Genomic DNA, 67,058 nt, shown 5'->3' with positions numbered 1-67,058 from the left:
GAGAGCTCCGAGTGGGCTTCACACAGACCCTACCACATTCTGCATTAAGAGAATCCATGGGGACTAGCAGCCTAGGGTGCTGCAGAGTTCAAACTCTGCCACAAACTAAGCTGGTCCTGGCTAAGAAATAGAGGGGTAGGTCAGATTAGAAGCAAATGCCCCATGTCATCTAGTGTTTGCTAAACCAAAGATCCAGGCTACTGGGGCAAGAACTCATTATTCGACAAAAACTGTGGGGAAACTAGAAAACTAGGCATAGACCAACACCAAGATAAACTCAAAATGGGTACCTGATTTAGACATAAAGGGTGATGTCATTAACAAATGAGGGGAATCTGGAAGAAATTACCTGTCACGTCTACAGCTGAAGTGAGAGTTTACAACCAAAGAAGCAAACGAGAAGATCCATCACAGGAGGCAAAGTGGATAATTTTGTTCATGTTAAATTAAAAGTTTTGCACAGACAAAACCAATGCAGCCAAAATGAGAAAGAATACAAGAAATGGGAGAGGAAAGGGGTCATTTGTAGCAAGTTTCTCTGCTAGAGGTCTCATTTCTCAAATATTTAGGGAACTGAGTCAAATTTATAAAAACAAAAGCTATTCCTCAAATAAATGGCCAAAGGATATAAACAGGCAGTTTTCAGAAGAAATCAAAGCTATCGTATGAAAAATGCTCCAAATCACTAATTATTAGAAAAATTGAAATGAAAACAACTCCCATCACTTCACACCTATCATATTGGCTAAGACGACAGAAAAGAAAAATGAGAAATGTTGGACAGGATGTGGGAGAATAGATACACTAATGCACTGTTGCTGGAGCCATGAACTAGTTCAACCATTCTGGAGAACCATTTAGAACTAGACTCCAAGGGATATAAAACTGGGCATACCCTTTGACCCAGCAATACCACTACTAGATCAGATGAAAAGGCAAAGGATCCATGTGTTCCAAGATATTCATAGCAGTTCTTTTTGTGATGACAAGGAACTGGAAACTGAGGGAATGCCCATCAACTGGGGAATGGCTAAATAAGGTATAGTATATATTATATGTAATATATATATATACACACACACGGGGAGAGAGAGAGAGAGAGAGAGAGAGAGAGAGAGAGAGAGAGAGAGAGAGAGAGAGAGAGAGAGAGAGAGAGAGAGAGAGAGGGACCGAGACAGAGACAGAAAGAGTATTGTGATGGAACACTATTGTGCTCTAAGAAATGATGAAGGGATTGGTTTCAGAAAAACCTGGGAAGACTCCTGGGCTGCTACAAAGTGAAGTGAGCAGAATTAGAACACTGTACACAGTAACGACACTATTGTAAAAGTAGTCAACTGTCAAAGACAGTCACTGGTCAAGCCAATGATCCATGACAATTCCAAAAGACCCATGATGAAAAATGCCCTCTGCCCCTGAGAGAGAACCAATGGATTCTGAGTGCAGATTGTAGCATATGTTTGTACATTTTATTCTCCTTGTTTATTCCCCTCTGCAATAGAGCTAATGTAGAAATGTTTTCCATTACTTCATATGCATGATGGCTATCTTGTTTCTTATCTTCTCAATGGATGGGAGAAGTAGAAGGAGGGTGAGAATTTAGAACTAAAACCAAATTGAAAAAGAGAAAGCAGCTCCCTACAGGTCCTGAGGGATGAGAATTCTGTTCCAGTGGCTCAGGCCATGTGTTGTAGTGGTAAAAGCTCTGGATTTAAAGCCAGAGGAACTGGATTGACAGCCTAGCTCTACCACGATGACTCATTGTGTGACTTTGGCCAAGTCCCTTCCCTTCCCTGGGCCTTGGGGTTCCTCTCTGGAAAAGAGTTGGGGGAAGTTGGATTAGATGGTTCCAAAGGTCCCTTCCAGCTCCAACATCGTACGAGACGGATTGCTGTTAAACTCCAATCTCAATAACACTGGCCTTCTGCCTGTAGTTCTTGGAGCTACTCTATGTCTTCATACCCTGCCCTAAGGGAACATAAACCTTGAAGTACTATATAAATAAATTCAAGTTACTAATGTCTCTGGTGGAGGTAGTGACGTAGAAGTAGAGTGGGCATCAGAAGACCCAGGTATGAATCCTAGTTCTCTTTACTTCCTGTGTGGCTTTGGGCAATTCCTTTCCATTGTCTGCTCTCTAGGAATTGGACTAGGCGATCTCCAAGGGTCCCATCTGCTCTAGGTCCTACACTTGCTGTTATTTTCATTCCAAGATCCCCTCAGGACAGAAGGGACTTTTAGACACTTACCACAGTTCTAAGTGACCCAAAAAAGAGAGATTGTTCAAGCTCTCTAGAACGTTAAGGCAACAATCCAAAGCGGTCATTATTGAGCCGGTGAATTTAGGCAGATGGCCTGGGCCCTATGGAGAAGGGGAACCACATTTTGCCACACTCAATTATTCCATGACGACTATTCATCTTCTCTTTCTCTTCAGCCTAACCCTTAAGGCTAGAGAAGGACCACAAAGAGAAAAAGGTTGCTGCCATCCCATCCCCACATATACACATACAGCCCGCCCCTTGATCACAGACCATGAACCTAGCCTTGGAAGTGCTGGCTCTAATGGTTCTTAGCTATGTGATGTTGGCCAACTGTCAGGAGGCCCAAGCCCTTTCCTAGAGTGAGCTGCAGGAAATGTGGTTGGCTTAATAGCTATGGAAACATGGTGGAGAGGACACAGGGTGGAATCTTGGCTCTCACCTCCCTGGGCCTCCGTGTCCTCCTCCTCCTCATGAGAAGGTTGGACTGGATGATGTCGAAGGGACCTTCCAACACTAACAATCTGTGATCCTCTGGGACTAAGAAAATTCTGGAGTCAGGAAATTCAGAATAAGATTTCCCAGCTGGGAGGAGATGGAGACCTCACAATAGGGCTTCTTTACCGGGTCACACAACAGTGGGCAATGGTAACTGCTATTCAGACCACAACACAATCAAATGGGAAGGAACTGTCACCCCCCCCCATCCATACCAAGCTTAAGTCTCCTCCTCCAGGAAAGTCAGAAGCATGTTCCACCTTTTCCTATAACAGTAACGGTCTCATTACCAATATAGTATTGGTGGCCCAGGGGAGCTATTGATGGGGCACACCAGATGGGGCATAGCATCAGAAGGACCCCAAGGCAATGGACCCACACAAAGGAGCCCACCAGCCTTCTGTGGGAACCTGACAGCCAACTTCCTGATTTCTGTATGTGCAAAGTCCCACCCATCACTGCAGCCCTAATGCAGGGGAGTTGGAAAGGATTTTAAGTAGTGATCTAATCAAGTCAAGAGAATTTAAGCTGGAAGGAACTCTAGACATCCAACTCATTTTTAAGAGAAGGAAAACTAGATTCAGAGAAGTTCCAGTCTCAGCTGGACTTAATACCTATAAGAACCCTCAATAAGTCCTTTCCTCTCTTTGGGCCTCTGCTCCCTGAGGATCCCTCTCAGGCGTGATTTTGTTGGATCTCCTCACACTAAGGTAGATTGGCTATTAGTGACTTTGTTGCAAAAAACAACAGTCCAGCTAATATTATGCCTGTATTTGATTAAGCAGAACCTACCCATGCACACTTACTCACTCTGGCTCTCGCTCTCTCTTTCTCTCCATGATTTTCCATAGAGCCCCTCCCATTATCACTGAAGTCGAGATACATTCAAAAGCGGCACACACCTCTTGAAACTGGAGCTGGCCTCTTCTCATAAGCTCTAAGCTCCCATGGGGAGGTCGAGGTGGGAAGGGAAGGGTGAATAATCATTAGCATCATTCCTATATGCCCACACTATGCTAAGAACTTTTCAAAATCTTATTGGATCCTTTTCTCCTGGGAGGTATTATTGCCACCATTGATTAGATGAGGAAACTGAGGCAAATAGACCTTCCCAATTCCAGGTCCAGTGCACTATCTCCCGCACCCCCAGCTGAGTTTCCCTCAGCTCAGACACTGAATTCCCAGCTCATGGCAGGCCTTAATTCAAGTCAGCTTTCCAAATGATGTACAAAGGCAGGCCAGCCTGGGTCTAGAATGTTCTACTTCACCAGTGACATCCAGAGTGGAAAAGATAAATTGCCTTCTTCAAAGAATACAAGGGCCCCCGTTTCCCCTTCTGCAAAATGAAGGCCTTGCCCTGGTGTCCTCATGGAGTGGAGGTGATCCCTGGGCTCTTGAAGGCTTTACCAGCCAGGCAATAAACCAACCTAGCTAAATATGGAGAGGCTGCTCCACATGAAGTTGGTTGGAAGAACTCTTAAAGACTTTCTATGGAGCTACAGGAGGGGCTGAGATGTGTGTCAGTGAAGGAAGCACACATGTGGTGTAGGACTTGGCCAGGGTCACACAGGATAGGCATCTGAACCCAAGTCCTCCTGGGTTCTTCCTTCCATACTGGCTTGGGCATCCCAATAAGTGGGGAAAGATGGGCCTGGGGAAAACTCTCACCATTTGGGACCCAACTCACTTTGCTTCTCATGAGAGGGTTGGGCTGGATGATATTGAAGGAAGGGTCCTTTCACTTCTAACAGTCTGTGATGCTTTGGAAATAAGAATTTCCTGAGTCAGGGAATTTAAAATTCGGTTTCCTAGCTGGGGTAGATGGGAAAAGGAAGGGTCCAAGAGTGCTAGAAAGAGCATTGAATTGGAAAGAAGAGGACCCAGGTTTGAATCCTGCCTCTGCCGATGAGCACCTGGGGTTTTGGACAAGTTCCTTCTCTCTTGGACCCTCAGTTTTCCCTTCTTTAAAATGAGTCCCATCCGTCCCAACGAGAAGGTCCCTGGGGGCAGAGGGGAGCTCTGAAGAGAAAAAAGGTACTGACTCTTCCAAACTAATTTCTGCACTGGGGAAACAAAGGGCTCCTGGTTTTCCCAGTGACATCCACCATTCTCCCCACTGCTCATTTCAGAGTCCCAAAATCTGAGCTTCAAGCATAGCCTACAGATTATCGGAGTCCTTCCCCTTCCTACTCAGGCAGGGAATACCCCAACACGGCCCAGCTTCAAAGGGCTCTTCCTATGTTAGAGCTTATCCAAATGTGTATACTTGATTTTTGAGTTCAAATCCCAGTTCCGTCACTTGCTGTGAGTCTGGGGACATCACTATCTCACTGAGCCTCAACTTTCTTCCCATGTAAAGTGGAGATAATACGGCCTAGCCTGCCCCTTTGACAGAGTCAGGAGGACCCTGTGTCAGCCCTCTGTACGGGGAAGCAACATGTCAATGTAGGATATCATGACTCGGGTTTTGGGAGGCATCATCCCGACATGATTTCTCTTAATCTACCCAAAATTCTAACTAGAGCAAACTGACTCATAAAGGTGGAAGGCCTGGAAAAGTGGGAGAGTTGCTAGATTAGCACTCTTGTCAATGCAAGAGGACACAAAGGGTAATCAATCCCCCAAAAGGAAGGGGGCCATGGCCAACATTGGGGCAGAGGGCCACCCGAACCACACACACACACACACTGTGAATCTCTCAAACCTATTCAAGGCTCATTAATTGGCTTCCAAAAAAACAAAGAGAGATTGCTTCACAAAGAAATACCCAAAGGTAGAACAGAAATCAATACACACATCTGAATTCAGCCCCACAGAGCACAAGACCTATTAAATGAGAAGATTCGCTTCAAAGAAAGAGGCCTTTTTATTTACTTAGCAACAAGTAGAAATTTGGTCAGGACCAGGAGGCATGGAATTCAGCCAAGACACGGCCCCTCCCATGAGGGGAGGTGGGGGCCCAGAGAACAAAAGGAGAAGTGGCGATTCCAATCAGAATCAAGGATCCCAAGGCCACATGGGCATGAAGGGAATAGTCAAGAATAGCCACAGCTCTCCATACTGTGGGATTTCAGGACTGTTGCCAACCAGTCTGGGGAAGTGGGACACTTGGGAGTTGCCTTGCAGGGGGTGGGGGGGAAGGGGGAAGGAAGAGTGTGTAGAAGGGAACTGGAGAGAGGGCTGAGCCATTGAAAAGACAAAACAATTCTAGGCCTATTCCCGTGGGAAAAATCAATCTTCCAATCTCCCCTGAGATCAGAATGGAGTTTCAGGTCTGTCCCAACCAGGGGGCAGGGTGAATGGGCTCGCTCTCCTGGTTAGTCTCAGAACCGGACGAAAGAGTGGTCATGAAGGGAGAAAAAGGGTAATGGGTAGGCTGGAGGTCCGGGGCTGGCAACAGCTCAATATGGAATAAGAGAAACCAAATAGGGGAAGAGGTTCTTTCTTTCCCACCAGGCCAAGGAACTTCCCACTCTTCCTCTTCCTGGCAGAAAGAGAAACCCAGCCTAGCATTGAGGTTTGTCAAATGACCAAACCACCTTCTCATAGGAGGACAATGGGAATGGGATGCGGTAGGCTGAGCCTAGACCTGGGAATAGCCGGTAGGGCTGGGCGTCTGAGAACCTGGAGTTGAGCTCCAGGGAAGACACTTTTGAGCTCTGTGACCCTAGGCAAGTCATTTCGCTTCCCCGGCTGCAGATGAGAGGGAGAAGATTCCAAAGTCTCAATTATAGACTCTTTTTAAGGAAATTCAGGCACCTACTTCTGGAGATCTGCTAACAGTTTCCAAAGGGAAGCCCTGACAGGCCTATTTCAGCAAAGGGATGAGCACTTGCAAACAGGGAAAGCCCCTGATATAACATGATGGAGATGCGCCTACAGGACACCTTAAGCTGGAAGGGACCGTGGAGGTGTTCCCATCCAACCCAGTCCATTTTCCGGAGTCTCACAGAAACCCAGTGATTTATACTCCAAGGTAGATTAAACTGTCTCCCAAACCTCTTCTTCCTGGGCCAGGGTCAAGGCAAACATGCTCACAACTGGAAAAGCAGTGTCGATTATCTAAAGCTTCGTTGTCTCCTCCCTTTCGATGGCCCTGGGAGGGCCGCTGCGGGGATGGATGGGAGCGTTCCCCCAAACAGCTCCTGGCCCCCACCCAAACACACATGCACGCCACACAGAAGCCCACAGGAGTTTTAAAATGGAAGCAAGCAGACAGTTTGCATCAACACAGTTTAATCACCTTCAAACAGATAAAAAGCCCTGGTTAACCCTCTCCCCACTAAAGTCATCTCCACAGGACCCCAATTTATAAAGGGAGGGAGAACATACTCTCTCAGAAACACAGCTGCATTTGATAAACAAATCCTTATCCCTGAAGCGCAGCTGAGGGCTGGAGAAAACCGGTCCCCCAAATGCTGGACGGGGGACCCAGCCCACCACTGGGGGGTGGGGGGTAGGGGTGGGGATCATCCTAGGTCTCTGCATTTACAGAGACCAGCAGAAGTGCTATGAGAGTTAGCCCCAAGGGGAGAGGGAGAAGGAAACACTGGCTAAGGCCCGTGAGTCAACTGGCAGGGGGATTCTCCCCTTCCTCACTCGGCTCTGAAGCCATTCCTTTGTGCCTCAATTTATTTATTTGTGCACTCGAGACCACCTCGGGCCTCATGGACTGAACTTGAAGTAGGGGGCGGGAGCAAAAGGGGTGGCATTTAGGGCACTTGCAAACCCCTTGCAGAAAAGGAGGCACCAAAGTGCAGACTTTTAACTGTCATTACTGCTCCCAAATGGAGCAGGAGTCTGAAAAGGGTATTAGAAAAGAGGGGAGAAAGAGACAGAGAGACAGAGAGAACAGCGGGGCTGAGCTATTGGCATCACACAATTTCTTACTGAGGGTGGCACAGACATTACCAAGTTTTGGGTTTGGGCTATGAAAACTGCAAATTGTTAACTCACTAACTATTCCTACTAACTTCTATCTAATTGAAAAAGAAGGACGTTAGAGAGGTAGAGATCAGGGAGGGGGACTTAAGAAGGAAACTACATTAATAAATACAAGTGTCCAGATAGAAGGATCCCACCCCACAGGCATGAACTGGCACGGCACCATGGCACGAAAAGTTTTGCCAGTCACGGCTCTGCCCCCACCCCAATTCCTCTCTCCCATCTTGGAGCAGAAATAGGGCTCAAATTGCCCCTACTTTGGGCCCTTTGGGGTTCTATGGACAGGAGCCCGTGAGGCTATGTCTGGTTCAGGGACACGCAATGGGATTTCAACAACTTTTCCCTGCTTCCCTTACTATGGAACCAGAGGAGGGATCCAAAGGGAATTCTGAGGCCACCGAGGCCCTTGAAACCCAGGTTTCAAGCTACTATAGGTAATGGACAGCACTCTGTTACTGCCTGGAGTCCAGGAAAAATAGCTCACATAGAGAATATTCCAATCCAGAATTGGGTGAACAGAGACCAAAGAAAAATGGCAAAAGGGATGGCTCACTTGCCCTCTGTCTCAAGGTTGTCTTCTCCCCCTCACTCACTCTCCGCTTGCATTAAAGAAAAAACACAGGTCTCTCTCTCTCTCTGCTGTGCAGAGAAGCTACTTCTCATCTCCAGAGGCCTCCTGGGGAGTCTCTGGGGATTCTGGACCCTGCTGGGCCAGAACACTGGAATGCATCTCCTCGGGAACACTGGCTTTCAGGGGCAGCTCATTCGAGCTCAATGGCTCTGTGGGGGCCACCTGAGGGAGAAAAGATAACAAACACTCTGAAAGAAAAGTTTCCCCCAAATTTAGAACCCAGATCAATTATCTACACCACACTTGAGTGCCACATCTGGTCGTGGGACCTTAGAGACCATCCGAGTCCAGTGTCTACGTGTTCTTTAATTGTAGCCTTTATGACAAAAAAAAAACACAAAGAAAATGACACTCAAACCAAACACAGAGGAGGAAACTGAGACCCAGAACAGCCCTTGGGCGACTCCAAAGTTTCAAATCTAGGTGCCTGCCCTCAACAGAGGAAACTTTGGGAGGGTTTGGGGGGGAAAGATAACCAGTTCTGGTTTTGGACATGTTGAGTTTGAGATGGTCAAAATGTCTAACAAGCAATGAGTAAATGGGACAAGAACTCAGGAGACCACCCACCGATGCACTTCAGGGTCTCCCCTGCCAAGTCAGACACTCTTCCCACTAGACATGACTGCTACAAAAGGAGATCACCTACTACCAGAGCTGCTGCCATACAGAAGCAGCAAGTACCACAGGAGTGAGTAAAAAAAGGATGGTGCGGGAGGGCAGGTTGGGAGTCAGACAACCCAGTTCAATTTCCAGCCCTGATGCTAGTCATGTGACCTGGGGTGTCCTTTCCCCTTTCTGGACCTCAGTTTCCTCATTTGTATAATGAAAATAGTACTTGTGCTTTCAGGCGTTTATGCAACTATAAACACTGGTGGATACGGCTATAAAGGAGAAAGACCATCCAAAAGAAATATTCACCTCTGATATTCTTTCTTCCTTCTCACTGGCATAATGGGCCATCTTTTCTGAAGAAAAACCCACAGTCTCATACTAGCCACCTCACTGGGTCACTGTATCACATTCTAAGCCTTCAACATGCTCAAGAGATGGGAGCTGCTATTTTATCTGATGGGGAAGACATAGGAAGACCTACCGGACTCTGTGGAAATGGGCTGCTACTGGGGTCTTGAGTGCTTGAGGGTCGAGTTCCACTCTCTTCCAGTGGCAATATGCCCCGTCGATCCAGCACACTGCAGAGGACAGAAGATGGGAATGGTGAGGATGGATTTGTCTCCTCCCCCTTCCGAACCCTAGCCTTAAAACAAGTTCCCATCTCCCTCTCTCCTTCTTGGTTTCGGCCTTTATCTTTTCAGACTATCTATACTCCAGGGTCTAGTCCATGCCAATCTGATCTGAAATCGACATTGACTGCGATGACCAGGCCCCTTGGCAACCAGACTTTAAAGAAAGAGACCATACATAACCCAAAAAAAATCTACTTGGTTAACTATTTCAATAGAACTCATTTCCTGTCAGACTCTGAATCTTAGTTTATACATTTACGTACAGGATTCTGAGAGAACTCCTCCCTGACAGGCTTCATGAGACTGCAAAGGGTTCTGGGATAGCAGCAAGGCTGGGGCAGCCCAGATCTAAAATTCTAGCAATTAATAATCGTGTGGTCTGGAACAAGTCATTTCTGAATTTTCCCCTCTCTAGCTATACATTGGGGGATAATATTGACACGCCCTTTCTCCTAGCCTCACTTCAAGAAAGGGGTTTTGTAAAAGCTCCAAGTGCTAGAAAAATGGCAGCTAATCTAGGGTCCACATAGGATGGCACCCCCCGCAGAGAGCACCAAGGTTTGGCCAAAAGAGGCCAGCCCTGAAAGAAGTCAGCAGAGGGAGTAGGAGAAAATGGGGTCTGTTCCCTCCCACCCCCTCTTACCTGGGAGGCAAAGGGCCACACAGCACCTCACAGCAATTCTTTAGTATGTTGCCATGACTGTATGGGTTCTGTACTCGGTTCTTCCCTGTCCAGGAACCTTTAATCTGCAAGACAAGGACAAAGGCTCCTTCTGCCAAATCTAGCCTCTGAGGGCCCTCCTGTCCAGCTGAGCTCCTCCCCCAGTCCCATCCCTCTAGCTTCATCCATCTTCATTCCCCCGGACCCTTTGTCCTAACAATAAAAACCCACTTCCTTTCCATGTTCAAACCACACTCACCCTGATGTGCCTTGGCACACACACATACCCTTCAACAAATGTACTAAGCACCTACTTCTTGTACTGTTTTTTGCTCAACACTGAGCAGTATTCAGCACACAGTAGGACCTTAAGTGTTCACTGAACTGGATGATCAAACATTTTCCATCCCCTGGCACCTAGCAAATTTTAGATAATTCTACAAAACATTTCTCAAGCACCTACTGTGTGCAGCGATGCACTTGGTGCATATATGTGTGAATGTGTGTGTGCTGATGATTATATAACAAAAGATGTCTGCCTTTATGGAGCTCACTGTTTTGGAGGGGGACGACTATAATATTATGCTGTACAATATTGCACACGACATCCCTGCCAGCTGGAACACCCTCCTCCACCCTGGCCGCCAATTCACACCCATCCCCCTTCTTCCGAATTGAGCCTTCTCTGTTTAGCCACAGCCTTCGCTTTGCCCTTCCGGGAATTCCCTCCAGTTGTGTGGCTTCATGTTTCTCTGTATACAGACATGTCATTTCCCATGGGGGTGCCCTCTTCAAACCTGGATTATCAGCTCCTTGAAGGAAAGACCCTTCCCTCCCTCGTGTTTCCTTTGGATCTGTGCTCCCCACTGCTTGGGGCTGCTGACAGACCGAAGGACTTATTGCCCCGCACACACAAGAGGCTTGAGCCAATGTTTGCTGGATTGAATAAGATCATGAGCACTGCAGCCCCATCCATGTTCTCTCCAGCCCAACTCATCTCTAACAGGGACCGACTTCTCTGTCTTCTCTGCCCTCCCTGACGCCAACTTGGCAGGTTAAAAATAGATTCCAAACACTGGAGTTTCCCTATTGTTCCTCATTACAGCTTGACACCCTATTTGAACCTGCTTAGACTTTCAAATATATTCAACAACTCCAGGTTTGCACATCTCGTCCTCCAAGACAAGGATCCTCCACAGCCCACCTATGGACGCAGAGAGCCTTAAAGTCCCAATCTCCCATTGGGTTGAGAGGACAGAGGCCCTCCCTGAGACACAGGGGGGAACACGACATGAAGTGGGGAAGCCTTGACTCACATCTTCATTTGTTGTCTGGTTGAGGGCCACCAGGAAAGTATGGAATCCTGTCAGCCCTACAACAGACCAGAGGGTGAAGAAGCAGATAAGCACTTCCAGCACGGTGAGCCCACGTTAAGGAACACAGAAGATGACTGAATCCAGCTAGGAGACCTGTGAGGTCATCTAGTGCCAAGACCACAGAGCTGAAAAGGCTCTCAGAGTCTTAGTCCAACTGCCCCATTTTACGAATGCAGAAAAATAAGGCACAGATAGAGGAGAGTGACTTGTCAAAGGTGACAAAGTAAGTAACAGAGTCGGGATCTGAAACCCAAGGCCTTGGACTTCATGCCAGGAGACAGACTAGATTCTGAGAGGATGTCAAAGGCAGCTACAAAAACAGCAAACGTGCTCCCAAAACTTTTCACTTTCCTTAAGAACTCCTAAATAAAAGAAGCCAAGGACCACGCCCAAGTTTCTCACTGCAAGTCCAGGGCTCTTTCCACTATATCTTATTATCTTTCATCTCTCTCTCTCTCTCTCTCTTTGGAAAAATGAATTCAGAAAGGAAAAAAAGCCAAGAAAGATAAAGTCAAGTGGCTCCCAAATGCGCCAAAGACAAACACCTCTCCCTACAGCTTCCTGTTCCTTTCCTGTGGTTGGGATCATGTGCAATTGTTACAGATTTGGACTATCATCACCACTGGTCCCATCCGAAATCCAATTTTCGGCAGAGGTAGTGGTGCAGTGAAAAAGAACACGAAATCTGGGGTGAGGAAGCATGAGGTCCAGTCTCAGCTCGGCTATTTAGTAGCTAGGTCTTGTTTCGCCCATCTGGAAGATGCCAAGGTTTCTCCCAGTTCCGTCTGTCTCTGCTTTGGTCAGCACTACACCTGTCACATTATTTGGGCTTGGAACCCCCCGCCAGACTAAGGAATAGATGATAAGGCACTACAGGGAAGCAAGTGGGAAAGGCCCCAAAGAGAACGTCTTCCCAAAGCAAGGATATGTTCCAGGAGTTTCTTTCAGCGTCTCTAGGAAGCCAATCTTCAAGGACTCTGTGGGAAGAGAGGTAGAGAGCAAAGTTAATGATCCTGTTAAGGAGAGCAGGCTGCCACAAGGGAGCCAAGGGCACCCAGCCCTGCCATCTCCTTTTATTCCTGTGCAAAGGGAAGCCAACAGTGCCCAAGGTCACTTCCAGCAACCTGGGACTTGAAACCAGACATTATATCTCCTAAGTCAGTTGGGCCACCCCATAGCTGGCTTCAACAAAGCCTTGAAGTGAAAAAAGCTGAGAAGGCTCCTCCCATTGCCAGTAATTCCCACCTCCACCAAATTCAGAGGCAGCTCCACAGATCTCCCAGGAAAGCAATCAGACTTCCAAGGCAGACTTCAGCGCCACCCCGACGCTCTCCCTAACCCATGCCCATCTCATCGTTTACTCACTGAGGGCCACATAGACGATGTTGAAGGTGAAGACATAGATGGTGAGAAGGGACAGAGAGAGGATGAAGAGGTAGAAGTAGCGGTAGTTCCTCTTGCCGACACAATTCCCAACCCAGGGACAATGATGGTCGAAGCGCTCTGGGAGGGGCAGGAAAAGAGAGCGTGCACTCATTCAACAACAGATTGGGCTATGCAATCTAGTAAGCCCATGGGTACCATGTGATGATTTTCCTTTTTGTAAAAGCTGCCATCAATGTCAACTGAGCCTCACGACAACTCTAGGAGATAAGAGGGGTGACGAATCATCCCTCCTTACAAAGAGGCAACCCAAACAGCACCCCAAGTCATAGGTGATTGTCACTGACCCAGTGGCTACAAGACAGCAATCTGTTAGCACAGCACCAGGATGCTGGTGGTAACAGGGATGTCATCTTTAGAAGCAACCCCATTCCTAGAGAGCTTGAAAGCAGACACAAGACTCAAGGGAAAGAAGAATTAGAATGATCATATCTATTTTGGAGAGGAGCAAACTAAGGACAAAAGAAGTAAAGCAATAACTTGTCCAGGGCCTGTTGCTGGAAGTGCCTCATTCCAATACCAATGCAACTGTGCATGCGCGTGTGCATGTACGCATGTGTGTGTATGTATGTGTGTGTGTGTGAGTGTACACTTACATACACAGACTGCTTTAAGGCCCAAGGAACTGATAAAGAGTTGGAAAGGGCCTTAAAGATCACCTAATCCAATACTCCCATTTGACTGAAAAAGAAACTGAGACTTGCCCAAATTTAAACTGCTGTTGGGAGCCCAGAATAAATCCCATTAAGCACTGTGGAAAGCATTTTGTTACAAGGGAAGGAACATAGCACTTAAGAGGCAGAAAACCCAAATTTTCAGCCAGCCTCTGCTATTTAAGAGCTCTACGAACACAAGCAAATCATTTCCTTGGTCTGCGTCTTAGTTTCCTCCTCTGGGAAATGGGGCCAGTACTTGTACTCTCCATCTCATAAGGCTGTTGTGTCAGAGCAAAGGAGGGTGTGTATCACCATTACAGGGAATGGGATTTACCTAGCAATATGATCAAAGTTGATATTTCTAGCACCTTGTGTCCATTATCTTGTTTGACCCTTCCAACACCCTCAGCCCAAGGAAGACTGCGCCAATGTTATAATCTCCATTTTATCGATAACAAAACTAAGGCCCAGAGAACAGAGGGGACTTGAGTAAGCAAGGGTATAGGGCCAAATAAGGCATCAAGTCCTCGGTGGCTAAAATCAATGCTCTCTGCACTGTGCCATGCCGCCCACAGACCACAGCTTTGGACTCTTAAGTGTCCTCTGTTTTTAAGTAAAGCCACTGTATGAAAACAGCAAACCTGAGGTATTAAAATTGGGGTTTATACAAAAATAAAGCAGAGAAAGGAAGGAGGGAAGGGAGACTATTTTATCAAAAAGGATTTGCCCTGGGCCTCCATTAAATGATGTCACTCCTGCAACACTGCAGGAGGATTTGGCACGTTTAAGTTTTCCCATACACTAAGGGCCCCCTGGTGCATCCCACTTTGGTGCAGACACCTTACTAGCAAGTACGCAGACAGCAATGTGCCTAGCAATGCCAAGTGGGCTCATAGCAATAAAAGGAATGTAACAAATGCGCCTCTAGACAGTGACCCAACTGGTAGAACTGGAAATGCCGAGTTAACCATGGCACAGTGGGCATGCAGGACTTCTCAAGTGCAGACACACAGGGCCTGGTTAAGCCTGGCATTACTGCCCTCCAGTGGACAAAGGCTCTCATACCCTTTTGCTTCCTTAAGCAAATTCAGTTCAAGGTAAATACGGATTGACATAACTGGTGAACCAGAGAAAGATTCTTCCCTATACAGGAGAATTCACATGCCCGGATACCTTTTCCCAGACACGGCTAGGGAAGCCAGAAATCTCACCGAAGTGTCATTCATTAGGGCATCTGGAGGGAGCCCTGACTCTGGAATCCAGACATCTGGGTTGGACTCCTGGCTCTTCCGTGTACTAACTATGGGATCTTGGGCAAGACCCCAGCCCAACTAGCTGTTCTCAGTTTTTTTGCATAATGAAAAGTTTAGATTAGAGTAAGGATTATTAACTTGAGACCCATCAATGCCCAAGGACTCTTCAAACTTGGATGAGGAAGATTTTACTTCCTTATTTTTACTATTCTCTAACTGAAACTGAGCATTTCCTTCAATTGTGAATTTTGAAAATTGTATTCTGAGGAGTTCATGGGCTTCACCAGCATGCCAAATCCAAAAAGCACAGACTTATGAACTGCATGGTCTCTAAAATCACATCTAGCTCAGAAATCGTCATCCTATTACATAAAGTGAGGCTGACGGTTCCTCTGAAGAAGAGTTCTCTCTTAGCACCCAAACACTCACACCCACACCTAGGATCAAACTGGCCAGGGTAACCCCTCAAAACGTTCTACTTACCCACACAATTGTCGCAGATGCTGCAGTGGGAGGCCCGAGGAGGCCTGAAGATCTTACATGTGTAACAATACTTCAATTTCACGATCTGGTTGTTGATCTGGAAGTTCTTGATTCGAGGGGGTGGACGCTGACCCTGTGGCACCGTGCCATTGGTTGCCTCTGAAAAATAAGATTCAATCTAGATTGTGGGTGGCTCACATAAGCCCAGGGGTCCTTGAGATGTTTCCAATAGTAATCAGCAAGGTCAATCAAGAGAGATGAGCTATCTTGGCACATTCTGCTAACCCCCAAATAGGCATTTTTCAATTTGTGTTTTCCACACCTCAGGTTGTGCCAAGTGATCCCAGGGAATTTCATCAAATAATGTCAAAGAGAACTCATTCTAATCCACTATGATTGAAAAATAATTGCCACCCTTCCCAGTGATACTAGGCCATCCCAGAGATCAAAGAAAAAGAAAAAGGTCCAATATACACATACATATTTCTAGCGGCTCTTTTTGTGGTGGCAAAAAACTGAAAGGAGATACCCATCAACTGGAGAATGGCAGAACTAGTTATTGTGTTATCAACGTGAAGGAATATTATTATGCATGACATAGTAAATGATGAAGGGAGCAATTAGAGAAGAAAAAGAAATTGAAGGGATTAAAGTAGGCAATGAGGAGACTAAATTATCACTCTTTGCGGATGATATGATGGTCTAATTAGAGAATCCTAAAGAATCAACTAAAAACCTAGTGGAAATAATCAACAACTTTAGCAAAGTTGCAGGATACAAAATAAATCCACATAAATCATCAACATTTCTATATATTTCCAACACAACTCAGCAGCAAGACTTAGAAAGAAAAATTCCATTTTAAATCATCCTAGATGATATAAAATATTTAGGAATCTATTTGCCAAGACAAACACAGGAATTATATGAACACAACTACAAAACACTCTCCACACAATTAAAAATAGATCTAAATAATTGGAAAACACTAACTGCTCATGGGTAGGACAAGCTAACATAATAAAAATGACCATCCTACCCAAATTAATCTACTTATTCAGTGCTATACCTATCAGACTACCAAGAAACTTTTTTTAATGAATTAGAAAAAAATTAAAACAAAGTTCATTTGGAAGAACAAAAGATCAAGAATATCAAGGAAAGTAATGAAAAAATACGAAGGATGGTGGCCTAGCAGTACCAGATCTTAAACTCTACTATAAAGCAGTGGTCATCAAAACAATATGGTACTGGCTAAGAGACAGCTAGGGATAAATGACCCTAGCAAATTATGCACAAAGGGCTTTAAATGACTGTCTGCGATTTGATCCAACCATACCACTGCTGGGTTTGTACCCCAAAGAGATAATAAGGAAAAAGACATGTACAAAAATATTAAGAAGCTGCATTGAGAGCCAGGCCTAGATACAGGAGGTTCTAGGTTCAAATCTGGCCTCAGACACTTCTCAACTGTGTGACCCTGGGCAAGTCACTTAACCCCCATTGCTTAGCCCTTACCTTCTTGGGGGCAGCTGGGTGGCTCAGTGGATTGAGAGTCAGGCCTAGAGATGGGAGGTCCTAGATTCAAATCTGGCCTCAGACACTTCCCAGCTGTGTGACTCTGGACAAGTCCCTTGACCCCCATTGCCTAGCCCTTACCACTCTTCTGCCTTGGAGCCAATACCCAGTATTGACTCCAAGTTGGAAGGTAAGGGTTTTAAAAAAAAAGAAGCTGCACTATTTGTGGTGATAAAAAATGGAAAATGAAGGGTTGCCCTTTGGTTGGGGAATAGCTGAACAAATTGTGGTATGGAATATTGTGGTGATGGAATACTGTTGTGCTCAAAGGAAAAATGAACAGGAGGAATTCCATTGAAACTGAAACAACCTCCAGGAATTTGATGCAGAGCGAAAGGAGCAGAACCAGGAGAACATTGTACACAAAGACTGGTACACTGTGGCACAATCGAATGTAATGGACGTCTCTACTAGCAGCAATGCAATGATCCAGGACAATTCTGAGAGACTTATGAGAAAGAACACTATCCACATTCAGTGAAAGAACTGTGGGAGCAGAAACTCAGAAGAAATGCATTTCCTTGATCACATTAGTCAATGGGGATGTGATTGGGGATGTAGACTCTAAGCGCGATCACCTCAGTGCAAATATTAATAATATGGAAATAAGGGGGCAGCTGGGTGGCTCAGTGAATGGAGAGTAAGGTCTAGAGATGGGAGGTCCTGGGTTCAAATGTGGCCTCAGACACTTCTCAGCTGTGTGACTCTGGGCAAGTCATTTATCCCCATATGCCTAGCTCTTACCGCTCTTCTGCCTTGGAACTAATACATAGTATTGATTCTAAGATGGAAGGTAAAGGTTTAAAATAATAATAATAATATAGAAATGTCTTAATCAATGATATATGTAAAATCCAGTGGAATTGCTTGTTGGCTATGGGGGGGGTGGAGTAGGAGGAAGACAGGGAAAGAACATGCATCATGTAACCATGGAAAAATATTCTAAATTAAATAAATAAATGAATGAATGTTTTAAGGGAATATAAACAAAAAAGAAATGATGAAGGGGACGGTTTTAGAGAAACCTGGGAAAACCTAAATATCTACTTAAAGTATACATCCCGTTCTTGGTTAATTCAACCTCCTCATCCTCACCGAGGCTCTGCATCCCGCCCCGATCTTCCCCCTACTATGAGGGGCTTCAATGCCTTGGGCCCCCTGCCCTTTCCCATTTACATAAAAGTGAGAATTGTCTATATTTCTACCTTATAACCAAAGAAGAGTGAAGTGAGTAGAATCAGGAGAACAATGTATCCTCTCGCTTCAACTTTGTAAAAAGCCAGTTCTGAAAAGCTTAAGAACTCTGATGAAGGCAATGATGAAACATGACCCCAGAGACCCAATGAAAAAGCGAGCTGACAGAGGGGGATGGAATTGGAGGAATCTGGAGGAATCTGCTTTGCTTGGCTATGCTTCCTCATTATTGGAGCTCTGATTTTCTTTTTCCTTTTTTTTTCTTAGTGGAAAGGGAGAGAAAAAAATAAATGGCTGAAGATTGGAAAAAATAAAATATAATTGCCTTGATTCTTTGTAATAAGGGACAACTCTCTGGGAGCAGGGAGGAGGGACAGAAGGAGAAATGTAGATGATATTAAAACAAAAGCCATCAATAAAAATGTATTTTTAAAAATAGTTGCTATATGATATCCCATAAGGATGCCAGAAGGTTAGAGCAGGAAGGGAGCCTGGAGTGAAGGATGAGGAAATGCAAGCCTAAAGAATTAAGGGACTCGCCCAAGATGGCAAAGTAACAAAAAGCAGTGCCGCTGCCTCCTGGGGGAGTGACAGAAGTGGACATACATATTCTTAATGGGGATAGGACTTTGTATGAGGATCTCTATCCCTAGAAAGACCCTTCTGCAACCTCTCACTTTAAAAAAAACCGCCCTTACCTTCCATCTTTGAATCAAAATAAAATATTAGTTCTAAGGCACAAGAGCAGTAAGGCAATGGGGGTGAAGTGACTTGTCCAGGGTCACACAGCTGGGAAGTATCTGAGGCCACATTTGAACCCGGGACCTCCCATCATCTCCACACCTGGCACTCTATCCACTGAGCCACCTAGCAGTCCCTCATTAGGTACTCTTGAGCTGCCCTCCAGGCAGGGTCAGTGGGAGGAGTTAAGATAGTTCTCCAAAGGCAGGGAAGCCTAGCTCCCCCTAACCCGACTCTACAGTTCTCTAGTCGAACAGAGTTGGTCTGAGCCAAAGGTGGACAGGTGATCTCCCAAGCACTTTCTTGTTCTATAGTAGAAAGAATTCTGGATTTGAAGTCAGAGGATCTGTGTTCAAAACCTAGTTCTGGAGCTATCTGAATGACCCTGGATAAGTCATTTACCCCATATCTGAGCTGGTTTCTTCATCTGTAAAATGGGGAGGATGGACTTTCTATTATAGTTCCATTCTAGCTCTATGGTCTATGAACATATGCTCTTCCTCTATAGACAGTAGGATGAAATAGAGACATGCAAAGAGGATGCTGCAATCACAGCTCTACTTCACATAGTCTGGTAAATACAGCTAAGGATGGAATGGGCTGGGATAGGTTCAGAAGTCAATCTAAATCCCAGACGTGATACAGTTTCCACAACGACTAGGGGGTAAATTTTGTTAGCACCCTATTCAAGTTTTCCCTTCTGCAAAATGGATGGTAGAGGACAATGCCATCGAGTGTTGATGCCAGGGAGCCACAGTAAGCTAAACGAGGATGCCAAAGGAGATAGCATGGGGCAGTGGGAAAAGCCTTGGACTGGACTGGAGCCATTGGACTTGGGTTTAAGGTCCAATTTTGGCACTCATTAGCTCCGAGAGCATCTGTGAGTCATGTGACCTTCCTAAGCCTTGGATTTCTCATTTGTTAAGCCTGACACCCCCTGCCTGGCTTCTCAGAAACCATGGTGTGCTTTGGAGAAATGAGCAACAGTTGGTATCAGTCCCGACTTCCCAGGCCAGCGTATAGACAGGGAGAACACACACCATGACAGGTATGGGGCTTGCCTTGCCACATTCAGGGAACTGTACAATTGACAAAACCCTTGGTTATTCACTGTCTCATCTAGTCCTCCCAAAGCTCACCTGTGTAAGTCGGAAGGGCTAGTATTGTTCATTCCTATTTACAGAGAAGGAAACTGAGGCCCAAGAAGGGGAAGGGATCTGCCTGAGGTCGTGAGCTACTAAATGGCTAGGCCAGGATGGGAACTAAAGTCTCCTGACCCAGCTCCAGTACTCTTTTCACCAAATCTGGGGATGATTAAGGTTTGTGACAAGGCTTATTACAGCCGCCCACAGCTGCCTTCTGGGAATAGTACAAAGACTAGATGAGTGCACAGGTATGGAATGGCTCAAGAGAAAAATGGGCTACAGAGAAGGCCGGGAACGATGCTAGCTGTTATGATCCTAGCACAATCATTCAGGGCACTGAGACGAGCACCCTCCTGGCAGCTTACGCCCCCTAGGGGGCTTCTTGGCCAGCCCAGCTCACCTATCTCCATTTCAATGAAAGCTGCTTCATCTGGCAGGGCCCGGGGAATCACACCAGGGTCACTGAAGCTTGTCCGTAGCAGCGTAGCCATGGAAAAGAGGAAAAGGACAGCGGCAAAGACAGGGATGGCAGGAGACAGCTGAACAGCCAAGTAGCGGCACCTGGAGAAACAAAACAACAAACAAGTTCCACTCACATCCACTTTGCTGCTGCTGATCTCCATGCCCCATGTGGACTGGAAGCTCCTAGAGAAGGAGCTGTTCCTTCCCCTGAATATCTCCCACAGTTCCTGGCAGTGTGTTGAGGACACCGTGAGTGCTTCATGTGGCCCTGACTGACGACACCTTTCAGGCCCAAGGCCAGTTCCCTCTAAAGCTGCGGTAAGGTCATGTTTCTTCTCCTCTCAAGAACCAGGAAGCAGTGACCACCCAGAACACCGTAGAACCATGAACATCTGGTACTCTGGTATCATCTCCAAGCCCACAGAAGCATTCAGTTCATTAATTGTTCAGAATGTCCAGGCTCTACATTATCTGTGAGTGGCTTATCTAGGACATTGGCCCTCCTCAAATGGAGAACGCCCCTTTTTATAACAGGTCAAAGGTTTACTCGCTGCTTCCTCATTAACAGTCCTGTGGGGTACGCAACTATTAAACCAACTAGATGGATGAGAAAACTGAGGCAATTTGGTCCAAGATCATACAGACAACTGGTAAGTACAGGAGTGAGGATCTGAACCCAGGCCCTTCCACTAAATACCACACCGTCTCCCTGAGTGGACCAGGGCCTCACCGGCCTTGCCATTAAAGTTGAACTGGGTGGAGGAGGTCCGTGCTAGGCAGAAGGCTAGCATGTGGGAGTGTCAGAATGAGAGCTTGCCTCAGGAATTTCAAAGCCAATAAAAACATATGGGGTTACCCATTGCTTTTGCATTATCCAAGCCTCTTCTCCCCTGGAATATTGATGATACGTGACAAACAGAAATCAATGTGATGCTGGCCTGATACAGGGAGAGGCCAGCGCTGAGGAAAATCTCAAATCTCTCTGTCTGTCTATCTGTGTCTCCTCTCCTCTCCACCCCACCCACAGAGCCAGTTTAGTACAAGGAGCACGGAGTTTCTGAAGCCCCTGGGAGTCAGTAAGAAAAACAGTGGGAGAAAGCAAATGCGTAAAGGCTGATGCCACAAGCCCAAGAAGGCAACCCGAGAGGGAAGCCCATAGTACAGGGGAAGATCACTACATCTAGAGTCAAAAGCCCTGCATTCAAATCCTGGTTCAGCTACTTATTTAAGTGATTTTGAACATGCTACTTCTTCCACTGAATTTAGCCCTGTCTTCCTAACTCAAATACGAGCTCAAGGGCAAGGACTGCCTTCTCGCTTTTTTCCACCGCCATGGTCATTTTCCTCATGACTCTTACTTTAGGGCAGCCCTGAGCTTTCACTGGTAGAGAGAAGTTTCAGGGCCCTGAGAGTTGAAGGGACTCACTTGTATGGATCCAAGGCAGGACCCCAAACAGGACTTTTGACGCCTGTGAGGCGAGCTCTCTAAACCCTTGACTTTGCTGTTACCAACAACAAAGAGCAGGTGTAAAAGTTAAAATTAAATCTCAATAATAATATTATATTTTAAGAGATTAATGATCATTAGAAATCCAGGAATAAAGAAGATACAAAATAAAGACCATGTGCTATGGCTGGTTAGCCATTTTTTAGTCAACCCCACTCACCACCATCAATGCTGTTTCTACATCCGAGAGAGGGAGCCTACAAAGCCCACGCCCTTTATCCTCTGTCTACAGGAAGTACATAATGACAGGAAGTCAATGGGATCTTGGGATATGTAGTTCTTTTTTTTAGGGTAACAGATTTTCAATCATACATGCCCCCCTGAGAGCCACGGAAAACTAGTCTCTCCACTGGGTCTTGTAAACATACCAACTTTGAAATTGCAATAATTTGGGGATAAGAGGAAAAGAGAACAAAACCAATAATTGCTAGGCTTACTGACAAAAAGCCAGTTGGGGGCAGCGCCCTTTTGGCATAAGAGTATACATTCAAATTAAATGTTCAATCAACCACACACAAACTTCATTCTGGATCTTCTTGATGTAGCTTGTGGTCTGTGGAGGCATCTTCATGGTGCCTTCTAATAAGAGTTCACTTTCTGGGATTTGGAGAGGTAGCATGTTTCTTAACCTAAAATTACTCTCAAAAAGAATTTAAAATTTGCAATTTAGAATAATAATCATATGGAATACGTAGTTCTTTTTTAGGGTAACAGATTTTCAATCATACATAGGCCAGGTATCCCAGAAGACCCTCCCAAACTCTCAGTGAGTTTGGTGCTCTGCAGATTGTCTTCATTTTACAGGCAGAGATACTGGTGTCCTCTGACCCAGGGTCTCACTACTACAAAACATCAGCTCCTATTGTAGTGCAGTTCCTCGAAACAATACAGAAGCTGTTGCTCATCATATCCCTAAGGCCACTGAGCTCCTCAAGGCCCAGCCCCAGAGTTCCTGGAGCCCTGCTCTCCTCCCTGGTGCCCAGGTCTCAACACACATGAGCTGCCTGATGATAAATGTTGTTTCAGAAATCGATACAAAGGTTCCTTTTGTCCAGCTGTTTTATTTCCTATCTTTTCAAAGTCTTTGTGACGAGGGAGAATAGAGGAAGGGATATATTTCTAAAGTAAGGTGATATAAAATCGATTTCTCTCTCAACACAAAAAAAAAGAAGTTTACTGAAAAGCAATGATAGGAAAACAGAGGCCCTCTTGGATTCGGAGTTTAGATCCCCAGCCCTGCTAACTTACAACTTGGGGGATCCTGGCCAAGTCACTTTCCCAGAATCCCAGTTTTCTTATCTTTTAATATGAAGTGATTGAAATTCCCTTCCAAATATAAACCTACCATTCTATAGTTCTGTTTTTTAATCCTTTACTTTCTGTCTTAGTAATAACAACTCATAAGCAAGGGCAAGACAACTGAGATTAAGTGACTTGCCCAGGGTCACACAGCTAGGAAGTGTCTGAGACCAGAATTGAACTCAGGTCCTCCTGACTCCAGGCCAGGTGTTCTATCCACCATGCCATCCATCTAGCTGCTCCCATTCTATAGTTCTTAAAACAAAATGTGTACAAAGAGCAAAGGTAAGGAACGAGGCACAAAGTGAATGGAGAAGGGCAAGGATCCCATGAATTTCTCCATAATCCTCATAGTGGTCACATGCACTTTGGAGGCCATCCACAACACAGGCTGGAGCTGGGTCTGAATCCCCCAGGACTCCTGCTACCAGACAGCACCTCTCCTCACTCCACAGAGAGCCTGTGCCCTGCCCCCCTGTACCCGCTGCCCTCTAACCACGGGGCAATAGGAACACACACCAGCTGTGCCGTTAGCCTAAGCATGTTACTAGGAAGTTCGCCTTTCGCTTTTCCTTGTCCGCTACCCTCCATGTCCAAAAGTAGCCAGGTAGCATCCATCCTCTGTCATTTGTCCCTTCCTCTCCACTCACACTGCTGGAGAATCCCAGAAGGGGAAGCCATCCAGTAAGAGAGACCAGAACAAGAATCCCCCTCCAAGAGATAATGAAAGAAGTCTCCCTCCTCTCAGGAAGGAGGCGGAGGACGATGGATTCGGAGCCGTGCACACACTGGCAGGCTCGGTGGTTGTGTGCATGTGCTGTCAGACATGCTTGGCTGATTTTGTTTGAACTGCCTTTCTCGGTTACAAGGGAAGATTCAATGGTTGGGGGGGAGGCATTTTTCTTTAAGTAGTAACATCAGGAAACAGCGATTGCCTTGACAAAGCAGAGAAAAATGTCAGTTATAGCCCAGCAGGCTGAGACTGTGCAGTAACAGGGGCAAGTTAAGCCCTACATACCTGAGAGCCTCCCAGGGCAACCCTGTATTCTAGCCAAGTACGGTAATTGTTGGTGCTCATCATGATGACCTGGAGTCATCAACAAAAGACTGAATTCTGGTCTGTATTCTTCACTGGAAAAAAGCAGATGGGCAGCTTATTCTTCTACTTTAAAAACAATCTTCAGTGAATCTCTGTGTCTGTCTGTGGAGTAATTCCTTTGTCTGGCCCTGGCATTTAAGGCTCTTTTTAGTCCAACCTTATCTCGTCTTGTTCCCCTTGTCCACACGTGTTCTGCTCTGGCCAGGCTGGGCCACCCTCCAAATGCACACTGTGTGCCTTTGCTCAGACTGTTTCCTTTATCGGGAATATCCTTCTTCCCCTTCCTCACCTCCCAAGTTTCATCTTCCAGAGCCTTCCAGGATTGTCTCTACTGGTAACAAACAATATGAAGCCATGTCTCTAGAGCTCTTTCCACTCTACCAGGCCGATTTCCAGGCTCGTTTTCTCAGGTTTGTCTCTTTTCTCCTCAGAGATGGGCCCAAAAGACCAAGAACAAGAATAAATTGAGGGTTGTGGTATATAGCCCAGTTAACAAAGCCTTTCCGAACCACGGTTTCTTGATTTGCCAAAAAAAAAAAATGCTTGCTGACCCACTGAGTGCCAGCCCTGCTTCCCTCCATGACCTCTCACTTTGGGGCAGCTAGGTGGCACAGTGGGGAGAAAGTAATAACAAATAGGACTAATCCCCTCATCTTTCCAGGCCCAGGGGGAGACAGTATAGCTAAAACTCTTGTCTAACTCACTGTATGAGCTCAGTAGAAACAGCTTTTTCCTCAGGACCACCTCCTGATTACCAGACACTCAAAGGGCTGGGAAAATGCGGTATATAGCCAGCCTGCCACCATCGACGCTCCCCAAAGAAGCCCCATGGTCTCCTGAAAGAAAAATGCTGGGCAGCCAGCTCTCGGGGAAAACTGGTCAAGATATAAGGAAGTGCACAGAAAAACAATGCATCACACCCATCAGATTAGCAATGGGGAAGGCGGACATGCTAATTTGCTGCTGATCAGGCTAGTAATTAGTCCAAGGGCTTTAGACAACAGTTTACAATTCTAGGAGAAAAGTTACAGATGAATGTGTCCTTGGACCCAGCGATCCCATCACAGGGCTGATACCCCAAGCAGGTCATCAACAATAGCCCCAGCCACGTAAAAAACACGCGTGGAGCAGCCCTGTTTGTCAGAGGGAAAAACTAGAAACAAACTGGATGCCAATCAATGAGTCAATGGCGAAACAAAATGGTACAGGGATGCAGTGCAGTTCTGGCATTCCTGGGACACAAGGAATGCTGAATATGAACCATTCAGAGATGCACGGGAAGCCTGGCAAACAGTGCTGGAGAGGGACGAGAGCAAAGCCCAAAGACCACCCGCTGGCTGACTAGAACCAAAGAAATGAAGTCAACGTGAAAGAGAAACAAAACCCAGAGTAATGGCAACAGGCCACACCGTACTGACTAGGTAAAAGTGCGTGGCACTCCTGCCTTTGGACAAATGGTCAGTGATAAAAGGAGCCGGTTTTACAACACCCTTGTGGTTTTGCTTGATTGCTTTTGAAGAGAATGTGTGGTGGTTTAAGTTCAGCAGCCAGGTTAGAACCAAATTTATCAATTAAAAAAAGCTAGCCTGCTCCCCTAGTCAGGAGGCCAAAAGCTGGAAGGGCCCATAGGGATCAATTAGTTCAGTCTCCTCATTTTACAGAAGAGTTGTTCGTCTGTGGCTCAGAGAAGGGAATTGGCCTCCCGTCGCGTGGGGAAATGGCTCCATCAAGATTCAAACCCAGATCTCCTGTCTCTGGGGCTTCTGACAACATGATGCTTTCCAAATCACTAAGTGGCAAAATGAACTTGGAAGGGGAGGAGCAGCTAGAGCAGTAGGGGGCAACTGGAATACAGAGAAGATCCTGGAGGACAAGACCACAGGGCCGAGATTCCTCCTCCTGATCTCTGCCCCTAAGCTTCTGCTCATTGGGCAGTTGCAGCCTTCCCAAGCTTCTTACTCTGGTGTTACGAGGCCCAGACGGCACCCAATAAATAGATCTGCGGGGGCAAGTCCTGCAGGTCCCGAGACGGGGAGAGGGTAGCTCTTCTGCTCCATAGGGTGTACAAATGAAAACAGTTTGGTCTAACTTTCTTTTGCTTCTGAAAGGCCAGAAGGCTGCAGACAGACACCGAAGAACCGCCCAGCCTTTCCAGGATTTGAACCTCTGGGCTCTAGGGCTTCTCCATACAGAGGCCCTTGGGAGTCACCAACTATGTGATTAGCCACTGGAGGGAGCCGATACTTCAATTAAAAAGGAAAAGAAAGAGAAAGCAGAACAGGCCAACAAAGGAACAAAACGGAAACAGATGCTACCCCTATGCCTAGGAGGACCGGAGCTCAAATAAATCCAATTCCAGCACCTGCCCGCACACCAGACAAAAGGCTCTGGCAGGCAGCAAGAACGGGAGCTCACCCCACTTTCGGCTCAAGCCATCGCCATCGCCTGCGCCTGCACCTGCTAAAACAATCCATTCCATGTGGCACCAGCCACACAACAGGCCCATTGTCTTGGGCTGGGCTCAGCAATGAGGCCACTGGCCAGACAGCTGTTGCCACAGTGGGTGTGGTTGAGGAGCTGCCGGGCCCTAAGGCTTTTCTGCTCACGGAACCTCGGAGGACATTTAGCCTAGTGCATACCTGAACAGGAATCCAGCCTAGCACATTCCTGACAACTGGTAAAGGAACTGGTCATGACCTCCATACGTGCCTAAGGCCTCTGATTCAAAAGGAAAAAAAGCCACCCAAAGGAAAGGGCACTGGATTGGACATCAGATGATCCAAGTTCAAATCTCACCTCAAATACCAAGATCGGTATCGCCCAGAACGAGTCACCTCCCTGCTCTGATACTAGCTTTCCACCTCTGCCAGAAAGGAGGGCTGGGCTACACCGGCTCGGAAGGGCAGTCCAATTTACACCTTGTCCAGAGATCTGGTCACTGTGAACATGCTCAAACACAGTTCCTAAGACAAATTCATACCACGGTGGAGTTCTGAGTAGGAGTTTGGTATTCAAAGCTTCCCCCCAGACCTTCCAGTCTAGACTATGAAGGTTCTCGCTTCCCATCAAGATTTTGCCCATATTGTTCCTTCTGAGGGGAATCACTCCCCTCTACCACACATACCCCCTACCTACTGAACACCTTGCAGGATTTGCATCTGACTCCAAAGGAAGCTTTCCTTGATCTTTTCCACCCTCACCATCAACAATGCTACTCTCTCAGACTTCCCACGGCCCTTTATTCCCATCACTGGATATCTGTTGTCATTACTTTTTAAACTATAAAATGCTTTGCAAATCTGAGTTATCCAGTGGCAGCTGGGTGGCTCAGTGGATTGAGAGGCAGGCCTAGAGATGGAAAGTCCTGGGTTCAAATCTAGATTCAGACCCTTCCTAGCTCTGTGATGCTCAGCAAGTCACGTAACCCCCAGTGCCCAGCCCTTACTTTAAGCTCTTCTGCCTTGGAACCAGTACACACTCTTTTGATTCTAAGATGAAAAGGGTTTTTTTTCATGTGAGTTACCCTGCTACTAGCCTGTAAACTCCTTGAAGGATGGGGAGTAGGGTGGAGGCTAAACTTCATACCTCTCTCACTCTGCACACTGCTCTGTAAACAGTACGTATTTAAACATTTTTTAGACTGAACACAGAAATCTATTCTGGATAAATCATCCATGATTTAATCAGAATAACAGCTCTCCTTTCTCTGTGCTTAAAGCATTTCCCTCTCAATTCTTCTGGGTAATTCAAGTATTATTAGCTCCCTAAGCAGAAACTGAGGCCCAGAGAGCAGAAGGGAGAGTGGGGCCTGTACATTTTTAACAACCAGCTCCCTGGGAGAAAAAAAATGTGCCCCCAACACCCTTTGAAATTTAATCCGCATCATGAATATCTTCTCTATCACTTTCTTAGGTCTTGACAATCAACAGAACAGTAACTCGAGCTCTGATTTGTCACTACTGATTTTCTGAGAGCAAGTAAATGCTCACCCTGACAATTTAACAATGGGCTCCTGAACAGTTCAAGCCACTCAAACCCCCTTGGAAGGGGCTAAGTCAAGGCCACCGAACTTGGAAGCAGCAGAGCTGGGATCCAACTACACATCTAAGCTTGATTCAAATACTGAAGGGCTAATGTGTTCAAGACGCCATGCTAGCTAGCTTTGTGGGAATCTGGTATTCAAATAAAAAACTGAGAATAAAAAAGAAAGCATGCTAGGCAACGGGGCTGCCAAGACCAAATGTCAAAGGTCCCTGCCTCGAGGAGAACCTTCATGCTATGGAAAAGCACAAGTATATGGGAGAGCATTTGGAGAGAGACGAGATCTACGGTGTCATTGGTCCAGGCTTCCTCAACCACAGCAAGGCAGCACCTTCTTCTCAATTTCCAGTTAGAGAGAATTGCCTAGAGCAGAAGTGTCAAACATGAGTGCCTGCCGGAACCAAATGAAAATGTAATTGAGAAGTATTTAACAAAATGGAGATAAATAATGTTCCATTGCCAAATGAAGTCAATCTGTGCCCTGCAGGTATCCTTCTAAATGGTTTAAGGGCCCACATGTCTACCTGAGTTTGACATGACTGGACGAGAATACTGAGAATGAAGGGACTTGCCCAATCACACTGCCAAGAGGGGTCAGAAATAGGATCTGAGCCCAAGTCTTTTCGGCCCCTCGGCCAGCTATGGCCACTAGACCTTCCGATCCCATTGGTCAACCGACATCTCTCTCCAAAGTTATTAATAGTTGCTTTTTGAAAATGTGTTTGTTTCTTACATTACAATTCCCAGGTCTGTCCCTCCGTCCCCTCCCCACAGCAGAGAAGGCACCATTTGACAATATGTATGTGTGTGTATGTCTCGAACTATGGCCTATACGTCTCTGTTTATCATCTTTCTCTGGAGGTGGGCATTCACAAGCTTCGCTTCAAGCTGTATTCTGTGGCTGTACAGAATGTTCTCTCGGTTCTCTTCATTTTGCTTAATAATCTCTTAAATGCCAAACATAACGGCCTCTCATCATTCTTGACCTCTCTGCAGCCTCTCGGACTGTCAAGTATATGGCACTGCCCTTCTCCCTACCTGACTTCCCCTTCTCAAGGCTCTTTTGCTGCCTCTTTATCCGGTTCATGTCCAAAAACCTTAGCAATGTCTCCCAGAGCTCTATCCTGGGTTGCCTTCTCTTCTCCCTCTATATACTGTTTTGCTTAGTGATCCATCAGCTCCTGTGGATTCAATTTTTCATCTCTATCTGGGTGATTGTCCACTCTACTCAATCAGCTCTAACCTGCCTCCTACCCCACCCAGATCTCCACAGGCCGACCGGACATCTCAAACGAGATAACCGGTACGCAAAAAAGGGCAAAACAACAACTAGCAGAAGGGGTGTGGAAAAGAGGGAACACTAATACACTGCTGGTGGAACTGCGAACTGATGCAACCATTTTGGAGAGCAAACTGGAATAATGCCCAGAGACTTATAAAACTGTGCCCACCCTTAGACACACCCAGCAATGCCATTGCCAGAATCAGGGGAAAAGGGAGAAAACCTCTATGTTCCGAAATATTTGTAGCCGCTCTCTCTGTAGTGGCCAAGAACTGGAAATTGAGGGGATGTTCATCAATTGGGGCATGAAGGAAGTTGTGAGATAGGATTGTGATGGAATACTATTGCATCATGTGAGGTAAAGACTGAAAAGGGTAGAACCACGAAAACATTATATGTAGCTACAGATTTAATACTTGAAGAATAACTGGTCAATGTTCACCTCGGGAAGTGAAATGAAAAATGGTAACAAGAAAGATATAATCTACACGTACATAACTGTTTGCTGGACAATGCCTTCTGTGGTATGGAGAGGGCAAGACGTATGAGATACCTAGAAATAAATAAATAAAAGATAGCCTATACCCATCTTAAATCCAACATGTCCAAAACAGAATCTGTGATCTTTCCCCCAAAACTCTCCTATGCTGGAGAGCACAACCACCCTCCTAGTCACTCACTGCATCATCATCCTCCACTCCCCACTTGCCCACTCCCCAATTTCTAACCTGCTGCCAATGCCTGTCTCATACACCCCCTCTTCTCTCTTTGCTACCAGCCTGGTGCTTGAACAATCACAGCAGCCTGCTAGGGAATATTCCTGCCTCGAGTGTTTCCATTCAGATCCATCCTCCACTGGGACAGCAAAGCAATCTGCTTAAAGAATAGATTTGACTGGGAGCAGTTGGATGGCTCAGTGGATTGAGAGCCAGGCCTAGAGATAGGAGGTCCTGAGTTTAAATGTGGCCTCAGACACTTTCCAGTTGTGTGACCTTGGGCAAGTCACTTGACTCCCATTGCCTAACCCTTACCACTCTTGTGCCTTGGAATCAGTGCACAGTATTGATTCCAAGATGGAAGGTGAGGATTTTTAAAAAAAGAAGAAAGAACAGATTTAATCACATTACTCCTCTTCAATAAGCTCTAATGGCTCCCTATCACTTCCATGATCAAATAGGAAATCTTCTGTTTTGGCATGTGAAGCCCTTTGGAACCTGGCTCTCTCCTACCTTTCTAGTCTTCTTCCACCTTCTCACCCCCACATATTCTGGGATCCAGTAACACCGAACTCCTTGTTGTTGCTCTAATAAGCTATTCCACCTCCTAATTGCATGCAATTTCTTTTTTATTTTTCAACCCTTACCTTTCATCTTAGGATCAATATCGGTTCCAAGGAAGAAGAGCTGTAAGGGCTAGGCAACTGGGGTTAAGTGACTTGCTCGGGGTCACAGAGCAAGAAGTGTGAGGCCACACTGGAACCCAGAACCCGCCTGTCTCCATGGCTGGCTCTCTATCCGCTGAGCTACCTAACTGCCCCTCTCTACCTAGAATGCCTTATTCCTGATCTCTACGACCTAATAACAATAGCTTCCTAATAACAAAGGTCTAGTTAAAATCCAACCTTCTGCTCTGTTGAGCATCTCCAAAATTATTCTGTTTATGCCTTGTTTGTACATGACTTTCTACATGTTGTCATTCCACTGTGCTTAATTCCCAATTAAACTGAACTCTGAGAATAGGGACTATCTTCTGCCTTTCTTTGAATCTCCAACGTATGGCGGTGTCTGGCACACAGCAGGTGCTTAATACATGCTAGATGACTGACTGACAAGGCCATGGTGTCTCAGCGGAAGGGAGAAAGTAGCAAAAACCAAGTTGAGGAGGAGGAAGGCTTTTCAGTACGAGGGAGGTGGGCCCTAGATTGAACCTTAAAGGAAGCTAAAAATTCTAAAGGCCAAGGTGGGGAGACAATGCATTCCAGGCATGGGAGAGAGGCAAGCAAAGGCCAAGGTGGCCACAATGGAAAATACATGTAAAGGAGGAATAATGGCCACATGAAAGGCTCCTTCCATCCCACCGCCCAAGCTGGCTACCTTTCCAGACTGTCGCCTACAAGGAGATGTGGACCATGTGAGGTTTTGAGCACTGAGGGGTTACCTCTCCTCCCCCATCTAGCAAGTTTAGGGTCCTCATTCAGTCCCCTTCCTGACAGGACAGACACTGGCCCTGTGCCCCAAGGCATGGTGTCCCCAGCTGAGACGTGGCTCCCATGGGTCCCAGTGGTCCCCTCTTCTCAGTCAATGTACTTCTGCTTGACTTTAAAATGCCTGCCTCAGTGAGCTGCTTTTAGAAATTCTCCATGGCATGTCAACACTGGAAATAAGCAGTTTTCAGCTATATGGATAACAGCAAGATCTCGCCTTTCTGAGGCCCCTTAAGGTTTATGAGCAAACGGCTTTGACATCGTTAGCTCCATTTTACAGATGAGAAAATTCAGGCCCACATTGGCACGGGAGCCCTCCTAATGCCTACTCCAATGCTCCTTCCCACTGCGGGAAATCTGTGAATGACCCAACCTCAGCACTGGGCTGTCAACAGGGACTCTGAGAAGGAAGGAAGGATGAGAAACCTGGAGTGATGAATTCTCTCCCTTCCCAACACCCCTTTCTCCCTCACCAAAGGTGAACAGGCCATGTCAGGCCATGGCGTACTCCCCATCACTGACAAATGTTTAAATGGAGGTCGGATCCCCATTTATTGATGATGCTGTAGAAGGGATTACTGTTCAGTTAGGAGCTCTGAGATTCCGTATTCTCTGACCCACCATTACCTCTCCCTTCTATGACCTCTATTTTTCCCATTTATATATATTGTTCCTGCCCAAACTAAAGTATGATTTTAAAGAAAATCCCTTTAAACAAAGCTATGGGGAAAAGCCAAGTTTTAAATTTAACTCCAGGAGCTTTTCCCTGCAGTCGCTCACAGACCTTAGGGCTGTAAATAACAAAAGCACTCTCTTTCTGTCAGAATTGAGTCCTTGGTGACCAGAAGGCCCACAAATGCAGCACATGCGGAGGTTTGGAAGTCACTTCCTACACATCTGGATCTGCCCAAAGGCTGAGTTCATACTTGGCGGTGTTCCCCCTATAGCCTAAAGCCACGTTCTAGATTCCCGGAACACTCTATTGACTGAGTCAAGCAGCCCTCTGCCCCAAATGCTTTGGCTGGGCCCTTGCCAAGGACAGAGAGGCATGAGAGGCTTCCTTTGCTCTTGAAGGCAGTTAGGAACACCAGCATCTTTGAAATCTCTAGGCTGTCATCTCAATACTCCACCCAAGAAATGCAAACGGCCTCTGTCCTCCACTGGTTAAACATCTTAGCCGGAGCAGGGTTGGGGGAGCTTTTCGGGTCTTTGTGCCAGTCTCAGACAGAAACTGAAGCTCTCTGCACAGAGAAGGGCTGGAAAGGACCGTGCTGAAGGGGCACCTGCTAAAACCTCCATCCAACCCGGGACGTCTTCTAAATTAGCCACAGCTTGGATGCTTCCCGTCCAAGTAAACAATCATATATTAAGTACCTACTATATATGCAAGGCCATAAAGCTAGACACTGGGGACGTTTCCTGTGAAGGAGACAAGAGCTCATGCCTTCAGAAGGAAAATCACTCAGCTGTTGTACAGGTTACCTGTTAGAAGCGGCACCATCTGAGTCATCTTTGTAAGACCTCAACCTCAAAATGATGTCAAGTACCCTCTACACAGGGCAGGGGAGCCGAGGGGGGGAGGGGGATTGGTTGATGAGCCCTCCAGGCAGTATGAGCTAAAAATATTTTTTAAATTCAGATGAGAGGTTAAAGAACTACTGGAAGGGTAGCTAAGTAATACAGTGACTAGAGCACCAAGCCTGGAGTCAGGAAGACCTGGGTTCCAATCTGGCCTCAGACACTTCCCAGCTGTGTGACCCTGAGCAAGTCACTTGACCTCCATGGCCTAGCCCTTGTGGCTCTTCTGTCTTAGAAATGATACTAAGACAACAGATGAGAGTTTTAGAAAAAGAACTATTGATGGGGAGGTCCGAAGGTGAGCTCTGCATAAGGCTTCAGGCTATCCCTTAGTATATCTCTGCTGGACAGAGTCCTGGGCTGGCCCCAACTTTGGTGAGACCACAGAGGCCAGCAGAAAGTTCTTATAGCCAATTCTTTTTCCCACTGCCTTTGTTGATGATGAGGATAAATAAAGCCATTTGTTCTTTTCCACATCACCACTTGTGTTCAGGGAGGCTAAGTGGCCTTCAGTGACTCAGACCTTCTTAATTGTTTGCTCAGCTATGTCAAGGTCCCCTCTGCTAACCTCGCTGTGATTGTTCCTACCAAGCTAGAAAGCTAGAAAGGTCCACCCTGGCTGTGTGTGTGCTGCTGCCTGAGGACAGGCCTAGCTACGTGTAGAAAGCGAAGCTCATTCCTAGGCCAGATGGACTCCCACCGGTGGAGAGGGTGGGCCCCAGCCACTCCTGAAGACCATCAGAGTTCCTATCTGCAGCAATGGAGGGAATTCTCATAGAGGGAAGCACGGGCCCTTCAAGTGTGTCAGAGTTCAATTTTGTCAGTCTAGCCCTGAGTCTCCCCAGACTTGGCAGCCTGAGCAAGGTCAACTAGGCCATGACAGGGGGCCTCTCACTCATCAGGATCAGCCCAAGGAGGGGTGAGGTGTGGGCCATTCATTGTTTAGTTACTCCCTGAGCCATTCTTATCCAACCAGTCCTATGGGGAAGAACTAGCAGGGTTCATGGGGGTGACAGCTGATATTTCCAGACAGGTTTCTCTCTTCTGACCAGGGCACGTACACTGTCATGGCAGCCTTTATGCAAAATTAATTCGGATGCCCTTGATTTGGACAGCTCACATGCACCAGATCTCAGGTAGCCCAGCATTTCATACTACAGACAGCTACAGGAGTCCAAATCTCCTTAAGGTCCCATAGTGAAAATAAGGAGAGCTACGGGATATGGACAGGCCCTGAGATTCTATTGACAAAGGGAATTCATGAATTACAAAATACCCTCACAACCGATGCAAGACAGCATCTCGCCTGTAACTATTAGTCTTAGGGAGTCATCAGGAACACTGAGAAGTTAAGAGACTTATCCTGGGTCATGCAATCAGCATATGTCAGTGGCAGGGTTTGAATCTAGGTAATCAGGTCCCCAAGACCAGCATGCTCTCTTCACTAGGCCATACTGCCTCTTAAGAAGAAGACTAGATGAGGGGATAGAGCCAAGATGGCAGATTAGAGGCAACCCACTTGAACTCTTTCTCAACATTCCTCTCCAAAGAACTTTGAAATAATCATATTATGAGCAGCAAAGCAACAAAAATTCAAGGTGATATATATTTCTGGCCTAAGAAAACTTAGGAGTGTATCAGAAATTTGTGACCATGAATGGAGCCTGGCTGGAGCCCATGCATGCAGGGACAGCAACAGGAATTGTACCAAAAGGTTCAGGTACTCTCAGCCTAGAGACTTAGTAAGGGAATTAGATAATTGGTCAGAAAAAGATTATAGGGGACCCTGTGTTAGCATTAGGTACAGCTGGCACTGACTGGCAATTCTAGGGTCCCAAGGATGCAGGGGCCTGGCCACAGTTCCAAGGCAAAGAGAAGCACCAGCATTTGCATCTATAGAGAACAGGGGCCCTTCCTGGGTAAAGACCAGAATGCAGATAAGGAAAGCAATGATTATATCTCTCCTAGGTTCACACCATCTTGGAAGTACTATAGAATTGTAGTCCTCCAAAACTGAAAACAGTAGCACAAAAAAAAGCCTGAAGCTGAGGATCATGCCTCCCTGCCCCGAGGTAAGCAGAGCCCAACTTTAACATAAAGTTCAAAGTCAAGAAACAGGCTAGGGGAAATGAGCAAACAACAATAATAAAAATTTGACCATAAGAAGCTACTATAATGTCATGGAAGACCAAGGTTAAAACTCAGAAGATGACAGTGTGAAAACAGCCACAAACAAGGCTTCAAAGAAAAATACTAATTGGACCCAAACTCAACAAGAATTCCTGGAAGAATTAAAGAAAAAGAGTAGTAGAGGGAAATTTAGAGAAAGAGAGTAATACAAGAAAATTATGAAAAGAGAATTAACAGGTTGGTAAAAGAGGCACAAAAAATACTTAAGAAAATTAACACTTTCAAAAACAAAATTAGCCAAATGGAAAAAAGGTACAAAAAACTCCACTGAATAAAATAATTTCTTTAAATGATTCTTTAAAAAATAGAAGCTAATGACTCCATGAGACATCAAGAAACAATAAAACAAAGTCAAAATAAAAAAAAATAGGAAGAAAATGTGAAGTATCTTATCAGAAAGATAACTGTTATGGAAAATAAAATCAAGGAGAAATAATTTAAGAATTTTTTGGACTACCTTAAATTGCCATGATCATAGCCATGATCAAAGACTCTAGAAAGATATCAAGAAATTAGGAAGGAACATTGCCCTGATATCTTAGATCTAGAGTAAAATATTAAATTTAATGAATTCACTAATCATCTCCTAAAAAAGATCCCAAACAAAATCAAAACTCTCAGGAATATTATAGCCAAATTCCCAAACTCCCAGTTGCAAACAGAAAATACTTCAAAAGCAAACAGAAAGAAACAATTCAAATATTGTGGAACCACAGTAGGATCACACAAGATTTAGTGGTTTGCACTCTAAGAAGCAGAGAGCTTGGAATATACTATTCCAGAAGATAAAGAAGCTAGGATTCCAAACAAAAATAACCAATCCAAGAAATCTGAGCATAATCCCTTTAGGGTAAAAATGAATATTTAATGAAACTATTTAATGAAATAAAGGACTTTCAAACATCCTGATAAAAAGACCAGAGCCAAATAGAAAATATGACAATTAAACACAAGACTCAAGAGAAGCATACAAAGGTAAACAAGAAAGAGTAATCATATATAATATATAATCAATAAAGTTAAACCATTTACATTTCTACATGGGAAAATGATACAGGTAACTCCTAAGAATTTTATCATTATTAGGGCAACTAGAAGGCATTTAGCATGAGAACAGACAACATGGGTGTGAGTTGATTATGTTGGAATGATGTCCAAAAAAATCCACCATAATCATAACTGTGAATGCAAAGGGAGGATTCATCCATAAAACAGAAGCAGACAGCAAAATGGATTAGAAACCAGAATCTAACAATATATTGTTTACAAGATACAAACTTGAAACAGAAAGAAACAAAGAGTTCAAATAAAGGACCAAAAAAGAAAACCTAATATGCTTAGGGAAGATAGCAATCATGATCTCAGACAAAGCAAAAATAGACTTACTTAAAAGGAATAATCAGGGAAACTACATTATTCTAAAAAGTAACATAGACAGTGAAGTAATAGCAAAAAAATTTACAGCCAGTTTCTCTGATAAAGACCTCATTTCTCAAATATATACTGAGTCAAATTTATAAAAATAAGAGCTAGTCCCCAATTGATAAATGGTCAAAGAATATAAGCAGGCATTTTTTACAAGAAATCAAATTTATCTATTGTAAAATGAAAAAAATGCCCTAAATCACTATTGATTAGAAAAGTACAAATTAAAATAACTCTAAAGTACCATCTCATGTCTATCAGATGTGACTAATGCTAGCGGGGATGAGAGAAAACTAGGTACACTCATGAACTACTGGACAAGTAGTGAATAGATCCAACTATTCTGGAGAACAATTTGGAACTAGGCCTGAAGGGCTATAAAACTGCATACCTTTTGACCCAACAATACCACTTACTAGGTCTGTATTCCAAAGAGATCAAAGAAAAAGGGGGGGGGGGGGCTCGTATGTACAAAAATATTTATAGCAGCTCTTTTTGTGTTGGCAAAGAACTGGAAATAGAAGGAATGGCTTATCAATTGGAGAATGGTTGAACGAAGTTGTGACTGATGACTATGATGGAATACTACTGTGCTATAAGAAATGACAAGGAAGGTGGTTTCAGAAAAACATAGAAAGAACTATATGAACTGATACAAAGTAAAGTGAGAAGAACTGGCAGATCATTGTGTTGTGTCATATTTTAAGGACGATTAACAATGAAAGACTTGGCTACCCTGATCAATACAATGATCCAAGACAATTCCAAGATTCATGATGAAAAAATGCCATCCAACTCCAGAGAGAACTGATGAACTCTGAGTGAAAACTGAAGTCTAATTTTCTCGCTTTCTTTATTTTTCCTGCTTTGAAAAATATCTCTGGCTACTAAGGAACTATGTTTTGCATGACTTCACATGTATAATTGATATTATATTACTTGCCTTTTTCTCAGTGGGTGGCAGAGGGTGTGGGAGAGGGAGAGAATTTGGAACTCAAAATTTAAAAAGAAAAGAATGTTGAAAATAAAGAGAGTAACAATAAATGTTTCAAAGGGCCCGCCCCAATTTCCTTGGTAGGACACTTCATTTACCAATGCAGACAACAGACCCTCTATACTTTAAAAGATGGCCTTGATGAATCGCCAGAGGCTCTAGTGATTGCGACAAGCAGGCAAATACTGTGAGTGGGTTGCTGCTCTAAGCTGCTCCAGCTTGGTAGGGCAGAGTCTGTCAGAGCCTAAGGTTATCATGGAAAAGGCCTTGAATGGGAGAATAAAGCAGCTGATATTCTGATAGTACTACAAGATGTGCAAAGCATCATAACCTATGTTATGTCAACTGATTTGCAACAGTCCTGCAGATCATGTAAGTATTATGAAGCCCATTTTACAGAGAGGAGAAGTACAATGGAAAAGTAAAGGAGCTCATCCAAAGCAACACTGAAACAGTAGTGAAGTCAGGGCCTGAAAATGGGACTTCTGCTCCAAGTGAACACTATCCCCACCAAGGGCCACCACAATGGCAATCAGCAAAGCCTGGAGTATCTGTCTACCATGTGCCAAGCCCTGACTCTAGGCACTGGGAAAGCCACAACCTTGTAGCCTAATCCCTGGCCTGGAAGAGAATACAGTGCTGCAGCAGAAACGAGATCTGAAAAATTAAACACAATAGGTCCCAGTGAAGTCTATGAGCAGTCCAAATAGTTATGTTGCATGAGCTCAGAGGAAAGCCTTCTCACCTTGGGCTGAATAGCCCCAGCGAGGCAGTGGGATGGGAACCAGAGGAGAAGGATGTGGAAAATGGGGTGTCTCATTCAGCCGGCCTCAATCAGTGGGGCACAAGCCAACACTGAGCTGGCACGGAGAGCTTTCTAAGTAAGACTTGGACAATTCACCAGCGGCACTGTCAGCGGTGATCAAGGATCATGTCATGACATCTATGCTCAGGGTGCTACACTGAGGCTAGACTGAAAATCAGCTGTTATATGGAGCGGCCATGTGGCAAAGGCATCAGTTAATAGTGGCAAAAGTTAATAGTGGCTTCAATGGTAAGTATATATAGTCATTAATGCCTTTTGAAAAGTTTCGGGTCTTGAAGTTCCCAGTTATCTAATCCAAAAGCCAATAGGAAAGCTGTTCCAGATGACAGCTCTTTTTCCAGGGACTTGATATTCATGTAGTAGAAACAGCACTGTATTGGCATCAGGAGACCTGGGTTCAATTCTCAATTATGCCAGCAGTGTAATCTTGACCAAGTTACTTACCCTCTCCAGTCCTCAGTAAAACGAGGGGGTTAGGCTAGCTGGCCTCTAAGACCCTCCCAGCTCTAATATTTTTGATCCTCTAAGAGAAGAGTGTTATGCGGTAGGAAGAACATTTAATTTAGAGTTAGAAGACCTCAGTTCAAATCTCAGTTTGTTTACTGACTGTTAGACTCATTAGGGTCTGGGCCCATTTCTTCCTTGATGAGAGAAGGGAGCTGGAACAGACAATCTTTAAGGCCAGTTCCAAATCCTATTAGGTTGAGTCCCTAAGTGTGATATTCGGTAACTGGATGGCTTCACAGACAACAAGTCATCATCTCCAGAAGCCTCTTGGTTATCCTGGTTCTGTTTGGCCCAAAGCACAGAACCAAGAGTGTTATTCCTAGAAGAAGGTGCAAAGAAGTAGATTTTGGGTCCATGGAAAAAAAGACTCCCTGCCAATGAAGTGTTATTGAAAAATGGCAGGGCTGCCTCCAGACGCCCTCTTCTTGGGGTCTTTCAGTGAAGGCTTAATTACTATGAAAGACACCATACGGGGAGATTCTTGAACAAATATGGATTAAGCTAGAGAAGTCCCTTCCAACTCAAAGATTCAGTGATCTGGGCTGGTGGCGGTGTGTTCTTTACAACCCACTAACACCAAATCGAGTCTGGGTAGAAACAAACAAGAAAGGTTCTTGTGTGTTCAAAGCTGGAACTGTACACACAGATCCACAGGTTTTGCAAACAGCTCATCCTAAAAAGAGATGTGGAAATCCCTTCTTTTAAACAGCCCCAAGCTTTCCTCCTTTGAATTTAAAAAGGACCATCTGTAGATTCTCTTCCACACATCCCCAAGATTCTGGAGGCAGAGAGAACAGAGGGCACATATTCAGGCTGGCCACCAGAAATTTCAGAATCTGTTCTCGGAACAATTCAAACTGAAGACAGCCACTTTTCAAAGTGCCATGATCATGGCAGAAAAGGGTAAAGCCAAGCATCCCTGAGGGCTTGTCTAATCCACCTGGACTGACATACAGCTGGAACATTACCGCTCCAGTCATTTCCCTCAAATAGCCACAAAAGGCAGAAGCCTATTGTTAAACTTGGATTCCAAAGAGCTTAGTTAAATATGGAAAAGCAAATAGAATGTAGAGTCCCTGTTCTTAGATAATTTGGAGATAGTTTAGACATGTTCACCTGCCAGAAGGCCCCAAACCAGGCTGTCACAACGTCACGTCCAGCTCAAGGATTCTCCAATATTAAGGAAGCAATATAATCTGCTCCCTCTCAACCCCACTGCCACCAGAATCTGAAGCAGGGAGGTATGGCTACATGGGCAACATCACAGAAAAAAACAAGAGCTCAGGGATCAAGGGGTGCTATGCAATGGGGGCTGAGTCACAAGTCTCAGGTTTTAAGTTCTGATTCTGTCTCTTGCCACCCTGACAAGAGACGAGTCAGGAAATAATCTAGAAGGGATCTGAGATCACTTATCCCCTAATTTGACAGGGCAGGAAACTGAGGCTTAGAGGGCTACATTGCCCGAGGTCCAATGTCACACAGCTAGTAACAGTAAAGATTTGAACTCAGATGATATTTCATTTCCTAGATTCAGTTTTCCAATACATAATAAAATGGGAAAAGATATAGATAGTTGTTCTCTCTCCTCACAGGACTATGAGGAAGAAAGAGTTGTGAAATGTGGGAGCTCTTAAGATCAACCGCCGTACAAGCTAACCTGCCATAAACCAGGCCCAAGACACCTATGATCAAGGAAGCACAGACATCACTTCTCTCCCCGCCCTCCTCAGAACTGACACATAAGGCTGAGTGAGGCCTCTAGCCTGGGGTTTCTGCCTACTAGAGCCCTAACTTCCCCATTCTCCTTCTCAGCTGTTGTGTTTACTTCCTTCCCCCTCAGGTACCAGCCTCCTCTCCAAAACAAAATATTGACACAGCCAGCTGGAACTCAGGAGGGTTTACCCATGAGCTAATCTTCCTACCTGGGCCCTAATCACAAGAGATAAGGGGGGGGGGGCATTTCAGTGGACTAGGGACCTATATTCAACCTGCCACAGTCAAAGAATAACTTGGCTAATTATATGCTTTAGCCCCATAGGCAGCCCTGCCCAAAGGCCTTTGGGAACCAAAGTAGGGAGGTGCTCGGCAGCACAGGATGAAGTCTTTGAAACTGAGACCTTTACCCACGGGCCAGACCAGAGGCTTGTTAGGTCCAGGTCTACCAGCTTATTCAGGGGCTGAAAGGAGCCTCCATGATGGCTCTAACCATAAAATTTAATACAGGAAATACGCATGTGCACATGCATGCACACACAGACATGTACACATGCACACATGCACACACACACACACACACAAGAGAGCCGGTAATTCAGCTCAGCTATAACATGGGACTTTGAGGGAAGAGAGTGTACATGTCTGCACGCAGTCACCAAACTCAGCCAGAGCTTGTTACTTGAGAGGCTACTTTACACGGCTAGTACAAGAGCACAGGAGCCTTTAACAAAGGGCTCAAAGACTTCGCCCTCCCAATTCAGTTAGAAATGGGTCCCGCTGTTCCTCAGGCTCACGATTAGTCACTCACAAAAACAATCCTCAGACTCTGGATTGAGGTTTAGCCACAAGGGTACCCATGCAAATGCTCTGGGGGCGACCCCGAGCCTTAGAACGAGCCTAAGAGAACAGCACCAGTTGGAACTATTTGTGGAGATGAGCCCAAAACACCTCTCTGGCCATCGATGGCTCCCATCTTGGGCGTAGGGGGTCATGCCAACAGCCAGTGGTTCCTGAGGACCCATAAAAATGCCCCAGCAGTCATCTCAAGAGCAAGGCAGGTGCCCCAGACATAGCCCATTCACTACCATCCTGAACAAGGCACAGATGTAGATGGAATAGGCAGGTGCCCCGCCCAAAACGACCCCCCTCACCTGGGGGCCACAGGGCCCCAAACACCACCATTATGCTCGGCTCCTGCTCTTTAGGGTTTTTTCCCTGCAAAAATGCAAGTAACAAGCAGGGTAGTTAAAAGGATCAAAGGGAGCTGCCCATATCTGTAAATGCTTAGCACAATGCCTGGTGCTTACTAAATGCTTATTCCATTCCATTGCGGAATGCCCCAGATAACACATTAACCTGCTGTCACCCATTAACGTCTTATTCCATTTTGGTTTGCACCAGCCAGCTTTTTTAACTTGAGGACAAGCTGAGCCCTAAAGGAATGGGGCACAGGATAGGGGCAGGGAGGGTTAGTTGTCTTTTGTAGAGAGGGGAGGGGCAGAAAGGCTGGAGGGGGAAGATTTAGAACTTGGGGTACGGGGAGAAGTACCAAACAAGGCCAGGAGACAACTGGAAAAGGGACCAAAGGACAAGGAAACAAAGTGGGCCAAATTAAAGGACATTAGTGCTACAGGAGCTGGCGTCAGTGGGTTGTTTGGTTGGTTGGCTTTCAAAAAAGGCAATGAAAAACAAGGATCTCCTCCCCCTCCCCTCACTCTGCCATGGCCCAGAGATCCACTCCAAAGGCCAAAGAACAAGGGAGCCGTCCAAGGTCTCTCCATGAAGCCCCCAGAAAGAAGTGCTTCCTTCCCCTGCCCCAGGGTTAGAATGAGGCAAGTCTGCCTTGAGAGGAACTCACTCAAAAGCAAAGAAGAGTGTGCAGGTTCCCAGGATGAGGAAGAGGGTCAAGTAGAAGATACCCTTTTGCCGGGCCATCATGACACGTCCATCGCAGCAGAAAGTGTTTCGGCCTGGGAGCTTCTCCCATTTTCGAGTCACCTTCTTCCTCACCACCATCACAGACATGGCTGCAATACACCTCCTAAGCCTGCCTTCAGTCACAGGAGGAATGTCATTTGGGTCAAGTCCAGGCTCAGAACCACAGTCCTGGTGGCACTGGTGACTACTGCTTCTGTCCAGCCAGACATCATCAAAAATCTGGCTCTCAACCCTGAGAACAAATGAGAAAAACATAAAGGTGAGACAATGGCGATGGCCTTTGCCCACAGGCAGAGCGGTCTGTCCCTAATCTGGATCTGCTAAAAGATAGCAGGACCCTTTGGGGCCCTTGGGGGAAAAGGGCCTTCCAGCAGGGAATTGGGAGAAAGAGCCCGGGCCAGGCAGCCAAGAGGCCTCCACCCGGACTCGGTGTGAACTTCTGCTCCCTACCCCACAGGGTTGTTCCTAGGCTCAAATGAGAATCCAGGTGAAAGCACTTTGAGCTGTTATTCCTCTACCTGGGGCCCCCAGTGCCGGCCCCCAACTGAAGCCTAGGTTCAATGCCTTGGCCCAATGGGCTGCAAAGTGTGCTTCCCTGACGCACGCCCAGGTGCACTGCTCCACGCTGTTTGAGAAGCATCCCCACAATGCCTGCCCACCCCAATACTAGAGTTTGTCCTTCAGGGGCCCAAGTCCCTGCTCTTTCACCTTTTTCCCATTTACTACCCAAACATGACTCACTTGAGGGGATAAGTCACCCTCTGGCATGGAGAGGAATTCCTGGCCAGGGCGCTGCTCGGCAAGGCAAGGCGCGGGGTGCATACACAATGTATTTGCACAAGCCAGATTTGCCATAACCAAACATCGCCCGCCCGCCCGCCCGCCAGCCAGCCCGAGCTCCCTCTGGCTCCTGCAAACTAAGAGCGTCTCGCTAGTGCGTGCAGCATTTCTGGGCTCTCAATGAAAGCACATTCCCGAAGAAGAAGGACCTCTATCTAGGCAGAGGGCACTGACTCACTAAGGTGGGAAGGGAGAGGGTGGGGGAGGGCTTGGAGGTAGGAAGGAGCAAAGATGGCAGCAGCAGCAACTGCTGCTGCTGCTGCCGCTGCTACGAAATGGGCAAGGTGCTATGTGGGACAGTCGGGAGTGGCCCATCATGATTCCCTGGGGCCTAAGCGCGTTCCCGCTCCCAATCTCCCCCAGCCTCCCGCTCCCACCCCCTCCCCGGCCGCCCAGCCCGCTCCTCGGGGTACGGAGCATCACGGCGGCCGCCACCCCCGCCACATGCTGGGAAGAGGAGAAGGGAGGGAGAGCTGCTGAGGAGAAACAACCCATCGGAGGCCGCCGCCGCGGGGCTGGCCCCGCTCCAACAGGAGCTCATGCTCGGACTACAGTCGAAAGGGGCGAAGCCAGGAGAGTGGGGATGGGGACCCTACGTGGTCCTGTGCCCCTCTGGGCGGCGGCCCTGGGGCCGGGGACTCCAAGCAGAAGCAAACGTCTGCCCAGTGGCGTCGAGCAGAACAATGCTGCGAAGCCCTTAGAAGAAATAGCCGCGAACGGCGGCGGCCGCCTGCCTGCCCGTCCGCACCCGCACCCCCGCCCGCCCGAGCGCCCCCTCGAGTGCGAGGCGAGGCGCGGAGGGGACGCCCCCCCGAACTGCGCGCGCGCACATCACTGAGCGCGCGCAACCCTCCCCGGGCCCCCTGCCTCCCCACCACCACCCCACCACCCCCCCGCCCTGCCAACCTGGAGGCGCGCGGACACGCAGATATACATACACATACACGCACGCACACACACACATATATACACACGCACAGACAGCCGCGCACCCCGAGACGCCCCGCCACGTGCCGCCGCCACGGCCACGGCCACTGCCACAGCCCCCCACCGGGTCTGGTCCGATCCCGGGCTCCAGAGGAGCCGCTGCCGAGCATCCGGGACAGGCTGTACCCAAGTCGGCTGGCCGGCCCGCCCGAGGGAGGGGGACGGGAGGGAGCGGGATGCTGCAGCACCGCAGGAGGCAGTCAATGCGACCCCTGGCTTACCTGGCGACCGGGACTGCGGTGGGAAAGGTGGCGTTCTCCTCCGGGAGGGAGCAAACGGGCTCGGCAGCAGGCAGGGGGATAGGTGGTGGCTCCTCCGCCCCGCCCCGAGCCCCAGGCTGCCGCCGCCTCCGCCTCCGCCTCCTCCTCCTCCGGGAGGGGGCCGGGGGGGAGGGGGGGGATGGACCTTTGCCGTCGGGAGCCACGGCCAGCTGCGGCAGCAGTCCACCGCTGGAGGAATGGAAAGCTCCGCACGTCAGCCGGCGGCTCCAGCGGCTGCCCGCCTGCCATTGGCCAGCCCCCTCCGGGCGCCTACGCCCCCGCCCCCCTGCCCCGGATTCCTATTAGTTAATAGGCACGCCACTCGACGGCGCCTCCTCCTCCCTCCTCACTCCCCCCGCCCCCTTCCCCCTCCCGGTGCCAGTTTGCCCTTCGGGTCCTAGTGCCAATGGGCGTGAAGTGCCACTTTGTCACCGAACCCACGCGCTGGGGAGGGGGGGCAGCTGGCGACGGGCAGGGTGTGACTAGGGCCACAAACGCTGCGGAGACACCTTAGTAAGCAGTGAATGGAGCACTGAACGCCCCCCCCAATCAGGCCTCCTACTCCTCCCCACTCCCTCGTCCTAGGCCTCCTCCTTGTTTTGAAAATGATCCCCAGGAATTTCACTTTCCCAAACCCAGCGAAAGCATCTCGAGTCCTTTCTCCAGCTAAGCTCTCTCAACCTGGAGAAGCAGTACTATAATGTTGCAGGAAATGGCACTGGCTTTAAAATTAGAGGTCCCAGCCGCGATCTACTAGTGGTGTGACACTGGCCAAGTCGCTCCCCACCCCCCAATTTCTTCGTCTGAAAAATGGAGGGAGTAATTAATTAAATAAAAAAAAGTTTTTTAAATGGAGAGAGTGGGAAGAGCAATACACTTAGAGGCAGAGGACTCTAATCCCATCCCAGGTCTGCCAATAACTACCAGTGTGACCTTGACCAAGTCACTTGCCCATTTTCCTCTTCTTTACATAAAGAGATTGGACTAGACCTCCAAAGTCCTTCCCTGTTCTACTATGACGCTGTGACTAGATTGGATGAGATGACCTGTCAGGTCCTCTTTGAGGAGGAGAAACTGATCCTATGCTCTGCTGCTTCCCTTCCCCAGCCCCCCCCCCCCAAGAAGAAAGGTTTCAGAAAAGGGAAGACACTGGAGAAAAGGGCATGTACATGATCACCAGTGCCAAGGCTAAGTTCTTTGGAGGGTAGAAGCTCCTTAGGGGCAGGTAAGAAAAATACAAGTCAGCCAGAAAAACACCATACCTCCTGCTACTTGTAGAGAAAGAGCCCTGAACGCCAAGATAAATCCACCAAAGGAAAAGAATGGGACAATCTGAAAGCAGGCTCTGCAGTCCCCCAGCCTATGAAGAGATTTAGGATATCTGGGCTACCAACACTGAGGAGGATGGGAAAAGACTCCCATGGATTGGAATAAATGCACTGTGCCCCAGGTCACACGATCCGGAATCTTGTACACCACAGGAACCTCTATTTTCTCCCTCTGTTAAACTATGAGCCCCATCAAGGGGGTGGGGACAGATCTGGGCATGTCATAAATGGTTGTTGATGAAGTTTACAATGCTGGTTTGGGAACTATCTACAAGTTCAAGGTTTATTTCACGGAAACACAACATGGTAGTGCTTAAAGGGAACTTTGAAACCATCTAGTCCAATTCTCCAGTTTTACTTTGGAGGAAACTGAGGCAAAAAGAGAAGTGCCTTGTCTAAGGTCAGTCAAACCAGTGGCAAGTGGCAGGACCATTATTTGAATCCAAATCTCCCTGACCCTAAGTCCAAGGCTCTTACCACTGTACCACACTTTCCATTTCTCCTTTAGGGTATTTTCCTCCCAGCTGGGATGACAAGGAGCCACAGAAGGAGAATTCTATCTGGTTCCTTCATGAGAGCTCTCCTTCAGGAATTTTGAAAAGATAAGAACTTACAAGGTCCTTCTATCTTCCTGAGAGGATAGTCAGACCTGTTTTACAGAAGGAGAAGCTCCACATTTGTGAAACAGTGTTTCCTGGGCTGTCACCCAAGCCTGGAAAGCTCTCAATCCTCCTCCCTGCTTCCTGGACTCCCAGGCTTCCTTCAAGTCTCAGTCAATGTCTCACCTTCTGCCAGAAGCCTTTCCCAGTCTTCTTCCCCCTGAGATGACCCCCATTTCTCCTGTCTAGACCCTCTTTAGACATAGTTGTTTGCAGATTGTTTCCCCCATCCTTGAGAGCAGGGACTGTTTTGTGCCTCTTTGTTATCTTCAGAACTTGATTCAGAGCCTGGCATACAGTAGTTGGTTAATAAATGCCAGATGACTGAAGGATGGCTCATGAAATCCTTCTGATTATAAGTAGTCCCTTGACCCCCACTGCCTAGCCCTTACCACTCTTTTGCCTTGGAACTAATACTCAGTATCAATTCTAAGCCAGAAGGTAAGGGTGTAAAAAAAGGCTTGAGGGAAGAACATATTCTGTCAGGCCCCACCTCAATATTCTCCAAAGCAATTCCACCCAGAAGCCTCAGGTAAAGGGCCAGCTTCCTTTACTTCCTTTACCCCAGGCCCTTCCCAACATTTGGAATGTCTAGAAACCTTCCCCAATCCCCCTGCCCTCAGTAGCTTCCCCCTGAGACCCCCCATACTAGGTGCTCTGTGACTTTCTTTTCACTTAACAGTATTATGTATTATAGTTATGTCTTTCAAGAATTGCCAACATGTGGAGGGGATGTGGCAAAGTTGGGACATTAATGCATCGCTGGTGGAGTTGTGAATTGATCCAACCATTCTGGAGGGCAATTTGGAACTATGCCCAAAGGGCGCTCAAAGACTGTCTGCCCTTTGATCCAGCCATAGCACTGCTGGGTTTGTGCCCCAAGGAGATCATAAGGAAAAAGACATGTACAAGAATAGTCATAGCTGTGCTCTTTGTGGTGGCAAAGAAATTGGAACATGAGGGGATTCCCATCAATTGGGGAACAGCTGAACAAATTGTGGTATCTTTTGGTGATGGAATACTATTGTGCTCAAAGGAATAATAAAGTGGAGGAATTCCATGGGGACTGGAACAACCTCCAGGAATTGATGCAGAGTGAAAGGAGCAGAACCAGGAGAACATGGTACACAGAGACTGATACACTGTGGTGCAATCGAATGTAATGGACTTCTCTACTGGCAACAATGCTAGTAGAGACAATCCAGGACAATTCTGAGGGACTTATGAAAAAGAACACCAGCCACATCCAGAGAAAGAACTGTGGGAGTAGAAATACAGAAGAAAAACAACTGCTTGATCATATGGGTCGATGGGGATAGGATTGGGGATATAGACTCTAAACGATCACCCCAGTGCACATATTAATAATATGGAAATAGGTCTTGATCAATGACACATGTAAAATCCAGTGGAATTGTATGTCGGATATGGGAGGGGGTTCAGGGGAGGGGAGGGAAAGAACATGATTTTTGTAATCCTGGAAAAATGCTCTAAATTAATCAATTAAATTTTTTAAAAAAGAATTGCCAATGTGGAATAGGAGGAGATCAGGCAGAATCTCCTTTGGGAAACTAGGCAATGCTTTCCAAAATCCCCAAGCTGCTTTCCAGTTCAAAAGGCAGTGGCCCTGAACCCAAATAGTTCTCCCATGGTGCCATGCTGGCACTCATCAAATACCCTCCTCACAGAAGAATCAGAATTGCAGGTGACCCCAAAAGATGATGGCAACAGACATGGTGGTGACTGTTACAGCATGGCCCAAAGAATAACTTCTACTTGAGAAGATGCATAAAAGGAATCATCTACAAGGAAGACCAGAGAAGCAATTAAACTATAAAATCAAGAACACACAATTACTAGTGGAAGGACTATCTAGCTAAAGAGTGGGTTTTCTGGGTAACTGGGTGGTACTGGGCATAGGGCAATGGGCCTAGAGTCAGGACAACATGCAGCTCAAATGTGGCCTCTGACACTAAGTATGACTCTGAGCAAGTCACCTTACATTTGCCTCAGTTTGGGCAACTAACTATAATGGGGAGCAGAAGAGCACCTACATAACAGGGTCATTGTAAGGATGGAGTGAAATCACATTTGTAAAGTATTTAGTACATGTGGTTCCCAGCACAGAGGCACTATAAAAATACTAGTTTTCATTATTATTATTATTATTAAACTGGAAAAAAAGAGTCTAACAGAAATGAAATTTGGAGCAATATATGATGCTGAATCAAAGGTCACATCATTCAACAATTAGAGACCTGAAAGAGATATTTTTACAACTCTGGCTGAGAGAATTCTTAACTGAGGCAAAGGTGAGCATAAAAGGCAAAGCAGAGAGTTTCAAGTCCAGAAAATGAAAAAGCTTTTGCCTGAACAAAATCAGTACAGCTAGAATAACAGGAGAAATTATGAAGTGAAAAAAAATTGTGCATGAAATAGCTTAAACAGTAGGACATCCAAAAGATATAGTGAAGACACACCAATATGTAAGGCCAAGAATCATTCCCCAATAGAGAAGAGATTAAACAAATCTGAAAAGTTTTCAAAGGAAGAAAGGCATGCTATCAGCAACTGTATTAAAAATGTCTCAAATCACTAACAATGAAAGAAATGCAAAATAAGCCAACTCTGAAGTTTGACTTCATGGAAATCAAATTGTCAAAGGGACTGGAATAATCACTGTTGGTAGGACTATACGAAAACAAAAGCACTAATACCCTATTGATGGAGCTATGTAATTGGTCTGAGACCAGATTTGAACCCAGGACTTCCCATCTTTGTGCCTGGCACTCTATCCACTGAGCCACTTAGCTGCCCTACAATTGGCCTAATTTGAATTGAAGCAAAGTTGATATCCACTACTGGACATAAATCTCCTAGTCTTCAAGAAAAAAGTCCCCCATTTGCAAACACACTTCCTATGTGCCACTGACTAAGAGGTCTATTTTATATGAGGGCCATGGGTGCCAGAGGCTCTGCTCCCTACTGGACCTACCCATCTCTGGGCCATGTTTCCTTCAGAAATTCTGTATGCAGCTGCACGGGCGGTAAGGCTTATTACATTGCCATCATTCAGTATTTGTGCCCAGTACTCAACTCAAATGACATAAAATTGAAATTGGCAAGCATGGAGCAGCACTTCCCTCTTCATAATCACATCCTCTGACACAATCATAAAATTATTTCGATATTATATGTGTGCGCACACACATATATTTCAGAGCCTTTGGCACGGCTTCATCCCCTTCATCTCCAGAAATATTCATCCTCAGGGAGTTGATTTGAGTTTTGGAAAGAGCCCAGAGTCTGGTGACTAAGGTGGGGGAACAAGTTGGGGAAGATCTAGCCTATTTCCAAAAGGAGGTGTGACTCTAACGTCATGGCACCAATTTTGTCAGGGGCTCCTTGGCTGGCATTCTGGAAGCCGTGGAGAGTCATGGGATACTACCAGACCCAGAGAGTGACCAATCACTGATACAATGTACTCCCTTGTATCCCATGTTGTGCACTAAAGTGGTTTCCTCTTTTCCTCCCCTCTTCTTAGAAACAATGTAATACTGACTAACACCAAAGGATACACAATAAAAAGCTTGATGTCAAGGGTTAGGGAGGAGGAAAGGAACAAGAGTGTTTAGTCCCAGAAATCCTAGCATGAGGCCAAAATGAAATGTATCTTTTTTTTTTTTTTAACTAAAAGAGGCCATGGACAACTAGGCAGCACAGTGGACAGAGCACTAGGCCTAGAGTCAGGAGGCCAGGCCTGGGTCCAAGTCTGGCCTTAGACACGGTCTAGTTGTGTGACCCTGGGCAAGTCGCTTGACCTTCTTCACCTAGCCTTTGCCCTATTGTCTTAAGAGTGGTTTCTCTGACAGAAAGTAAGGGTTTAAACAAAAAAAGATGTCTGCTACATTCTGGTCACTGGCAACATCCAAGGAATCCAAGGGACAGAGAGGGAATTTGGGCCCAGTTTCTCTGCCTGTCCTCTTTCCCCTGCACTTCACTGTCTCTCCACTTAGGATGGAACTTGTCCATCAGCTCCTCTCCATCTTCTCTCTTCTGGAATCATTCAAAGACTTTCTTAAGTTCCTCACTATTCCTAGGGATCAGCTGATAGATAGTCTTCTAGGGGGCAAAGGGACAGACCCCAAAGGGAGGCCCCCTCCCTTAGAGCTCCCATTCACGTGTGCAGCAAGAGGCCTTCCCCAGACTGTCCCCCATGCAGCTGACCCAACCTTCAAGTTACCTGGTTGGCAATAAGAGTAAGCCATGGTATGGGGGTCGGAGTTCATTTTGAGTCCTACTCCCGCAAGTTACTTACTGTGGGATCCTCAGTGTTAAGGATAATTTTACCACTGAGGCATGTCCTTTTAGGGTACAGACATCCCAATTGGTGAAAGAAGATGGTTGAACCAGAAGATTCTCCACAGAGCTCTTGATGCGATGTGAAAACCCTTTGGGAAAAATGAACCAAGCAAAGGCAAGACAAAATAAACCTCATGACAACAACAAAGGAAAGCATAAGAACAAACACCGTGCCCATCAAAAACAAACACTGCCAGCTCAGAAGGGACAAACACAGTCAGAGCAAAGAATAACCCTGAAAAGCTGGACGGCCCCTCCTCTCACTCCCTTTCAGAGGTGGAAGGTCCAGGAGTATGGAACATTGCCCATAATCTCACATTTTTTCAGCATGTTGAAGAATTTGGTGGAATTTTTCCCTCTTCTTCCTATTTTTCTTTTTAAAAAAATAGTTATCAGAGTTGTTTCTCTAGGAGCAGGAAGGAACGAAATGTTCAAACAAAAGATAGAAATAAAATCTATTTTTAAAAAACGAAACTTTCCCAATCTGTAAAATGCTGCAAAGGAATAATGGATTAGCATTACTCTCTCTCTTCTTCTCAGTCTTTGTCTTTGCCTCTCTCTTCTCTCTCTTGTTTTTCTCTTTTGTCTGTCTGTCTCCCTCTCTCTGTCTCTCTTTCTCCACCTCTCAGATAATCAATAGGCATTCGTTTTGGAAAGTGGGGGTTAAACAAGATTATTTATTAAAAGGAAATGCTTGGCCGTGCATGCTGGGGCAGCTGAGGCGCTGAGTCTATTGGGGTTCTGAAGAGGCTTAAGAAGGGGAACAGGAACTGAGGTTCATAGATGCTGTCAGGGGGAGCTGGAGGGAGTTCCAACAGGCATCTGTAATCAGTGTGCTTCTCTCACCCTCTGAGATGCTGCCTCTGGAGCTGCTCTCTCAACAATTCAGTTCAAACCAAAGAAAGGTTTCTTAACTGGCAAATTCAGGGTGGATCATATTCCGAAGGCAAGGGCTAGAAGTGGCTGAGAGAAATGGCCTCCTTCCTCTTGGCCTGGGAAAGAACAGACAGCCCTGAGGCCTTGAGGGGTTTGGGGTCCTTAGAGAAGTCCAGGTTCCATTGGCGTGAGGAGGTGAGAAGCGCAGGCGGATTTGGTGGGACTAGAACAAGGTTCCTGGGCAGACAGAGTTGGAGAGGGACAGAACTGGCCTCAGTGGGGATGAAGGTTAAGAAGGGACGTGATGAGCCAGTCCACCAGGCAAAAATGGCCTGTTTAGGGGCCGGGGGGCGGGGGGGAAGGGATAGGTCAGTCAGCAGAACTTAGCCAGTGGAAGGAAGGCCTCACAGAGTATGACAGAACTTGAGAATCAGAAGGGATCTCAGCAACCATCTGACTCCTCCATGCAGCGAAAGGATCCCCACTATGCCCTACCCCATCAAGGTCATTCAACCACTGACTGAAAGCCTCTAGGGACAGAGAACCCACTAGCTCCTGAGACAACTAATTTCTTCAAGTCCTTGGCCTTTAGCAGCTTCCATCCATAGCTCCTGGTTCTACTCTGTGGGGCCAAACAGAAAACAACTGATGTCTCTTTCACGTGACAGTACTCCAAACACTTGAACCCAGACATCATGGCCAGTCTGAGGCTTCTTTTTGCAAGCTAGAATCCCCAGATCCATGAACTATTCCTCACGTATTGAAGAGCCTTCACTATCACAGCCACCCTTCGGTAGTCTTCCTAAACCTTGATCCTAAGACCTAACCAGAGATGAGGTCTAAGCCGAGAGACCATATGTAGTGTCGCCTCCTTGTTTCTGGAAACCAAAACCGTGTTTCTAATGAAGGCAACCCAAGATCACACTGGCTTTCTTCCTCTTCCACAACTCACTGCTGCCTCATTTTGAGCTTGACATCCACAAGAGCCTCCAGATCTTTTTCAGATGAACTACTGTCTTAGCTTGGGTCTCTGGCCCCCACCATCGATTTTGGAAACACAAGCGTTTAGCCCTGTGTCGATGCTAAGCTAAAAGGCAAGGGTTTTAAAGATCCCAAAGAATCTCCGGGCACTAGAGGCTCTCTAAAGTTCCTTGCAGCTCCTCTGATGCTCCAAGCTCATTTCCAAGCCTCCACCATCCCCAAAGGCTGCTTGGACCCTTCCACTCTCTACCTGGAGAGCCATTCAGTAACTCTTTTCTATTCTTTGCAAGCTTTCCCAGAACCAGGGAACCCCTGCCTCCCTTCCATCCTTCACAGCGCACAGAGCGTCAGGCAGTTCCATCCTCCAGGAAGCTGTTCCTAAATTGGGAGAGTGAACCACGGAGGGCGGGCACACTGGCCTTGCCCAGTGTAAACACATCATGGGCTTCACCAAGCTGCACCACCCTCTTCACTTGGCCAAAGAGTAAATACTTACTTATTCAATCACTGTGACCATTCCAGGGCTGTTTGCTTAAGTTCTCAGAATGTCCTTTCTCACCTTGCCAGTGTCACTGCTGTCTTTCTTTGGTTATAAATGGCTCAGTCTACCTCTTCAGCCTTCTGGCAAATACTCGTGCCCTGCTTCCTGGGATAATGGAGTTGGGGCGAAAGCACAGGGAGCAGCACTAGTAATCACTTTCCCAAGGCCCTGCCCCAAATGGCAACTAGAGCTGTAGAAGGCCAAGTGAATAGATAAATAAATTAAGCCACCAGCTAGCACCTCATGTCAGTTTGCTTGGGACTGGGGCAAAGCAGCTTGAACATCATGTACTGGATAAAATTACAGCATTTGTCTCTCATGGCAACCCTTTCCTTAGCTCTAAATAGGGACGGCTTTACCGTAGCTCTTATGTTTCAAAAATTAAGTGTGAAGGATATACAAGCAATCTGCTTGACCCCCAATACGAACCCAAATAGGTCCCTGATATGAACCAAATATTCAAGGAAAGGGAAATCCATTTCTCTAGTGATATTGCTCTCGGCTGATGTGATTTATTCTAAATTGCATCGAAATAAAGTAGGGAAAATTGTTTTAACCTACAGCACCCACATGTCTCATGAAAGTATCCATTTTCAGGAGAGCATCAGACACAGAGGATACTAGATACGGAAGGGCCCTTAAAGCTCATCTAATCCAACCTTCATTTTACAGCAGAGGAAATTGAAATCGAGACAGGGAACGGACTGGCTTTTTAATGTCTGGGGGAGGGGGAAGTTAATTGCCATGAAAGATGGCATAAGCAATAACCACGTGAGAAGCAGCCTTACACAGTGGCTAGAAAGCTGGCCGCAGTCTTAGGGAGCCCAGGGTTCCCGTTCTGATGGCCACGTGACCCTGGGCAGGGAAGTCACTTAAATTTCTTAGTATTATGGGCAACTCTAGCACTCTAAGTCACTGAGTTGGGAAAAACAATTTTCTCATGAGGGATCCCAAGCCAATACCAATGAACTATGCAATTCTAACTAGCGTTTGTTTTATGACTGACCAGATTAGCCCAAGTGACCTCAAAAAATACAAAGGGGGAGGGAGGCACAAAAAAATAACTCAACAGAGTCAGTCAACAAGCATGGATGAAGCGATTTCTTTGTGCTGGACTCAGTAGTAAGTGTCCAGGATGCAAGGAAAGGCAAAAGGGGATCCCTGGCCTCAGGAACTTGCATTCCAATGTAATGGGGGAGGAGGGAAGATGAGGCACATACAAGATACATGGGTGGAAGGTAAGCTCAGTGGGAAGACTCTAGCAGTGGAGGAGGACAAAAGCCTCTTGCTGAAAGTGGGATTTTAGGTTAGTCTTGAAGGAAGCCAGGAGACAGAGGTGAGAAGAGAGATCATCCTAGGCCTAAGGGTCAGTAAGTGGAAAATGGCCAAGTCAGGAGGTTGAACATCCTGTATAAGGAACATCCAGGAGGCTGGTGTCACTAGATTGAAGAGAATATGGAAGGGAGTAAAGCATAAGAAGACTGGAGAGGCAAGAAGGAGACAAGTAGAGAAGGCCTTCGAATGCCAAACCAAGGAGTTTCTATTTGAGCCTGGTGGTAATACGGATCCACTGGAGTTTGTGGAGTTTGGCTGGGGGAGGTTGCTATGGCCAGACTTGAGTTTGAGGAAGATCATTTTGGCAATTGGGTGGAAGATGGACTGGAGCAGAAAGAGACCTGAACCAGGGAAGCCAACCAGCGGGCATGAGTGATGACCATCCAAGTGGTGGCAGTTACAGAGGAGGAGAGACGTTGTGAAGGTATAAAAGATAAGCCCTGGCAACATACTGGATATGGGGGACGGACTTGAGGCTGATACCTATGCTGTGAGCCTGGGTGACAGGGAAGATGTTCGGAGCATAGATTTTGCCATGTTACTAACTGAACAGGAGATCTAAACACTCAGGGGAACTGGCGGTGATGCCACAGAAGACTTCTCCCCTCTAGAGGTTTTCAGTCTTATTTTTATGTGCCAGGTTCAATAGACTAGATTCCCTTGAACTGGTGTGAGGTCAGATAATGCAAAAAGGAGTAAAACTGCCCCATAAATCTTACCTCCCTCCCCATCCTCAGGTGTCATAAGAATAGCTCCTGTTTCTCACCTCTTTAAGATTTACAAAATACTTTCTTCACAACAGTCTTGTGACACAGGAAGTATAACACTATCCCCATCTTACAGATTAGGAAACTGAGGCTCAGAAAAGTTAAGTGACTTGCTGGTTAAGTGCTAGGGGCAAGAAATGACTGAGTCTTACCCGACTCCAGTTCCAGTGTTCTTCCCACACGGCACATCACATTTGAAAACAAATGCAGCTCCCTTCTCCAAACAGAGCCTCTAATAGGAAGACATATTCTTTTGACATTTGTTCTTGGGTACCATTTTGATTTTGAGGACTTCTGCAGCTGGAGACCCCCTAACCCTTTTAGCTCAAAGTAAGATGTTCCCTTAGCTATATGATCCTTAATTCTCTAGAAAACCTTTCATTCCCATCACTTAACCTTGACCCTCTCCCTCTCTCTGTCTCTATCTCTGTCTCTGCCTCTCTTTCTCTCTCTCTGTCTCTCCCCTCCACTCTTCCTCTCTCAGCATATCTTGTTGCTGATTTCTGAATCCATTAGTACTAAAGTTAAGCTCAAGGCAAATTTTCCAAAGGTGATGTGAACACATGCAAATAAGAAGCATGGCTTCCCTCTGTGCCTGGTGAGCAATCAGGGCAGGCTGAATCCCAGCCAACCCAACCTGAAGTTATTCATGTCCCTTTTAGCCCATTCTATACACACACACACACACACACACACACACACACACACACACACACAAACACACCTCACTTCATTTCTGCTTCTGGGGTGACAAGATACTTGCTTTTTACTGTGGAGATAGCAGTAGCTTAATTCTCAAGAAAAATGTCAGCTCTTCTAAAATCACAAATAACCACCATAAGATCTATTCATCTTTGGCAGCAGATTAGCTAGTTGGGTAAGCATGTGTTGGCTTAACACTAAAAATAGCCCTTTTCATATTTTAATAAATTAGCATGTGTGCCTACATCTATCTACGTATACACAGTGGGTGTACGCACACACACACATATGCGCTTTTTCACAATGGATCAGTAGAGATGAGTGAACAGGTTATGGAAACTGGAAAGGGCTACAGGATTTGTCTTTGCCCATTGACTGGCTTGGACAAGCTACTTCCATGATCTTGAGCTCTCTGCAGTATTTCTTCCTGCTGACCACCTCCTCTCTGGGTACTCTCTCCTTCCTGGCCTTGTCTGCCATTGCTCCCTTCATTCTCATCCTTCTTGGTTTCCTGGGCAGGGTCATCACCCAGGTCCAGTCCCTTAAATGTGGATGGCCACAGAGTTTCTCCTTCTTGGGCTTTCTCCTCTTGTCTGTCTACATTCTCTCTTGGTGAGCTCCAGAGTTCTCATGGATTCAACTATCATCTCTATGCAGATGACTCTCTGATCTACATAGGCAGCCCTCAGTGCTCTCCTAAGCTCCAGTCCTGCCTCTCCAACTGGATGTTCAAGTCAAGTCAACACACGTTAATTTTTTTAAACCCTTACCTTCCGTCTTAGAATCAATACTGTGTATTGGTTCCAAGGCAGAAGAGCGGTAAGGACTGGGCAATAGGGGTGAAGTGACTTGCCCAGGGTCACACCGCTAGGAAGTATCTGAGGTCACATTTGAACCTAGGACCTCCCATCTCTAGACCTGACTCGCAATCCACTGAGTCACCCAGGGGTCCCTTTAACATACATTTCTTAAGGACCTTCTACTTGTCCCATGCTAAGCTAAGGGCCAAAGAGATAAAGACATGCAACAGACAGTCTAATTGGGGTAGACAGCATTCCAAAAAAGGTAGGTACAAACAAGACACCACATACAGGATACACTGGAGACAATTTCTAAGGGAAGAGGACAACATAAGGAAGACTGGGAAAGGCTCCTCTCCAAAGGCAGGACTTCAGCTGAAACTCAAAGAAAGCCAGGGGACAACGAAGAGAGAGAATTCTAGAAATGGGGGACAGTAGGTGAAAATGAATGGAGTAGGGACATCAAGAGCAAGGAACAGCAAGGAGTCCAGAATCAAGGGATTGTAAAGTGTGTCAGGGGAATATGGTGCAAGAAGACTAGAAAGGTTACAAAGAGCTTTGAATGCCAAACAGAAGACTCTACTTGATTCTGGAGGCAACAGGGAACCCCTGGACTTCATGGATTAGGAAAGTGACATGGGCAGACCCGCACTTTAGGAAGATGACTTTGTTAGCTGACTGGAATAAAAGAGAGACCCAAATCAACCAGCAAGCTTTGCAACAGTCCAGATGTGAGGTGATAAAGGCTCAATCTCATCACCAGGGGGTGGTATAGTAGTGTCATAATGGAGTAGGGAGACTGAGAAGAGGATACATAGGGGAGATGTTACCCAGGGAGAAAATACAAGACTGGATTGGGGGAGTGAGAGAGAATGAAGAGTCAAGGGTGACACTCAGCCTGGATGACTAGGAGAATAATGGTACCCAGAATGGTTATAGGAAGAGGGGGACAGGGAGAGGTTTCTAATTCAAAACAAAGCTCATTAACTTACTGATTAAATCCACTTTCCCTCCCATCATTCTTCCTTTTCTTCCACCCCCCAGGATCCAATCAGTTACCAAGTTGTATCCACTACATGTCTACAGCCATCTCTCACACCTGTCCCCTACTACATGACACTCCCCCCAGTAAAGGCCTGTCCCACTCTTTGCCCAATGACAATGGCCACAGCCTCCTTAGTGGTCCCCTGGCATCCAGACTCTTCCCTCTCCAATTCACCCATCATGTAGTTGCTAAATGATATTCCAAAAACACAGCACTGATTCTGTCACTCCTCTGCTCAAGAAGCTCCAGTGGTTCCCTGCCAACTGGGGTCTATGATACGAAGTCTTTTGTTGGGCACTTAAAGCCCCACATAGTTATCCAGGTTATCTTTCCAGTTTGTTGCGCCATTACTCAGTGTCCCAGGAAGGAGACATAATGGATGACACAGAATCTGAAGGTTAAGGTAAACATTTACTTTATTAAACAGAGATACAAATGAGCAGGGTTTCTCTCTGTCTTCTACCAATAGCTATTCAGCCACAGACAGTTAAAAGCAGTCCATATGGAAGGAAGTTCCATGGGCTCTGAGAAGTCCAATAGACAGGGCAGTCATTATATACTCCAGCCACACTGGTCCCACATGACGTTGTTCCCTATACATACTGTTCCAACTCTCACCTCTGCTTATGCCTTTCCACAAACTGTTCCCTATTCCAACTGTTCTCCCTCCTCACCTCTGTCTCTTGGAAGCCGAGCTCTCTTCACTGCTCAGCAGCTGCTGTGCTGCCTCCTTCAAGAGACCCTTCTTCATTCCCCTGGTTATCAGGGCCCACCTGGTCCCTGTGCATTTATTTCCTATATATTTTCGGGACTTCCTTATCCATGAACGTGGTATGGTAAGCTTCTGAAAGGCAACAACTACCTTGCTCATATATTCACATTCCCTTCACTGGCACACATGATCAATAGTGGGGGTGTTCAGCCAAGTCTGACTCTGTGACTCTATAGACCATAGCATGCTAGGCCCTTCTATCCTCCACTATCTCCCAAAGCCTGTCCAAGCTCATGTTTGTTGCTCCATGACACTATCTATCTTATCCTCTGCCGTGGTTATTATGCATGATTTTCAGATCTTTCTTGCATCTTCTTTTTTTAGGCCCTTACCTGCCCATTTCTGCCAGAAATTTTCCCTTGATACTTTTCTTGAAGAGCTCTCGTCAGTCCCACTGAATTGCTCTCTTCTATTTATTTGCATTGCTCATTTAAGAAAGCCTTCTTCTCTCTCCTGGACACTCCCTGGAATTCCCGTACAGCTGGGTAGGCCTCCCCCTTTCCTTCCTTCCTCAGCTCTTTGGAAAGCCTCATTGCCCAGCCAAGGTGCTTTCTTGTTCTTTCTCTTCATAGTATTTTTGGGTGCTGTCTCCTGGACAATACTTCAAACCTCTGCCCATAGTAGGTGCTTAATTAATGCTTGCTAATGGATTGCCGGAGCATTCTTGGGACCCCATTGTCCTCCTCTGTAAAAAGAAGAAGGAGGGCCACATGATCTCTAAGGTCCTTCTACTTCTGATGTTCTATTCAACAAGCACATCTATGATTCTATCATTTGAATTGGGGAAAGAAAATAAGTGGTTGGAGGAAGAAAAGGATGTTTGGGGAAAGAGGGAAAAATTAGGACATGCAGTTTAATCAAGGGAGAAGTCCTCTGGATTCAGTCCCAAAATGTGGGATCAAATCCTGCCTCTGTAACGTCATTAGCCATGGGACCAAATCACTTGACCTCTCTGAGATTTAGCCCATTCATTCCTTAGAAAAATTAAACAGAGGAATAATGTGATCTGTCTGAACCCTGAAAGTTCAGAGTATGATGGGAATGGGCAGAAGGAGGACAAAGATGAACTCCTCCCAGCCTGGGTCACTCTTTGGTTCAGGAACTATGCATGATGTCCTAAACTGGCACTGCCATAAGTCTTGTGATCCAAAGCAGATCTCCATTTCGTGCGGCAAAACAGACCACTTTCAAGCCCCCTCCAAAAGCCCAGCAATCAGGCAAGATGAATGGCAAGCTGCCTCTGGTCTCCAGCCCTGACTGCAGGCTCGGAGAACAGCCGTGGCCGTGGCCGATTAATTCACTCCATGCAATAGCCTTGGGCAGACAAGCACTAAAAGGCATTGGATAGTCATGATTATATAGGAAGATGGAATGGAAATGGCCACCAGCAAGTTTTATTGTTGCAACTTTTGGCAACCCCATTATTAAGGAGATTCTATCTTCATATTCCTAAACAAGAGGTAATAACATTGTGGAAGCACCTTCACCCTCACTTATTTTATGTGAATGTTATTCCCTTTCAAGCTTTCATCTTCCCCCCCTTGATGTGCATTAGTTACTATGGAAACATTGGAATAGTATAGTTTGAACATATCACCATTCCCCAGCTGGGGAGAGAATAAAGCCAATTCACACAGAGAGAGAGGCTGCTGGGAGAGGGTTGTGGCCAGATCTAGGGCAAGACGTGGCCAGGGGCCCACCCTATAGTCAAAGGGGCTAACAGCCCCATCCAGCAACATGTATTCATGACTTAGAGGGCAATCACACCTCCAGCTACTTACCTTAACACACACTTTCCCATGGAGAGGCCAGCGTGGCGCAGTGTACAGAGCTGGGGATTTCGAGGTAAAAGATACCAGTTGAAATCCCAGTCTTACCTGTGTGACCTTGGGCAAGTTACTTACCCTCTGAGGGCCTCGTTTTCTTCATCTGTAAGTGGGAGGGCTCTCTAAGGTCTTTTCAGACTGTGATTCTAGGATTCCTCCATAGAATAATCACAGGTTTTGCACACACACACACACACAAACACACACGCACATGCACACACACACATCCCTGCCATAAGAATGTATGGCAATCATTTCAAACACTAGGTGACAGAATGGGTTAGTTTATCATGCTTGGGCAATTTGTAGCTCTAAAGGAAGATAGGGGAGAGGCTTTTATTGGTTCTCAAATGCAGTGAAAACATATTGAAGATTACAAAAAGGAAATCAATATTTGTCCAAACCTACTAAGGCTGTTTAACTCATCCCACAATGCCTGCTTTGTGTTGCCACCGAAACGTGCTCCAGCCTCAATTCTCAAGCAAGTTCTAAAATATCCGCTGGGTTTTCATGGTGCCATATGTTTACAGCCTGGGCACTCACGAACAACAAAATTTCAGGAGGGCCTCGTGAATGCTAAGGCTACTTAAGCAATACGAGTGTCTGCGCAGTTTATTCTTTCTCTTAGAAAGGAGTATCCTGAATTGGGTTTCTTCCACAAGCATAACATCTGTTCAAATGACCTCCATCCCCAGCCTTTCTTTATGTTAACAATCAAAGTCGCTAGTTTTAGGAATCTACTTTGTGGGAAGCTTTGTTCTATTTGTTGGAAAGTGTCTGTCGTGGCTGAAGAAAATGTATCAATAATTTTGTTTTAGTGTTTGAAAAGAAATTCTATACCTATGAAATTAAATTGAATCAAATTACCTCCATCTGTGAGTCACAGTGAACACAAACCAGTCCATTGCCAAAAATTTCCTCTGCATTACCACAAAAGAGACATTTGAAAATATTTTTCTGATTCATACCTCATATCATATCTTGCAATAAACTAACCAAATTATTGATCTAGATGTAAAAAATAAAAACCACAGAAGAAAAAGGAATAATAGAGTAATCTCAGCTATGGACAGGAAACACATCATGCAAATACAGAGGAAATAATTGGAAAAAATCCCTTTTTCATTTTTTTTAACGGTATTTCTGTGACAAAATCCTAGGAAAAGAATCCCTGGGTCAAGAAATATAATCATTTGGGGGCAGCTGGGTAGCTCAGTGGATTGAGAGCCAGCCCTAGAGACGGGAGGTCCTAGGTTCAAATCCGGCCTCAGCCACTTCCTAGCTGTGTGACCCTGGGCAAGTCACTTGACCCCCATTGCCTAGCCCTTACACAGTATTGACTCCAAGACAGAAGGTAAGGGTTTAAAAACAAAATAAAAAAAAACAAAAAAAGAAATACAATCATTTGGGGGACTTTTATTGTCATACTCTTATCACAAAGCTTTCACTAGACCACAGGCTCATCAGTGATGTTTCATTTCAGAGAACCTGTTTATCACTGTCCAAACTGTGTTGCACTTTGCCTTTTTATTTTTTGTCTATTTTTACTAGCTAGAAAGCATAATGGTGATATTTTAAACAGTCTTGATTTGGATTTCTCTGATCATTAGAGAAAGTGATTTTACCACAATAAAAAGCAACCTCTCTAAAACATAAAATTAAAAAATAGATTGGAAAAATATTTCCAAGAAATATTTAAGATATAAGATTATTTACTGCCTTGGGAAAGAAGGGGAGAGATTGGGAGGGAGAGAATCTGAATCACAAAATCTCAGAAAACAATTGTCCAAAATTGTTTCAACTTGTAATTGAAAATAAAATGAAATTAATTTAAATTTTTTTTAAATAGTCTGCCAGTGGCTGGGTGGCTCAGTGGATTGAGAGCCAGGCCTAGAGACGGGAGGTCTTGGGTTCAAATCTAACCTCAGATACTTCCTAGCTGGGTGACCCTGGGCAAGTCACTTCACCCCCATTGCCCAGCCCTTACCACTCTTCTGCCTTGGAACCAATACACAGTATTGATTCCAAAACGGAAGGTAAGGGTTTAAAAAAAATAGCCTGAAAGCCAAAATCTATATGGAACTAATGCATATCTAGAAGACCAATTGCAAACTATCCAATGGAGCACTAATCAAACGAAACAAATGGACAATTTTGGAAAGAGAAGATACAAACTGTAATCAACTATATTAAAAGAAACTCAAATGCTACAATGATAAAAGAAAAACAAATCAAGCAACCTTAGCCTACCTTAACCTTATGCTTGCTAGAAAGGCATTTTTTTTCAAAAGCAAAAAATAAAGGCAAAATTCAATGTTATTTGGACTGTGGGAAAACGAACTCTGATAATATTGGGGTTTTTTGTTTTTTAAGTTTGTTTTTTTAAACCCTTTCCTTCTGTCTTAGAATCACTACTGCATATTGGTTTCAAGGCAGAAGAGCAGTAAGGGCTAAGCAATAGGGTTTAGGTGACTTGCCCAAGGTCACACAGCTAGGAATCTAATCATTAATGAGTCTATGGACTAATATAAATATTTTGGACAGCAATATGACTACCTGCAATAAGATCCATAAGACCAATCTTATTTATCTTTGACCTAATGATTCCATTCGTAGCACTCTAGTCCCAAAATATCAGAAACAATGAGGGAAAGGACTTTTCTTTACAAAATAATTCATCATAGCATCTCTACTTAAAACAGCAAAAAAAAAATAGAAACAACTTCTAGATCCAATAATCATAGAATGGTTGACAATGGCTGATAGATATGCAGATAATGGAACATTATTGTGATATAGAAAAGAGAATCATGAAGAAAAAGGAAGATGAGATTTTACGGCCTAAATCAGCTGAACCAGAACTTTATAAGTAATGATTACAATTAGAGAGGGAAAAAAGACCAGGAAGGAAGGAAGGAAAAATACAGCCAGAAAGTCAAAAAGAGCAGAACTTTAGAGAGGCCTGGAAGGGACCACTAAACAAAGGTATTTTTTTCTGCTTTTTGGTTGTTTTGGTTCCCTTGTTCTATCTTTTTAAATGCCAAGGCTTTTCTGTAAGATTTTAGTCTTTGGTATCACCTCACACCTAGCAGATTGGCTAACATAACAGCAAAGGAAAGTAATGAATGCTGGAGGGGATGTGGCAAAGTAGGGACATTAATTCATTGCTGGTGGAGCTGTGAACTGATCCAACCATTCTGGAGGGCAATTTGGAACTATGCCCAAAGGGCGACAAAAGAATATCTACCCTTTGACCCAGCCATAGCACTGCTGGGTCTGTACCCCAAAGAGATAATGGACACAAAGACTTGTACAAAAATATTCATAGCTGCGCTCTTTGTGGTGGCCCAAAACTGGAAAACGAGGGGATGCCCATCAATTGGGGAATGGCTGAACAAACTGTGGTATATGTTGGTGATGGAATACTATTGTGCTAAAAGGAATAATAAAGTGGAGAAGTTCCATGGAGACTGGAACAACCTCCAGGAAGTGATGCAGAGCGAGAGGAGCAGAACCAGGAGAACATTGTACACAGAGACTAATACACTGTGGTATAATCGAACGTAATGGACTTCTCCATTAGTGGCAGTGTAATGTCCCTGAACAACTTGCAGGGATCCAGGAGAAAAAAACACCATTCATAAGCAAAGGATAAACTATGGGAGTGGAAACACCGAGAAAAAGCAACTGCCTGAATACAGAGGTTGAGGGGACATGACAGAGGATAGACTCTAAATGAACACTCTAATGCAAATACTATCAACAAAGCAATGGGTTCAAATCAAGAAAACATCTAATGCCCAGTGGACTTACGCGTCGGCTATGGGGGGTGGGGGGGAGGAAAAGAAAATGATCTATGTCTTTAACGAATAATGCTTGGAAATGATCAAATAAAATATATATAAAAAAATTAAAAAAAAAGATTTTAGTCTTTATTTTCTAAGGTCATTTGTTTTTGTTGATAGTTATTAAAATTAAAACATTTTTTTAAGTTTCAAGAAGAATATTTCCCATGGGACATCAGAGTGACATATGCTATTATAAAGTCAGATTTTAAATTTCTTTTTTTAATTAATAGAAATCTATTGTCTCTTCCTCTTCCCAATTTAAAAAGAAAATTAAAACTCTCATAACAAATATACATAGCCAAACAAGACAAATTCCCATATGGTCTGTGTCCAAACAATGCATGTCTCCTTTTATAGTCTGATCTATCATTACTGTGATGCCTCTGCATCAGGAAATGGTAGCATAGTTCATCAGCAGTACTCTGTATTGCTGGTTTGTAATTGAATTGATCAGTTATTCAGTCTTTCAAAGTTGTTTGTATTTACCATATTGTTGTAATGGTGTGAACTGTTCTCCTAGTTCTGCTCATTTCACTTTGCATTGGTTCATAGAAGTCTCCCCAAGTTTCTCTGAAACTCTCTTTCATTATAGCTTTAATTTATATGTCATATTAGATTCCTGTTGTTTTTTTTTAAACCTTTACCTTCCATCTTGGAATCAATACTGTGTAATGGCTCCAAGGCAGAAGAGTGGTAAGGGCTGGGCAATGGGGGTGAAGTGACTTGCCCAGGGTCACCCAGCTAGGAAGTGGCTGAGGCCAGATTTGAACCCAGGACCTCCTGTCTCTAGGCCTGGCTCTCAATCCACTGAGTTACCCAGCTGCCCCAAAAGCTCACACTTCTATAACACTTCAAGGTTTGCAGAGAATTTGAAGGCACAATATCAGTTGATCACAATAACCCTGTGTGTGGGGGGGTGCTGTTATTTCCCCCACAGAATGGGTACCAAATCCACTGGCTCTCAATCCACTGAGCTACCCAGCTGCCCCTAGGTTCCTGTTTTTAACATGCCATCTCATTCGATCCTCACAATAATCTTGTGAGGCAGATATTATTATCCTCATTTTTCAGTTGAGGAAACTGAGGCAGACAGGGGTTAAATGATTTGTCCAGGGTCATATAACCAAAACTGTCTGAGGCTGGTCCTGAACTCAGGTCTTCCTAACTCCAAGTTCAGCACTCTAGCCACTGTGCACCTAGCTGCCTTTCATTAGTGTTTTTTGAGACATTCATTGACTATATGCCTACATCAATTCCATCTTTAAATGTAGGCTTTCCAAGGCAGCAACTCTAACTTGAAATATACAGACTGTGCCTCTGCTGAGTCCCAGATCCCTCTGAATGAAGCTGTCCAGTTAATCAAAGTGCCCATTAAAAATATCTTCTTCAACACTGCTATAATGTAACAACCTCTGTTTCTATAAACACTCTAACACTGACAAAAGTGCTTTCTTCATGTCATCTATGAAGGCGGTTTACAAATAAGGAAAGAGAGATTCAGAGAAGGGCAACTAACAGGTTGGGGTTACAACACTAGGAAATATCAAAGCCAGAATTCCACCCTGGATCTTCAGATACTGAGGCCCGTGCTCTTTTCCACTAAATAACAAACACGACCTTAGACTGGAGGCTCTCACTAGGCAGGGGTTGTGTCTTTTTAGACCAATCTGGATAACACTACATACACATAGGTGCTTTACTAGGTTTTGTGATTGTTTGGTAAAGAAGGGAAAATAATAGAATTCTATCGGTACCTCTATTTTACAGGAGAAATCATTTGTTGGTTTAATGATCTGATGGCTGATTATGGCACACTCAAATATGTTGGCTGAATATGCTATCGAATACAGTCAATTATAACTCTTTTTTTAACTTGGTAGGTACAAAGGAGAGGGGGAAGGATATGTTCAGTAATAAATCTGACATGAAAACAAGTGACATCCATCAATCAAAG

General features: G+C 45.6%; 1 protein-coding gene across 3 annotated transcripts; it reads right to left on the bottom strand.

The window, feature by feature from the left end:
- Positions 1-6,978: 6,978 nt before the first annotated feature.
- On the bottom strand, positions 6,979-54,144 carry ZDHHC9 (zinc finger DHHC-type palmitoyltransferase 9). Of its 3 annotated transcripts, none has more exons than XM_056809580.1 (10): positions 53,965-54,144; positions 43,096-43,407; positions 20,509-20,669; positions 15,451-15,609; positions 12,981-13,118; positions 12,546-12,592; positions 11,556-11,660; positions 10,222-10,325; positions 9,428-9,524; positions 6,979-8,496 (listed from the first exon to the last, which is right to left on the bottom strand). In XM_056809580.1, exons 2-10 carry the CDS (start codon positions 43,260-43,262, stop codon positions 8,356-8,358), a joined length of 1,119 nt encoding a protein of 372 aa, XP_056665558.1. In that variant the 5' UTR covers positions 43,263-43,407; positions 53,965-54,144; the 3' UTR covers positions 6,979-8,355. The 3 variants fall into 3 exon arrangements, with proteins under 3 accessions (XP_056665558.1, XP_056665557.1, XP_056665559.1); XM_056809579.1 differs by lacking the exon at positions 53,965-54,144 and adding an exon at positions 45,224-45,470; XM_056809581.1 differs by lacking the exons at positions 12,981-13,118; positions 53,965-54,144 and adding an exon at positions 45,224-45,475.
- Between the last annotated feature and the right edge of the window lie 12,914 nt (positions 54,145-67,058).

The sequence above is a fragment of the Monodelphis domestica genome, chromosome X, assembly GCF_027887165.1.
Source record: "Monodelphis domestica isolate mMonDom1 chromosome X, mMonDom1.pri, whole genome shotgun sequence".
Taxonomy (NCBI): domain Eukaryota; kingdom Metazoa; phylum Chordata; class Mammalia; order Didelphimorphia; family Didelphidae; genus Monodelphis; species Monodelphis domestica.
The sequence above is the reverse complement of the archived record's forward strand: the minus strand, read 5'-3'. Positions and strand labels throughout refer to the sequence as shown.

Coding starts and splice junctions, on each gene's coding strand:
- ZDHHC9 (XM_056809580.1), bottom strand. CDS start 43,262: ATGTCTGTGATGGTGGTGAGGAAGAAGGTGACTCGAAAATGGGAGAAG. Junction 11,661..12,545: donor CGCTGAAAGAAACTCCTGGA/ACATATCCTTGC, acceptor TAACGTGGGCTC/ACCGTGCTGGAAGTGCTTAT. Junction 10,326..11,555: donor ACCAGACAACAAATGAAGAT/GTGAGTCAAGGC, acceptor CTTGTCTTGCAG/ATTAAAGGTTCCTGGACAGG.